This window comes from Phoca vitulina, unplaced genomic scaffold (assembly GCF_004348235.1).
Source record: "Phoca vitulina isolate PV1807 unplaced genomic scaffold, GSC_HSeal_1.0 scaffold16, whole genome shotgun sequence".
Taxonomy (NCBI): Eukaryota; Metazoa; Chordata; class Mammalia; order Carnivora; family Phocidae; genus Phoca; species Phoca vitulina.
In genome coordinates, this window is record NW_022589719.1 from 34,227,060 (window position 1) to 34,282,636 (window position 55,577).

A 55,577-nucleotide genomic window follows, 5' to 3' on the forward strand; every position below is an offset into this window, starting at 1 on the left:
ACCCAGGGCCAAATGGAAGCTCCCAGAGACATCCGTGAAGCTGTTGTATCTGGTTGGCACATTGTCTAGAGAATTCTGCTTTACAGATACCTTATATATCTTTTGAAAATTCCTCTTATTGGTAAACTCTTACCAGGAACCGTTCAGAGAAGGGGATTCTGGGACATGCTGTTCTCAGCTTTAGAAGGAGTGGCAGTGGCCCGTGGTGGGCATCAGACAACCCGTGTGTCAGCCAGGGCTGCCATGACCAAACCCCACAGGCTGGGGGGCTCGAACACATGGTTCCGGAGGCTGGGGAGTCCAAGAGCAAGGTTGACAGTGCTTGGGTTCTGGTGAGAGGTTTTCTCCTGGCCTTTGGACTGCTGCCTTCTTGCTGTGCCCTCACGCAGCCGACGGAGAGCCACCAAGCTCTCCAGCGTCTCTCTTAGAAGGGCACTGATCCCTTCACGGGGGCCCCACCCACACGACCCCATGTAACCCTCACCACCCCCAAAGGCCCATCTCCAAATACCACGTGGTGGGGGTTAAGGCTTCAACATGGGAATTTGGGGGGGGCACAAAAATTCAGTCCACCACACTAGCACACCCTCTATGTCTCTTTTTTTATTTTAGTGCATAGTTTTGGTATTTAGGACCTTCGTTTTTGTGGTTGCATTCATGACCTTATATAACATCCGCAGTCCCTCATGTTTTTGGCCTCGGTCAATTGGTTTTCTACTCTGGGTGGCGTGCTCTTCTATTATGTTATTAAAATTTTATTTAATTTCTTGAATTATAATTTTTGAGACTTGTTCTGCTCTTTGCTTTATTTTCCTTGTGGCATTCCTCTTACGCATCTCTTGGATCTTCTTTGCCCATTTTCCTCGTCTGTAATTTTGTCTCAAGGTTTCATTTTGATTCGTAAAGTTTCCTGCTTTCCTTAAAGCCTCATTTGCGCTACTTCTTGGCTCTTCTTGGTTCCTTTCTGGTTCAGCTCTCATTTCTTAGATTCCTCTCTTGTTTTAAATCTTTTCGGTTCTGCCACCCCCTTTCAAATTTTCCTTTTTTTCCACTTGCTTCACTTCCGCATCTCTTCTAATTCTTGCTCAGGCTATCTGGTCACAATATTTCTTACTATCTAAAATAACAGATATTATCCAGCCATAAAAAAAAAAAAGAAGAAGAAGGGAATCCTGCCAGTTACAACAGTGTGGATGGACCTGAGGGACATCATGCTGAGTGATATCAGTCAGACTGAGAGAGACAAATATGGTGTGATCTCACCTACCTGCAGCATCTAAGAAAAACAAAGTCACAGAAACAGAACAGATTGGTGGTTGCCAGAGGTGGGGGGAAGGAGAGTGGGGGACATGGCGGAAGGGGGTTTAAAGTACAGACTTCCAGTGAAAAGATAAAATAAGCTCTGGGAATGTAAAACGTTTGAAATGTCAAATGTACAGTTTTCATCCGTTTGGAGAGCGCGTCTTTGCGACTTGTCTTCCCGGGCTGTGGAGGGTTGTCGCTGTTCCTCATCCTCTCTTTTGTACAGTGTCTTTCTGTGTGTGTGTGTGTGTGTGTGTGTGTGTGTTTTAAAGATTTTATTTACTTATTTGAGAGAGAGGGTGAGAGAGAGAGAGAGCACAGTAGGAGAGGGAGAAGCAGGCTCCCCTCTGAGCAGGGAGCCCGACACGGGGCTCGATCTCAGGACCCCGAGATCATGACCTGAGCCGAAGGCAGACGCTTCACCGACTGAGCCACCCAGGCGCCCCTGTGTGAGTTTTGACTACAGTTCTTTTCTGCTGCTCAAGTTTCTCCCAGGGAGATGAGTTTTTATGAATATTCAGAAGGAGAGGTGGGCTATAAACTGTCCCTCTTTTATCTGGACCTCTGTTTCACTCTCCCTCTGTCCCTGTCCATCGGAGGCTTTCCCTGGCAGTGTCTTCTCGGTGTGGGGCTTTGTCCTGGAAGGAGGTTTCACTTCGTTAGCCCCCGGGTTCATGGGGCCCAGACTGCTCTAGCCCCAGGCGCCTGCTCCTACCTCCTTGCGCTCACTGCAAATAGAAGCCTGCGTGTCCCCCTCTAGTTAGTTATTAACTCCTGCTTTGCTGCCATCCAGTGGGGCCACCAAGCTCGCCGGTGAGCATCCGTCAGGGACCCGGAGGCGCCCCACTTCTCAGGCCTGGCAGGCCCGGCTGACCCCCGACCCTGTCCTCTCCTGCCGTGGCTGGTGGCACATGGGGTTGCGGCCCTTGGCGGTCCATCCCCACCCGCTCGCACGCTCTGGGTGCCTATCCTCCTAGGTTCACTGTGGCTGTTATCCGTGAGTTTTGAGTTTTGCTATCCTCGCTCTGTCCATTTTTAATGGGGAATTTTAGGAGATCAAAAAACTATAGCATCACCATTCCTTCTCCCCCAAACTGCCTTCAGGCCCCACTGATTAAGCAGCAGCAGAAACATCTGCTCTGAAGTCCAACGGTTGATGACAGCTTGCAGCCAACCATTCTTCAGTACAAACAAGCAGCACCAAAGAATGGAGCACGAAATGCTTGGGGATCTGGGTCTTTCTAGGCCGCTATTGCCAGACTGCGGAGACCCTGGGAAGAGAGCAACAAAGAGGGCCACCATGTACTGTTGCTGGTTTGTGCACTGCTCCCCTGTTTGATGCAGCATGAGTGTCTCCAGGGTGGCACAAGCAACCAGCTCTGAGCCACTGCCTGGGTCCCGCTGCCAGGATGTTGCTGGCTTTCTGAGGGGCTTGCATGGTCCATTGGTCACCTGAGATGGGTGGGGGCTTCTCCTCCACCCCACAAAGCAAATCTTGACCATGAACCTCCAGGCCCCTAGCCTGGCTTAGATTCTTGCAGGTCAAGGCAGGACCAGCCCTCTCCAGCCTGGATGACTGCAAGTGCCTCCTTGGCCTTGAGTCCAAGGACCTCCCCTTCCAGACCCCAAGCATTGGGTTTCCTGGTTCTGGTCTCTGTCCCTTGGTCCTGGGACCAGCTGAGGAGCCCTGGGAAGCTCGTCTGGCAGCTGTTTTCCGGGTGGTTGAGGGGTCTGCCTCCACGCCTGCCCCGCTGGCTCTTGCTCATCCACTCTTCCCTTCCCTGCAGCCTTGAGAAGGTCCTCCTGCGGAGCTCCCTTTCTGTGTTGTGGCGCCCCCAAACTTCTCTCTCCCTCCTAGGATTCATCATCTGAGGGCAGGGATGCAAATGGCCACACCGGAGCAGGGAGTCCCACCCACAGCCCTCTTAAGGCACAGGAGTGAGGACACGTTTGTTCCAGGTAGCCCCCAGCACTAGTCCCAAGTGATTCCCAGGAGGCATCTGGTCTCCGGGGGGGGGGGGGGCTCCCCCCTGCTCCCTCTAATCCACCACCCCAGGCCACCACCCTTCAAAACCCCATCGTGTCTCTCTCCCCTGCCTAGATCCTCCAGCAGCCAGCCTTGCTTTCAGAGTGAGATCTGTACCCCTCAGTATGGAGGCCTGGCCATGTGGGTCTGCTGCTACCCCCTCACTTTGCCTCAGCCCTCTCCCCTCAAGGTCACTGTCCTTAGTCCGCTGTCACTCCCCCTATGTGCCACGCCTCCTCCAGCCCCACTCTGTGGCCAACTCCTCCTCATCCTTCAGACTGCAACGAAAATGTCACCTCCTCCCAGAAGCCCTCCCTGATCACCTCATCTAAAGATGGCCCCACTATGTGTGTGCTTTTTAGAATGGAGATATAATTCACCTACCATAAAATTTACCCTTTTATTTCTTTCTTTTAAGAGAGAGAGAGAGAGAGCGAGAGTAGGGGGAGGGTTGCAGAGGGAGAGAGAGGGAGAGAGAGAATCTCAAGTGCGGGGTTTGATCTCATGATCCTGAAACCATGACCAGAGCTGAAACCAAGAGTCAGACGCTTAACTGATTGAGCCACCCAGGCGCCCCTAAAATTTACCCTTATAAGGCGTACAGTTCAGCACTTTTTAGTATATTCGCATGGTTGTGCAGACACCGGAGTTGTGTGGTTCCAGAACGCTTCCATCACCCCAGAAGAAACCTGGGGCCCATCAGCAGCCAGTGCCCACTCTCCCTCCCCCAGGCCCTGACTCCCCTAACTGCCTCTGTCTCTGTGCACTTACCTGTTCTGGACATTTCACGCAAGTGAATCTGCCTTCTTCCACTGAGCAGACGCGCACCTCACCCCTTTTCATGGCTGAATACCATCCCATTGCACCGCACGCCCCATTTGGTTCATCCATCCTTCGCCCCTTTGTGCAGAATGCCCTGAGTGCTCCTGGTATCCCCGAGTGCTCCCCTCATTTCCCATTTCCTTGATGGGACACCACCTCCGAGAGGGGCCTGGACTGTGTGCTCCTGGCTGCGCCCCGGTGCCGGCACACGGGGGTGCTCGGCGAGCAGGGGTGTGCGCGCCGGTCACAGCGGCTGCCACCGGTACCGGGCGCTCGCTCACTGTGCCAGGCTGGTGGAGCCTTCTGTGCCGGGAGGACCGCGCCCTCCCAGCGGCCCCAGCCAATGGCCACTGTTGCGGGGCAGTTGGGGGGACACCGGCTTCCTCGCCCCTCGAGGTCCCCACTGGGACTGAGCCCGTTCCTTCTGTGGCTTCCTCCCCTTCCCTGACCTGCTTCTCCGCTCCCCATCCAAACAAACTACTCCAGCCCCGTGTCAGGGTCTGCACCCCGGGCTCCCAGCCTAGGAAGACAGGCCTGTGCTTGGGCCTGACCTGCCAAGGCCCCAGAGTCCGCCCCAGCCGCCCGCCTCTCCAGGCCTTCGCCCAGGGCTCCCCACCGGCCTTCTCCCCAGAGCTGCACCGCAACCCTGCGGGCCTCCGGGCCTCCAGCCCCGCGCTCTCCCGCCCCTGCCCTGCTGACCCGCCCCCTCCGCCCCTCCCTTGGCTGCCACCCCAGGCAGCTCAGTTCCCAACACGACGAATGATCTGGGTCTCCCCGGATTCTTGTTGCTGTGTCACGTGTGAGAGAACTGAAAATAGCAAGTGCAGCCTGGCCTGGGAAGTATTTGGTTTTTCCAGGGGGGCTTGTCCCAGGGCGCTGCCGCGGGGTTAGCTCACCAGCGCCCCTGCAGGCGGCCCCAGGCTCAGCGGCGGCCGCTGTGTCCCCCGCCCACCGTGTGACCGCGGACGGAGCACGTGGCCTCTCTGAGCCTCAGTTTCCCCAAGCACACCAGTGAGATGGTTGCCGCTCTGTTCTCAGCAGTAGTTTCGAGACTGAAGTGTGACAGGGGATTTGGGGATCACCCCGTGACCTCAAACGCTGTTGTTTCTCACAGACGTGTTGTATGAGGAAGTGGGGGGAAGAGCGGAACAGGGACTGAGGCCCTGTCGTGTGTCCTTTCTCCCTGAGCACCTGGGATCTGCACTGTCGTTAACGCCACGTTGTGGCCGCGGAAACCGAGGCCCAGGGAGGCGCCAGGGCGCCCGAGCTCACCAGGGACACTGGCTCAGACCCGAGGAAGCCAGCGAGCACCTTCTGTGCTACCGGGTGGTGCTCGAGCCGGTCCTGCGTGCAGTCGGTGCTCGGTGGGAGGGATGGGTGAAGGGACGGATGGATAAAACCACAAAGCCTCCTTTAGAAAGGCGGACGTGGGCGCATGCTCACTGCCCGTGCAGCTAACGCAGAACCCAGCCCCATGGTGGGCGGTGGGCCTGAGGTCCCCAGGAAAGCAAGGACTAGGACCCAGAAGCATCTAGAGCAGGCCCAGGGAGCCTGACCTGTGACGGTGGGTGTCTCCAGGCTGCAGGGACATTTGGGCCCCTCTTGGGATCTCCCGTACGCCCCACACCCCTGCAGCCTCACCAGGAAGTTCCCATTAATCCCCCTGTGAAGTCGGGAGCCAAATACAGAGGTGGTTGGCGCCTTGCCCAAAGTCACAGAGCCTCCCCCCCCCCCCCCCGTACGTGTTTGGGAACTGAGGGGGCATTTCTGAAATTCAAACCAAGTTTCAAGCCACCCCTGGGTGGGTATCTTGGGAGAAAAACCTCCCTGTTGATGGTGAAGCCTCCAACAGTGGCCCTGGTGTGACATGAAGCCATCCTCAGGCTGAGCCCGAGTCAGTGTCCCCACCAAGAGGGCGCCTTTCTCCACTGCAGCTTCCGGGGGACAGTGGCAAGAAAGCAACATTGGAAACACAGCTGCGTGGTGGTGGGTGGGCTCTTCATTTCTGTGCGAGGAGGGGGAGGTGGGAGAGAGGAGGCCCCTGTCCCCTGGTGAATCTCAGGTTTGTTTTCTTGCCTGGAGTCGGGCCAAGCCCTCCCCTTCTCATCTACTCCGCACACTGCTAGCTCTGACTTTGCCCCGGTGCCTCGTCTGGGTTGGCCTCGTTTTGCAATCCCAGCCGTGCCAGGGCCCAGCCTGGCCCTGCCCTGGCCCGATGTGCTGTGGCCTGCCCGCCTGGGGCGCCTTCCACTCCCTCCTGGGGGTCCTGTGCTAGGGGACTGAGTCGATGGCCGGCCAGGGCTGTGTTCAGACTTGGTGCTGCTAGCCCACTGGGCGACGTGACCTTGGGAGGAATGCCCCTGAGCCCCCCCAACTCGCCCAGCCTCTTCCCTTGTCTGCTGGCGGGGAGAGTGACAGCCGTCCTGGCTCACAGGACGGACGTGAGAACAGATAACTGTGGTGTGGGAGATGACCTTATGGGCACAGGAATTAACATTAAAACAAAGCCTTGTCACCTATTGTGGCAGGTGATGTCAATCATCCTTAATTTTAGAGAGAGAGCGCGAGAAGAGAGAGCGCGAGAGTGAGGGGAGGGGCTGAGGGAGAGGGAGAGAATCCCCAAGCCGGCTCTGCGCTGAGCCAGAGCCCAATGTGGGGCTTGCTCCCGGGACCCCAAGACCACAACCCGAGCCGAAATCAAGAACCGGTTGCCTAACTGACTGAGTCACCCAGGTGCCCTGGCGGGCATCCGTCTAAGATGACCCCCACAGGGCCCCTCCCCTTGAAGGTGGGCTGAACTTGGTGACTCACCTCTCACCAATGGGACACAGCAAGAGTGAAGGGATTGGGTTAGACAGGATATGACTTCTACCTTGTTAGTCCTCTCTCTCTCTCTCTGGCTTTTCTCTCTTGACCGCTCTGATGAAGCCGGCTGCCCTGTCGTGAGTGCCCTAGGGAGAGGCCCACATGGTGGGGGAATGGAGGCCCTCGGTCCAACAGCCCGCGAGGAACTGAATCCAGCCAACAGCTGCTGAGTGAGCCTAGAGCCTCGAGATGGCTGCGGCCTTGGCGGACCCCTGGACTGCAGCCTGCGAGAGACTTGGAGCCAGATGCCCCCAGCCAACCTGCATTCAGATTCCAGTCTAAGAAAAACTGAGATAACAGATGTTCTTTTTTTTTTTAAGATTTTATTTATTTATTTGAGAGAGAGAGAGAGAGTACAAGGAGAGGAGGGGCAGAGGCAGAGGGAGAAGCAGACTCCCCGCTGAGCAGGGAGTCCGATGCTGGCCTCGATCCCAGGACCCCGAGATCATGACCTGAGCCGAAGGCAGACGCTCAACCAACTGAGCCACCCAGGTGCCCCAACTGATGTCCTTTTAAGCCATGAGGTTTTGGGGTTATTTGTTACGGAGCAGTAGATAACCAATACACATACTTATTTTAATGTGTCTTAGAAAAAAACATAAGTAGCACATCGTTTGGATTTGCAGACATTTATTGATTGATTGCAGTGAAACTCGGGGAAATGAGTTCATTTAAATCAACTGTAAGAGAACTGTAAATAAATAAAAGAATAAAAATAATAGATAAATAAAAGAATGAATGGAGGGGGATGGACAATGACCAAAGTTTGATAAGAATTAAGATATTGATGAGACAGGGCGCCTGGGTGGCTCAGATGGTTAAGCTTCTGTCTTTGGCTCAGGTCATGATCTCAGGGTCCTGGGATCGAGTCCCGCATCGGGCTCCCCGCTCAGTGGGGAGCCTGCTTCTCCCTCTGCCTCTCTCTCTCTCTCTCTAAATAAAATAAAATAAAATAATGATGATATTAAAAAAAGATATTGATGGGACAGTAATTTCGAAGCCACGGCAGGTGTATTCAATATTAGAAATAATTAAGGTTAAATTGGGGGCAGCCGTCTACGGGGGTGTGCGCAGGATTCCTCTGGTTCCCTGGCTCCTCCTTGAACCACAGCCTGAATGTGTGCAGTCCGCATCAGGGGAGGGGCAGCTTTGTGTCCTGATTCCTGCAGCCCCATGCCCAGTGGGCATCTGGGAACCGCGCTTCTAGGGCAGCGTCTGACTGTGGCAGTTACCTCCCTTCTTTGGCCTGAGGAAGGGGGACAGCAGAGGTTGGGGTACAAGAGGAAGGAGAGAGGAAGACAGGGGTAGAGGGTATCAAATGAGGTCAAGGTCACGCCTTGGCTCCCCTGCAGAATTGCCTCCCAGTCTGGGGCACCAGAAAGACCCGTGGACCAAGCAGGTAGGAGGACTGACTTCTTCCAGGCTCAGCTGCACACAGGGGGAGAGCTCGGCAGAGGACTTCTCCCCTCTGGCCTGGGAAGTGCTGTCACCGTGACCTCTTTCCCAGTCCTGTCTCCTCCACTGGACCAGATGGACAAGGAGCTCTGAGGGTGGGCTGGTGGGTGGGGCCGAGCACTCAGACTGTTCCCGCAGGAAGGGCACCCTGCTCCCCGAGCGCCTCCCATCCGCCTGGCTCTTGACAGGTGTCACCTTGCTTAAACCCTCTTAACAACCACGTGAGGCTGGTGTAATTTTCTTCCCACTTTACAGATGGGGAAACCAAGACAGAGAGGGGTGGGATGTGCCCAGGGTCTCAGAGCTGGGTCTGCCGGAGAGCAGACGCTTAACCGACTGAACCACCAAGGCACCCCCTCCCCACTTCATTTTAAATAATTAATTTAATTAATTTTCACCAAATGCTTTTACTGCCTTGCGTTCCACTTGAGCCTCCTTGAGTTTGTGCCCAAACCTAAAGGGAATTCTTTAATTGCAATAAAGATAAATCCTTGATGGATGGGCCAGTTTTTACAAAGTTCTCCATGCATCTATTGCTTTCTTTTTCCAGAATAAAAGTATCTTAATTTTTTCAGGTTGTAAAATGCATGCTTCTTGTTTAAAAAAAAAAAAATCAAACCCATGAACAAATTCTATGATTTCTCTCTACTCTCCTGGGATAACCATATTCTTGCACTCCAGCTCTTTTAAATATTTGCCAACTGATTCACTCAATGATTGTTATTGTTATTTTAATTTGCATGTCTTTGTATTCTAATGAGGTGAAGCTTTGTTTCAAGCATTCTACATGGATAATTCCTCTTTTGTGAACTTCTGGTTCAAGTCCTTTGTTCCTTTCCCACCTAAGGAGAATTGAATCTTTTTCTTACAGACGGATTTTTAAGAGCTCTGTGGGAGGCAGAATTTTGGTTCCTGGTATCTTCATCTCCCAGCATCACACCGGTGGTTAAGATAGGATAGCTGGCAAAAGGGATTTGCAGACGTAATTAAAGTTACTAATCAGCTGATCTTAAGATTATCCTGGGTTATCTGAGGCGCCCAGTGTGCTTATAGGAGCCCTTAAAAGGAAAGAGATGTAGCAGAGGGAAGAAGTTGGAGAGACTGGAAGCATCTTGCTGCATTTTGAAGCATCTCATTCGAAGCATGAGAGACTCAGTGCACTCTTGCCGGCTTTGATAATGGAAGGGGCCTTGAGGGAAGGAATGTGGTGGTCTCTAGGAGCTGAGAATGACCCCTGGTCGACATCCAGCAAGAAACAGGGACCGCAGTCCTAGCCAGCCCGGTGAGTGAGCCTGGCCCTGACACCTTGACTTTGGCCTTGTGAGGCTCCGATGATGCAGTTTTGGAATATAGGTGAGGTTCCGTGGGGTGGAGTCTGGAGCCGACGACCAAGAAAGAATTCTTGAGGCGTCTTTGGTGCAAAATGGTGGTTTATTAAAGCACGGGGACAGGACCTGTGGGCAGAAAGAGCTGCTGCCCTGTGGTCTTGAGGAGTGGCTGATTATATACTCAGGAGTTGGGGAGGTGAGGACAAAGGGGGTGTCCAGAAGGACTGTCATATGCTAAAGACTCTCAGGATACTGGAGGCCTGGTTATTGTCAAGCCAAGGTTGTTTTTCACTCTAATGAGGCACTAACATGAAGACAATTGGGAGTTGCCTGGAGGAATGTTACATTCCTCCTCTCACATGTCCTTGTCAATGGGCTTCAGGTTCAAAAGAAAATCAGTTTTATTTACATTTCCTTCTGCCTCAGCCTCCCTCAGTTTCATGTAGGGGAGGGTGATGTTAGGGCTTCAGGAAACTGAGTTACAGGTCTCTGGAAGTTAGGCTATTGATAAGAAAGCTTCTTCCTTGTAAATCACTAGGACATTTGTAAACTGAGGGAGACTCCTGTCCAGCAGGACTGTGATCTCCATCAGTTAACCATTGGTTTTTCCTTTAGGGTAGCCAGGAGTGCCTGAGGAATGTCACATATATCCCAAAGTGGGGGGGGGGGGGGGGTTGTAGGGTCCAGCTTCGGCTTTGTCCTCCGCTCGCCTTCTGTTCCCTCATCACCAACACGAGGACCCAGCCCAGCTCCTGGACTTCTGACCTCCGGGACTAAGAGATGATAAATGGCAGAGGTTTTTGGTAAATTTGCGGAAATGTGTCACAGCAGCAATGGAAAACAGCTGTTTATGGGTTAATGTTGGAAACACTTCATGTATATGTTGTAAATATTTTTTTCAAGTGTGTCAGTTGTCTTTTTAAACCTTACTCTTAATTATATTCAATCTTACTAATTTCATTACCAGAGGGTAAACTCAAGTTCCGTTTTGGGGGGATGTCCTTTGGTCGTGACCCCCACGTACCCAACACTCACAAGCAAAACCCAGATTCCTGGGCCCTGCCCGGAGTTTCGGATTCAGCAGTTCGGGGAGGGCCCAGGAATCTGCCTTTCAAACCGGTGCCCGGGAGGGGCTGACACCGCTCTTCGGGAAGGTATTCCTCCCAACCCTAAAAGGTCCCTAGAGCCCCGCCCTACGGGTAGGAAGCTGCCCCACCCCCTGAGAAGCAGGGCCCTGGAAAGCCCCGCCTCCACGCGAACCCTCCATTCTTATTGGCTGGTAGCGAAGGGGCATACCCCAACGTCACAGTGCCGTCAGCTCCTCCTCCCGACCTCCAGGGGCGGGGACGCCACGCCTGCGCGGTAGAGCTCGCGCTCGGCGTCCTGCGCTCCTGGTAGGGTCCCGGCGGCGCGCGGCGGCTGCATGGCGGACCTCCGGCCGGAGTCGGAGCCGCTTTTGAGTGGGGCCCGGGGCGGCAGCGGCCGAGACTGCCCGGCGGACTCAGCCGCTTGCCGCAGCGTCCGCGGCGGCCCTGGTGAGCGGCGGCCCAGGGAGGGGAGCGGGCCGCGGGGGTGGTGCGTGCGGTCCTGCCGGCTCCGCGCCGTCCGCTGTCGCCGCTGCGGGCGCGTCCCACGGGTCGGGGTCTGAGCGGGCGCGGGGAGCGAGGGGAGCCGCCCTCCGGAGGGCGGGGGGCTGCACCCTGCGGAGGAGCGGGCGCCAGGGTCGGCCACGCTCTGCAGGGTCGCGCCCTGCCTCCGACCAGCCGCCCGAGAGGCGTCGCCTAGCCGGCCGCCCGCGCCCCCCAGTCCCGTGCAGCCCCCTCGATGGACCTCGGGTGGACCCAGGGCTCGCGGATCGCCTTGGTGGCCCCTAGGAGGCAGCACTTCCGTTTTCCTCCCGGTTATGATGGGGGAAACTGAGGCACAGAGAGGGGCGTTCCCCTACCCAAGGTCACACAGCCGGGAAGTGGCTGGGGTGGGGTTCGAGCCCAGCTGGGAGCAGACTTAGGAGTCCTTTCAGTCTACTCTCTCAGTCTCGGTGCTGGAGTCTCCCCAGAGGCTGGTCCCCCTTCAGTTTGGGGTTGGGCAGGCCTCCCCAGAGCAGGGCAGCTTCCTCCCTTTGCCCTCTGCAGCTCCCTCCTGCCCTTCCTGTTTACCAGCAGAGAAGTTGCTGATCCCGAGGAGGGCCGGAGGGTGGAGTCCATCTGTCTCCGGCAGACGGCAAGGGGGTTGGGTAGTGGGTTAGGGATGGAAGGGCTTCAGCCTCATTTTACAGAGGAGAAAACCGAGGCCCACAGAGGCTCCGGGACCTGTCCAGGATCAGCCCTGGGATCTGGTGCGGCTGCGGCCAGTGTCATGCTGGGTGTTCCTTCCAGGAGCACTTTCGCTTTCTGGGCTTGCTTGCTTCCTCTGTCTGGGAGGTGCCCGTGGTGTGTGCCCATCCATGGACTATGGGGGTGGCGGGTTCCTGACAGGAGATGGGATAATTAGAGGCGGGGGCAGCCACCTGCCTGCGCATCTCAGAGGCTGTCCCCAGGAAAGTTCTCCATCCAGCCCATGCCAGACCCCATGGGTCCCTGGGCAAGGGACATAGGGCATGCAGACTTGGAGTCTGGAGGTGAGAGTGCCTTTCTGGTGCCGCCCCTTCTGGCTGTGTGACCTTGGCAGGTTGCCTGACCTTTCTGAGCTTTAATAAAAGGGAGGTAGTCAGAGGGGCTGACTTGAGGGGTGTTGTGAGGATTCGGAGAGTATGCTGGGAATGCCCTCGGCGCAGGACCCGGCCAGTGGCAGAGCTGGTGCAGTTGGTGCTGAGGGCCGTTCTGGGCAGCGCACCGTGATTGTCACAGGTCCCGGTCCTGGCCGAGTGGACGGTGGGCACGTGAGACCTGCACGGTAAGGTAGGAGCCAGGGCCAGGCAGTGTGGATGGTGAGCAAGGGCTCCTTGTCCGGACGCCATGGCCTCCATGAGGGCTCCTGAGAATGTGAGGGGACACCCTGTGTTCTGAGTGTCCCTGGCTAGGCTGCTTGGCCCCGGGGGCGGTGGGGACTGAGAACGGCTGGTCTGCCCTCAAGCTCCTGTGGGGGCTCCCAGGTGGGGTCTCTGTGCACCGAGTTTGCGTGTCTTGCAGCCGGATCCTCCTACTGATGGGTGGGGCGACTGTGTTGCTGGGTGCCCCCCAGACCCTGCAGTCAGGTCCTTCTGACCCAGCCTCCCCTCATCGGCCACAGAGCGAGGGTAGCTGTGTCCTCTTCTTGTTCCTGGTTAGGGAGTCATCCTCTTTCTGGTTATGGAAAAGTCAGAGGACGCGGGAGCACCATACTATGGAAGGGGCTTCTAGAATAAAAGCAGCAGATAGCTACAGCAACCCATTCAGTCTGCACATCCGTCCCATCGTGTATGACCGGTGAGGGGTACTGAGGTACAGAGGTGAAGGGGGCCTGCCCAGGGTCATCAGGGTGCTGGTCGGGGCCCCAGGCGGGTCGTGCAGGGTGGGGCCTGGAACAGGAAGAAGAGGAGGCCGCTGTGGGGCGCGGTGTTTGTGCCCCTGTTGTCCTCTGCTCTCTGCGGCAGACGTTCTACCCTGATGCTCCGACCTGGTGTGCCCGCTGATTGCCACCCGGGGTGGGGGACGACCACGTTGGGAGACAGTGCTCCTGTTAGGGCCAACAGCCTGGGTAAGGGCTTGGAGTCTTGGGAGAACTTGGCTCTGCCAAGTTCAGGATGAGCGGCGTGGAGGGCATAGGGAGGGGGAAGCAGCAGAACGGGTGGTGAGTGGGTGAGGTGGGCACCGTAGTGCCAGGTGGGGACAGGGTGGACTTTGTCCAGGAGCACTGGGGACTCGTGGGAAGCTGTGACATGCTCACAACCGAGGGTTTGTGACAAGGTGCCCCTGGCTGCTGGTGTCGGGCTACAAAGCAGGTGGGGTGGCCTTCCTGAGGTTCGTGCCCCGAGGCCCAGGCCAGAGGTCTGATGTGTGCTGGGCGGTTCCCGGGGTGCCTGACACCCCTGGCCTGTGATGGCTTGCCTGGGCGTGAGCTGCACCCCGCATCTGGGCCTAGAACGAGCCCACAGGCTCTTCTTGTCTCAGAAGCTTGTATCCTTAGATCTCTCCAGGTGGCGATCTCATCTCTTATCCCGGGGTTGGGTAACATGGGGCCCCTTGTGGGCCCTCAGACCACCCTGCTCCGCAGCCTCCCCTCAGGGCTGTTCACTCACTCCATAAAGAAGCTTTGAGGACACTGTGCTGAGCCCTGCACGGTCCTGGGCTCTGTGGGTACAGCAGGGAGTAGACCAGAGTGTTGTCTGATCACAGTTCCCAGGATGCCGTCAGGGGAAGCAGGCCATCACCATCCTCACAGCCTCTCTGGGAGAACTTTTAGGGCTCCTCAGGGCGAGCATGGAGGTTGTACATGGGGGGAAGCTGAGGCCCAGATAGAGGTGGGCACTTGCCCTGGGTGACACAGCAATGTGATGACAGAGCCAGGCTGGAGTCTTGCCTCCTACCTCTGTCCAGGGTCCCCCATGTCCCTGATTGGCCCCCGGGGCCCTGCGGCAGGAGCCCTGAGGACAGGGGCTGCTGCTTCCCTGGGGGCGGTGGGCACAGCAGACAGCCGCCCACCGCCCGCCCACGCTGCCTCGGGCTTCCCTACCTCTGCTCTGGAGGCAGGCACGTAGCAGCGTTCTCTCCGTACGAGCTGAACTGCTGCTGGCATGAAAGGACCACAGCTGAAAGTAGAATCTTCAGCAGAGACAGCTGCCCCCTCGTTTCTAAGCCCTGGGCTGGGGGGTGCTGGGGGCTGCGTGCCGGTCTGCTTCCCGCCCGGGGCCCGGGCTGCCTGGGCTGCACCCTCTCGCATGGACCTCGGGCCGTGGGGTTCCTCTGTTGCTGAGAGCCACGTCTCCTCATGCCTTTCTTCTCCCTTTGGGTCAAGCAGTGGTCGGAACCCAAGGCTGCAGGGACTGACCTGGCATGCAGCTTAGGGCTCCTCCGTGGGCAGGGGGCGGGGGTGCTGGGATGAGGCTTCCAGCCGCCTGACGTGTCCTGAAGGCCCTGCATAGTCGGGAGGCCCACCAGGGGCCCCATCCGTCCTCCTGCGCCCTGACACCCCCGAGTGCTGGTGTGTGAAGGCGGCAGGAGGGGGCCGCAGCTGCCCGCTTATGGAGCGCGCTCCCGGCACCGGGCCAGGCCTGGGGCGCTGTCCTGGGCGGACTTGCTGCGGGGCGAAAGGCATCTCATTGCAGAGCCTTGGAGAAGAATGCCTCCAGGTTCTTTCCTTGATCTCAGTGGTCCTGTAGCTGGTGAGTGTCATGTGATCAGCCTTGTCCCCCGACGTGCTCTCTCTGCCTGCAGGCGCTCGGTCCAGGCGGGATCTCTGCTTTGACCAGGCTGCTGTCTTCATCGAAGATGCGATCCAGGTGGGCAGCACCTACTCCCAGTGGCTGGGCCTGGGCTCCTCTTCACGTTTTGTGGGGGCTGGGTGATGGCTGCCCTGCTGGTCCCCTCCTTGCTGTCCTGGGGCCGGCGCCTCGGTGGCTGGCCCGTGTGGTCATCATAAAGTGATGATGGGGCCTGTGGGCACGGCTCGCCTGGAGTCCTCCCTAAAGCAGGTGGGTGCTGGGTGCTCTTCCCTTGAGTCCTAGAATCAGTGACTGGTTTCGTTGAGTTACCACCTACTGAGGGCCTGTCGTGTGCCTGCCTGTCCCAGGTCCTCTGAGAGATGCCCAAAGCTGGTCAGACCGTCCCCTGCTGGAAAATGACACCCAGGCTCAATTCGGGAAATAGGATATGGAAGGGAGCAACGTGCCATATGGGCGGCTAGGCTGGGGGGCGGCCTGGAGAGTGAGAGTGGTGGGGGCCTTGTATAGCAGAGGGGGGAGCCTCACAGGCAGGCAGCGGGCACAGCTGTGCGTTTGGAAGTGGGTGTCCATGCAGGGCCGTGGAGGCTTTGGGTGCCCCGCAGGGTCACGAGAGAGCCCTTTGTCCACGTGTGCCGTGCAAGTGGACTCTGGTCCACAGCCCGTCTCCCTGCCTGGGGCCTGTCGTGGGGTCAGTGGGTGCCCGGCCTGTGGCTGGCCATGCTGTGCGGCTCCGAGGGGACCCCCACTCACGCTCCCCTGTGTGGTGTTCACTTTCAGTACCGCTCCATTAACCACCGCATGGACGCCAGGTCGATGGGGCTTTACCGCTTGTATTACTCAAACACGAGCCAATGGTGAGAAGGCGCAGGCGTGCAGCGGGGGGTCCCTGCGGCCTGGCTGGGTGGGGGGAGGCCGGCCTCAGGGTCCAGGCAGGTTTCCCCTCCCCAAGGTGGAGAAGGAGCCGCTTTCCCCTCCTTCCTGGAAAGGAGCCCAGCCCGAGGAAAGAGGGGCTCTTCCGGTGAAGAGGTTCAGCCGTGGCCATCGAGCTTTGACCTGAGTACCGCTATCTGACCACTCGAGAGCGGGCACAAAGCAGGAGGCATGGCGTCCTTTTGAAACCATGGAGTCTGTCCTGCTGTCGTCCCAGGCATCCTGCCTGCAGATCTAGTTTTGGGCCCAGAGCCCTGCTGGTTCGTGCATTTTCATTAGTTTTTGTTCTTTTTTTCAGGATATTGAGCTTCACCATTTTCTTGATCCTGTTTTTGGCTTTTATCGAGACCCCTTCCTCGCTCACTAGCACCGCAGACGTCCGCTACCGCTCGGCCCCCTGGGACCCACCCTGTGGCCTGACCGAGAGCGTCGAGGTGCTCTGCCTGCTGGTCTTTGCGGCTGACGTCTCTGTGAAGGTCAGGTGGGCGCCGTCAGGTGCCCAAGCCCACGGGCCAGTGCTCTCCCGGCCTGTCTGCTGCTTTCCTGATTAATTTTTATTCTCCTGGAGCCAGCTGCCTTTTTCTCTGACTGTGCCCTCTGACCCTCCGAGCAGAGGCCTTGGTTGGTGAAGCTCTCTGCCCTCTCCAGACCAAACTGAGCCTCGGTTCGGCCCTGCCAGGTGCACAGCCTTGTGGGTTCTCTGCGGGTGGCTGAGGGTCTGGCCGTGCCCCTGTGAGGAGAGACCCCAGTAGAATAAGGCAGGACCAGTGGTCTCTCTCACGGCCCAGCCTCCCACCCCCACGAGAAGAGGAACACAGGAGGAGGTGGGCATGGGGCGGAAAGGGGCCTCTTGCCACGTGCTGTGTGTCCGACTCTAGATTCTTTCTGACCCGAGTCCTTCCAGAAGCTGGAGGTGGGCCCTGCCTTGCTCATTTGAGCTTCTGGGCCGTGTCGGAGGTTCAGAGCCTTAATGGCTTCCCAGTGAGACGCTGAGGGGCCGAGAGGCCGAGCCTGGCTGCGGGTCATGCATGGTTCCTTTTGTCAGACAGGAGTGATTCCAGCGTTGGGCCCTCGGGACACGGCTGGCCACAGTGCAGCGGGCTGTCCCCAGAGTCAGGGGTGCCTTTGCCCGGCCCCTGCTGGGCTGTCCTGCTGACGCTGAGGGCCGTGGGCGAGGGCCCTGGGCAGCTTTGCATTGTTTCTTCTTCAGCCCAGGATACATTTAGGAGGTTTGGGGGTTTTTAAACTGGAACTGAAACTGATGAGAAGTTTTCATTAGTAGTTTTTGAATGGTTGGTGCATTTGGGAAGTCTCACAAGTTAGAGTGAGTGTACATTTTTATCTGCACGCAATGACCTCTGGATTCCCCTGCTGTCTGTGGGGCTCGTGACGACTGGCCAGTTGGCCACAGAGGAAGACCTTGGACCTGGTTGATTTTTTTTTTTTTTTTTTTTTTTAAGATTTTACTTATTTGAGAGAGCGCGCACACAAACGGGGAGGAGCAGAGGGAGAAGCAGACTCCCCGCTGAGCAGGAAGCTTGGTGCAGGGCTCGATCCCAGGACCCTCGGATCATGACCCGAGCCGAAGGCAGATGCTTAACTGACTGAGCCACCCAGGCGCCCCTCAGGCCTGGTTTATAGACGGTTCTGGGTGTGGGCCAGCCCTAACCAGAAGTGGAGCGTGTGTGGTGTTAGAGCTTCAATTGGCAAAGCCTCTTTTCCAGAATGGCTTTTTCTAGAATGGTTCCTGGGCATAAGCTAAACTGGTGGTTGGGATGGGCAGGACGGCTCAGACCCTGTTACCGATGTGGAAGCAGGCCGGAGTGGTTAAGTGCTGAGCCCAAGGTCACTGGCTGTCCGAGGTCACCAGCAGGCTGGGTGGGGAGCTCAGCCTCTTGCTCCCCAAGTCACGAGGAGACCACACCGCTCGCCGAAGCGCTCTCTGCTCTGGCTGCCCCAGCCTCAGCCAGGCGTGCTGACGGCCTCGGGCTGGCTATGGGGCTGGTGCTGCTGCGGGGCTGCCCGCTCACCCGCTCGCTCCCTCACCCCCCGCCTCTCTTGCAGAGCTACCTGGTTGGGTGGGCCCAGTTCCGGATGAGCCTCTGGCTGCTGGCCTACCTTGCGGTGCTGGTCGTGTCTCTCATGGACTGGATCGTGTCGCTGAGTCTGGTTTGCCAGGAGGTAGGTAGTGCGGCGGCTTGGAGATGGGAGCAGGAAGCTCTGGGTGGCCTGCCCCCTGCCCCCTGCCCACCCTCCTAGCGTTTCAGTCAGCCATTGGCCATGGGGCCTTGTCCCATTTTGCAGAAGGAGTCAGTGAGGCCTGGGGAGGGCACGAGGACTCCTGATCCCTGCCTCGCCACTTTCCAGCTCAGCTCCTCGACCGGCTGGGTCCCCTGCCGCCCTAGGGCCTTGCCCTGGCCACATGGCCGAAGCTCTGGGTGGGCTGCAGTGGGAAAAGCCCGTGTCAGCCCAGTGTCCCGTCCTGCCCCCCACCCAGACGCACTGCCCTGTGACTAGATAGGACAGAAGCGGGGAAAGAAAGTTGGTCCATCAAGGCCAGTCAGGGACACAAACCCGTCGGGCACTTTAGCCAAGAGAATTCACATAGAAGCTTAAACAGGTGTTGAGTAACCGCCAAAGCAGAACGGGGGCAGGGTGGGGGCGGCGGGGCGGGAAGCTGCAGGAAGCTCAGGGCAGGGGCCCCCAGAGCCGGCGCCCCGCCCTCCGGGCCCTGGAGGGGTGCAGATCCCCTGGGCCCCTCCAGAGACTGCTTGGTTCTGGCAGCGCTGAAGGAAGAGGAGGCTGGCAGCCCCTGGCGTGGGTACCGCCCTGGGGCCAGCAAGGGGACGGCAGGGAGCAGTCGCATCTCCCCCTCCGGCCTCCCAGCCTGTCCCCGGTGCCGTCCCTGGCAGGAGTAAGCAGGCTGCTGAAGGAGAGCCGGTGGGGAGGATGGACGGCACAGTGCCCGCCTCCCACTTCCTCTCAGGAAAGAGCTTCGTGAACGGGTACAAACCCGCGTCTGTGCAATAGGCAAGGAAAGCGGCGAGCAGCTCCTCAGACTTGCGTTGTGACTGGTTGCAGCCCTGACTGATCCTTCTAAGTTCCTCCTGCTCAGGGTCCCTGTGCCCTTGGCCTCAGCCGGCTCCCCGGCTCCTCTGGCTTCTTCACCTTGAATGGGGACCCAGACCTTCATTCCCGGCCAGTCCGTGTCCTCGGTACTCCTGCCTTTGTGATTCCCGGGGTTTTCTGTTAGTCTTTCATTCTGGGTGAGCCTCAGGATCCCCGACCTGGACCTCCCTGCCCCTCTGCGCAGCCGCACCCCAATCTGTCCTTGGCAGTCGGAGCGGTGCGTGCCCACCAGCACCCCACCCTGCTTTTCATGAATCTTCCGGTGTGTCCCCGGTGGAGCACCCACCCCGGGGTGGACGTTTCCAGAGCGGCAGGGCACTGAATTGTGGGCTGGGAAAAGGAGGAGTTGCCGTTCGGTTCTGTCCTGGTGCTCAGAGCCCCTGGTGCACGTGCCTGCCTGCCCAGTGAGGGCAGATCAGCGCCCTGCCTGGGGACGGGGCCCATTGCAGTCACCCCCCAGCTGCCAGGGGGCCACATCGGGGTGGGTGAGCGGAGCTGAGCTCTGCTTCTAGAGGGCAGCCCATCCATGGTGGCCTTGGGGGCCAAGGCTCGGACATTACTGGACATGATCTGTCTCGGCGTTCCTTCTGCCCATCCACGCGCATGCTCCTTGGACCTTGTCCCCACTTGTCGGGCCTGTTCTTTCTGTGCCCTGATCGCCACGTGGGAAGTGTTAACCTTTCTCGGTACGGACAGGGTGGACCCTGGCCACCAAAATGCTTTCCTTTCAGCACCACCTCGGGTCGGGGGGGTTCCTGATGGAGGCCTAGCGCTGCACATGCTCCGCTTCTGGGTAGAACCGTCTCCAAACGAGGCCTGAGGTTCTGTGGCCAGCTGGCCAGTCATAAAGAACTCACACGGGCCCCGGGGGAGGGAGGGCGGGTGGGGCGGACCATGGGCCTCCCCCTGCTCCAGCCTAGTCTCTTTGTCTGTTTCTACCTTGTGGCCCAGAGGGTCCGATCATACATGGTCTACCGGTCACTGGGTAGGCCATGGTCACGACTCTGCTGTGGCTCTTTCTCCTGGGAGACAAGGTATCTGCAGCTTAGTTGGTGGGCTGTGATTCTGTGTGGGCCTCACCAGGGGCTGCTCATTGGTGTTGAGTCCTGTGGCGGTAGCTCCCCATCCTTCATAAAGGCCACACGTCCCTGTGTCCATGACCCTGATGTGGCCCCAGTATGGGGAGGGCTCTTGGCAGGAGGTATGAGCTGCACCCTGCTCCAAGTCTGATTACAGGTGAGGGTCCCGGACCCTGGGTGCGGGTGCCGGTAGGACCTTCAGCCGCTGCTTGGCCTAGAGGGGTGGGTAAGAAACTCGGGATATGGGCGCTGAGACAAGGTTCCATCCAAGGGCAGTGAGCGGATTATGGGTGAGCCGGGGACGCTGGTCCCTCAGCCCACGGGGGCAGGGGGCGGGTGGGCGGGTGGGCAGAGCCCTGGGTGTCCATTTATTGCTGTTTTCTTGGGCTTTCTGGTCCTGTGCCGGGAGCTGGGCCCCCTTCTGAGAATGTGTGTAGCCAGGGAGGTTGACTCGGGCCTTGGGATCCCGTATCCTGTGGACAGCCTGGAGGGTCCGCTGTGAGCCGGTGCTGGTGGGCCCTCGTTCTGTTGTGAGAGAGCCCTCTAGAACACAGAAGCCCCAGATACGTCGTGGCGTCCCGTAGTGCCACAGGTGCCGTGCCAGAGGAGGTGGCATTTACGCCGGCATGGGAGGGACGGGGACAGCCCGCCTGCTGAGCAGAGGGGTGGGCTGAGGGCTGCAGCCGCAGGACGGTGGGTGGCAGCCCCTGGACGGGCCAGAGTGGGCCTCCAGGCAGTCCTTAGGCCTTGGGCAGGGAGGGGCCGTGGTCAGCTGGCCTTCTAAGACAAGATGCCCAGTGGGGCGGGAGTCGAGTTGAGAGCTGGGATGGGCCATGGAGCATAAACATGACACAACCACGCGGCCCAGGATGGGGTGATTGCAAGAGAGAAGGTAGCTCTGCTTTTGTATAAAAGATAAGAACCACCAAAAAAGAAAAAAACAAACCGTGCAGCTTGACAAGTTCCCCAAGGCGAGAGGCCACACAGGAGAGGAAGGGGCTCCGGGCGTCAGCGCTCGGGGGTCAGGTACGGGGGAGATGGCGCAAGGAGCTGGGCAGACTCGGGCCCGGGGGTCACTGAGGCTGGGGCTAGCACCCCAGACAGGAGCACTGGCTGGGTCAGGGGCAGGGACGTGGGGGGCGGGTGGAGGGGCACGAGGGAAGCCCTTGAGGCTAGGTGGTCCTGCAGACTGGGGGTGGGAGGGCCTCTCTGGTTCTGACAGGAGGGAAGAGGGGAAGGAGGAAACGGGGGCCTGTGTGTGCACCCGTGTGTGTGTGTGCACGTGTAGGGCGTGCACACGGAGGCTGAGTGTGAGTGTGTTTGCAGGCGGGCGCTGCAAAGTGCAGAGTGCGGCCCGCAGCTGTGTGTGCGTGAGGGGTGGGGCTGCAGCTGGGAGGGGTGGGGGCAGGGGAGGAGCGTCGTAGGGAGGTGTGGAGCCCCCCATGGCGCTGTGGCTGCAGGGCTGATGGGAGAGGGTGGCCGTTGGCAGGGGTGGGGGGAGGATGCGGAGCCGGAGTGGGGGAGTGTGGGGACAAGGAGGCCGGGGCTGTGAGCGGGTGGCCGGGAGGGGCCAGAGCGGGGCTTGGGGGCTCTTCGGCACCCGTGGCCTCGGGCCTGGGTGGAACTGGAGAGCCCCTTGCTCTGTCTTGCAGCCCCTGCGGATTCGGAGGCTTTTGCGCCCCTTCTTCTTGATGCAGAACTCGTCCCTGATGAAGAAGACGCTCAAGTGTATCAGGTCTTCGCTGCCGGAAATGGCCAGGTGGGGGCTCGGGGCCAGGGCTCCCTGCGTGCCGTCGGGGGGCACCGGGACTGCGGCCTGGGGAAGCCAGTGAGTGGGTGTTTGGGGGCCTCCTGGCAGCCCCTTAGTGGCCTTGTACCCTCTGCTCGACAGCTGCAGAGCCCTGCGGATGCTCCCCTTCCGTCCCCGCTGTGGCTGGGACCACCTCCCCCACTCTCCGCCCAGCCCCCCCTGGCCTCCCTCTGCCTCCAGTCCCCTTCCCCCAGGGGCTCTCATGGTTGACCCCTCACCGTCCAGCCAGATGGATGGATGTGGCCTTTCTCCCTCTGAGAGTCCAGGGGTCTTTGGGGCCCCAGGAAATGCCCCTGGGGAACTGATTGTCCCTGCCAAGGAAAGAGGGCTCCCTAGGGCAGGACCAGTGCTGAGCGCAGGTCAGGCTCTGGGGCAGGGAGCTCCCTGAGTGCTCGGGCCGGCTGTCCCTAGACCCCCGTCCCATTTGGTGCGTGGGGCGTGTGTCCTGTGCTGAGCACCCACATCCCTCTCCCCAGTGTCCTGCTGCTGCTGCTGGTCCACCTGTGTGTCTTCACCATGTTCGGGATGCTGCTCTTCACAGGCAAGAAGGTACCGTGCTCTGCTCGGTCCCCAGTCTGGAGCCCAGGCCCTTGATGGACAGGTCGGCCCAGTCCTCCAGGTAGTTGTCGGGCCTGCGGCGGTGGAGGACCGGCTAGGCTGCCTGCCCTAGCCTCGTAACCAGGGTCAGTGGTGGCCCACCTAGAGCCCAGGTATCTCTTCGAGTGGCCAGTCTTCGTGTGCCTGTCCCTGGGGCCTCCCGGGCTCAGGGCTAGTCAGCCTGGCGGCCCCTCCCACTCTCCTTCCCTCCCTCCTTTCTTCTCGCCTTCCTGCCCTGTCACTGACCCAGCTTTCTCTACACCCCTGTTAGATGGAGGCGCCCTCAGACTGGCCTATGGGGCCATCGGGTAAACCGCACCACCGTCCGCCCCACAGTGCCTGCCTCCACGTCTTCTCCAGCTAGGGGCTTTTGCCCTCCCCCTGGGTCCCCTTCCCGCTCCTCCCTGCTTCTCGGCCCCCAGCGGCTTGTTGCTGTGTGGCGGTGTCGGCCACCTCTCACCCCGGTCCCCGTCCCCCCCCGCCCCCAAGCATCTGTGGTCCAGTGTGTCTCTCCTCATGTCCTGGCCGGGGTCACTGTCGTCCTCAGGGCTGGAGCCGTCCTGCATCTCTGTCCTGGAAATGTGGCGGGGGGTCAGCCAAGGCTGATGTCCATTGAGTTTGCGGCAGTACTGGGGGGCTCAGGCTGTCCTGTCCGGGAGGGAGAACTGGAGACTGTCCCTTCTGATTCCGGAAGAGCCGGAGCTCCCGTGTCTAATTCTCTTTCGAGTGGGTGTGTGTGTGTAATTGTGTGCGCTGGGTGTGTGTCTGTACATGGGTGTGCACTGTCTGTGTGTGTCTGTGAATGGCCGTGTGTATTTGTCTAAGTGGTTGTGTAATTAGTGGCGTGTGCTTGTCTCTTTCTGGGTGTTTCTCAGCCAGGGCGGCTGAAGGCTTTTCCCCAGGGCTGAGCAGACCCGCCGCAGAGGCCGGCGTCCCTGTGGGTGTGGAGCCTCCCTGGACGCTGGCTCTTGGGCACAGAGGCCCTGAGTTAGGTCCCGTCTGGCCGGGAGTGCAGAGTCTGCTGGGAACTGATGGGGAGGTGCAGGCTAGGGGACGCTGACCCCACAGCGGATGGAGCTCTGGCAGCTTCAGGCCTTAGCTGAGGGGGCGGCAGAGGCCTGGCGGCCCCTCACAGCTGCCATGTTTGCTCTCAGCAGGGCGATGGGCAGGACCGGGAGAGGCTGATGTACTTTCACAACCTGCCGGAGGCTCTGACCTCCCTCCTGGTGCTGCTGACCACCGCTAACAACCCCGACGGTGTGTGAGGAGGGGGCACAGGGCCTGGGCACGGGTGTGGTTAACGCGGAGCCTCAGCACCTGGCTCTGGGAGGCAGGAGTGTGTAAGGCTTTTTTCTCTCTGGGTGGAGCATGAAAAGGAGGACGTTGGGTTCTCTCCCTCGCTCCTTCCTTGTTTTTCTTTCCCTGTTTGTCCTTTCCCTTCTCTTTCCTGCCTCTTTGCTCTTTCTTCCATTTTCCTCCCACCTCACTCCTATGCTCGCTCCCTCCCTCCTTTTTCCTCTTTTCCCTTCGCCTGCTCTTTTCCTGTCTTCTGACTCCGAGAAGCTAAGAATGAGCAGGGTGACCAATGGCGTGGTTGGCAGGTTCCCTGGTGGCTTCCTCTTTGAGGCCCAGCCACTTTCCCTGTCACTACCCAGGCCCGGCTGTGCAGTGTGGCTCGGCCCTGAGGTGACAGGCCCTGGTCTTAGGTGGCTGAGGTGCTCACGTTTGGGGTTGCTGCTGGGGCCTCTCTGCGTGGGCCAGGGTGGTGGCCAGGATGGGGTTCTACGGGCCTCTAGGGCCTGGCTGTGGCCTGGCCACCCTGGCTTGTGACTTTCATCTTGGGCTCAGGGATGATCCCCCATGATAGAGACCTTCCCGGGAGGGCAGCGCCCAGCTTCCACAGCCAGGGAGAGCTGTGCAGTGCGACCCTGAGCATTGTCCCCACATGTCCTGTGAGTCGTAGGGACTCCTGCATCTCTGTCCTGAGGGAGAGCTGAGCTTTCGGTGTGTGGGGCGTTCACGGGAAGCAGGACTCAGCTTAGTGTAAGGGAGGAGTCCCCCACTGCAAGCGTGTGGAAGCAGAGGTGTGAGGATTGGCGTTTGGACAGGAAGGCCTCCTAGGTCTCCCAACCAGAGCCCTTCTTCTGTTGAGAGGGCAAACGGGGTGGGGCCACGATGGGAATTAGATCAGAGCCTGAGGTGGTGAGCGGGTTTCAGTTTCTCCAATTTCTTTCTCTCAGTTATGACTCCTGCGTATTCCAAGAACCGGGCCTATGGCATCTTTTTCATAGTCTTCACCCTGATAGGTGAGTTCTGACAGATCTGTAGGGGTCCCTTGGGACAAGATCCTGCCCCCGACGGCAAGATCACAAATGCTCAGATGTGAGTGTGCCCTCCCAACCCCGTGTCTGCACCTCTGTGCATCCTCCCGACCCCGAGTCTTTACCTCCGTGTGTCTTCCCCGATCCCGTGACTTCACTTCGGCGTGTCCTCCCCGACCCCGTGACTTCATCTCAGTGTGTCCTCCCCGACCCCGTGTCTGCACCTCTGTGAGTCCTCCCAACCCGTGACTTCACCTCAGCGTGTCCTCCCCGACCCCATGTCTTCACCTCGGCGTGTCCTCCCCGACCCCGAGTCTTTACCTCTGTGTGTCTTCCCCGACCCTGTGACTTTATCTTGGCGTGTCCCCCCGACCCCGTGTCTTCACCTCGGCGTGTCCTCCCCGACCCTGTGACTTTATCTCGGCGTGTCCTCCCCGACCCCGTGTCTTCACCTCGGCGTGTCCTCCCCAACCCTGTGACTTCATGTCAGCATGTCCTCCCTCCTGACTTCGCTTCAGTGTGCCCTCCCGACCCCGTGACCTCATGTGCTCTCTGATCTTGTGACTTCTCAGTGTGGCCCCACCTCGTGGTTTGCAGTCTGTGACCACGGAAGGCCTCCGTGCTCAGTGCCCATGGCTGGGCAGGCCCGGTGGCAGCATATTCATTAGATGAGGACGGGGGGGCCTGCGTGTTGACCGGTGTGCCCCAGGCACCTGGCAGGAATGACGGGCTCTCCCTGCTCTGAGATCGTCCGGACCCTTCTCACCATCACCTGTGGGTTTGCTGTGCCCGTGTCGGCCCTCTGGGCCCCTGGGTGCCGCCCCCCACCCTGGGCCCCCGATGCTGCTTTCTCCTTCCAGACTGCCCCCTGTCTGTGGTGGTCCCCACTGACTCTGGCTTTCTCCACTCGAAGGAAGCTTGTTTCTGATGAACCTGCTGACGGCCATCATCTACAATCAGTTCCGGGGCTACCTGATGGTGAGCCAGTCTGCCGTTTCTGCCCGTCTGTGAGGAGCGGCCCCTGGAGGCCAAGCGGGGCACGACCGGCCGGGTGGCCGCAGCAGTGGGGGGGGGCCGGGGCGGGGGTGGTGGTCTCCCGTGGTCTCTGCACTGCCCTCTGGCTCCCTCCTGCGCCACATCCTCCCTCCCCAGGCGGCGCTGTCGCCACAGCCCCCCGGGTTCATGTCATCTAGAGGGAGGCCATGAGGTCGTGGCTCCAGGGCAGGTGGCCCCGAGCCCACCGTGTGGGAGAACGGGGGACCCCAGATGTGCAGAGCAGAAGCATACAGCGAATTCCATGGGCCGTGCAGAGTGAGGGCTGCTCCCCAGCTGCGGGTGGGCAGGCCGTCCCCCAGAGGCACTGGGCACGAGGCGGGGGGATGCGCGGCCCGGAGAGGCCCAGCCCCAGCACTCAGAGCCGTTTTCCTTGCAGAAGTCTCTCCAGACCTCCCTGTTCCGGAGGCGGCTGGGAGCCCGGGCCGCCTATGAGGTCCTCTCCTCCATGAGAGCAGAGGGAGAAGCCCACCCTCAAGAGTGAGTGCCAGGGCTCCCGGGACCCCCTTCTCCCTGAGGGGGGAGGGAACCCCTCAGATGCTCCATAGAGTGTTTCCTGAGCAGCGACTGCGCTCTGCCGAGCTCCCTGCGGGCTGGCGCCTGATTTTAGCGCTGCCTCGGAATCACGAGGACGCCACATCCCTGGTGCTGCAGGGTTCCGTCGTGCTCTGAGTTGACTCCTTTGTCCTCATGACCCCTGCAGACCATGGGCTGGTGCGGGCCAAGTGGCTTTGGCCCTCTCCCCCGGCCTGCGCCCTTCCCGTGCCACTGGGCTTGGGTGGGAACCAGGGGGGCCTGGTCTGGAGATGGTGTCTGTGGAAGGTGCCCACGCGGACGGCTTGTGAGCCACCCTGTCGTATCTCTGTCGTATTGCGCGCCACTTCTGTGTGCCGGCATGCTCCTCTTGAAGGCGGGACAGTAGTGTCTGGGAATTTTACGTGACGGGATGACTGAAGTGTCGCGGCTGGCTCCTGCACGGAGGCCCTCGTCATTGCCCAGAGCCACTCGCCGCATGCGGCACAGCTCCGGCCAGAGGTGTGGGCGCCCCGGCGCGCTGAGCTAGTTGGGCTCACTGGGGTGTGGGTGTCTTTTCTCCAGAGTCGGGGTGAAGCCCCAGGACTTCCTGCACGTGCTTCAGAAAGTCCAGCTGGACAGCTCCCACAAACAGGCCATCATGGAGGTATTGGGGTCCCCTCTTCCCCTTGCCCTCCCCAACCTGTGCTTCTGGGCTCCGCCTGGAGGTCTCCTCGGCACCAGCCCCTTTTCAGCAGGGGTGTCATTTCAGATCAGCCAGGGCTGGCCGAGGCCGGGTGGGGCTGGGGACGGTGCACCCTCCTGTCCTGGGCCCTTCCTCCCCTCGGCCCAGCTGAGCCCTGCTGACCTGTGTTTCCCTCCTTTGCAGAAGGTGCGTTCCTACGGTGGCGACCTGTTATCAGCTGATGAGTTTCAGAAACTCTTCAATGAGTTTGACAAAAGGGTGATTAAAGAGGTAACTGGGGCCAGGCCACCTGGGGTGAGCTGGGAACGTTACGGTACCTGTCGGCATTGATCACCCGGGTGACTCTTAATGATCAGTGCCAGGACTCGCCTTCCTAGGGATTCCGGCCCCTAGGATGGTAAATGGGAACGGAGATGGCTTGGCTCTTGGAAGCTGGGGCGGTTTTGTCAACCTTGTGAAATTCACAGACCACAGGGACTGGCCTGGGCCAAGCCTGACCCAGAGGAACTTTCCAAAGGGTTTTCCCTGTCTCCACGACAGATTCTTACCTATTTCTGACAAACTCTTACCTACTTCCGTGTGTCCTTCCCCAGGAGGGCCCTGAGTTTGTCCAAAGCCTTTGTTTTTTGTCCTTAACACCGATTTGTAAAGCCACCAGATGGGCCTTGGCATCCAGCTCAGCACTGTGTCAACAAAGAGCCCTGTTCTGTGTTAAGCTTTCAGTTATTAGTGCGTAACTCCCACATATTTTTTCACAGAACGCTCTTTGTCTTGTGGTAAACACTTTGCGTATATTCAGATGGCCGCCTCGTATTCCATCGCGGTTTACCTGAGCAGTCCGTGGCCATTTACGTTCTCTCTAGCCCTCTCTGGTGTTAAAAGATGACCGTGATGAACATGTTAGTGTGTGCGACTATTTCCATGTTTGGGATTATTTTGTTAGGCTGGACAGACTGGGATAAGAGAAGAGGTAGGAAAAAGTTGAATCCCAGAATAAGGGGGTCCGGGCACTGGTGGGCTCCCAACAGCCACGGCCTCCTGCAGGCTCAGGTTTTTGAGCCCGCGTGTGTTCCCTCCCCAGCCCCCACCGCGGCCCGAGTACCCGTCTCCCTTCCTGCGGAGTGCCCAGTTCCTTTTCAGCCACCGCTACTTTGACTACCTGGGGAACCTCATCGCCCTGGGGAACCTCCTGTCCATTTCTGTGAGTGCGGGCTCGCCCTCCTGTGGACGTGGGAGGCGCCCCATTGCCCGCCCCCTGGCCCCCTCCCCTCCTCCCGGCTCCCCGACCATGGCCTTGGCACCCGGGCGCTGGGCCGGGCTGGCGAGCTGCCTTCCGCTCTGGCTCGGCAGGTGTTCCTGGTGGTAGACGCAGACGTGCTGCCCGAGGACCGTGACGACTTCGTCCTAGGGGTGAGCTCTGGGGCCGCGCGGGTGACCCGGGAGGCAGCGGGAGCGAGAGGGCACAGCCTCCCCCTCCCTGGGGCCCTTCTGGTGCAGAGCCGCTCCTCGCATCGTGGGGTGCCCCCAGAGGACAGGGTGCCGGCCCGGGGGAGGCTGGTGTAGTGCGGGTGGGGCTGTCGGCGTCTTCCGGGCTCGTGTGGCCCTGGGCTTGGAGCTTTCCCTTCTGGCTGCTTCTCAGCCGCTTCTCAGCCCTTTCTGCAACTGTGAACTCCCTTCTTAACTACAAGGTCTTGTTAAACTCCTTAGGAATTTAAAAACAATTTTTTCACCTTGGATTTTAAGGAAGTAGCAGCAATACTTCCACATTACTCAATGCTAGAACTCTAACAAAGCAGGTATTTTAAAGTTTATTTTAATGAAAGATCTTGTGAACAATATTAAAATGGATGAAAGTGAATAAATGTTCTCTAATTACATAGGAAAAAGCTTGACTTGTCTGATTTAAAACTGACACAGTATGTCGTGCATATTCAACGTAGAGTAGATTTATTGTAGCATCAAAATGGAAAAAATGGTTTTCCTGACCTGATGCTTGAAATTCCTTTGTATTATTCTTCAAGAAAAGTCCTGTTCTCAGTTTTCTTATTTCCGTTGTACTTTTTTCCCGGATGACACCAGAAAGCTTCAGTCTCCTCCTCGTGAGTAACGCACTGTAGATGCGGCTGGTTTTTATTCCTGATGAAGTCAAGTTGGAATCAGTTGAGCTATATTTTATCTTTTTTAACAGTAGTTGTTAAGCATGAGGGTCGGCGTGATGGTCTGTGAGAGACTTCTGGTCACCTGAGTGCCGCATGGGGGTTTTGGGGTTCTTGCAGAGTCCCATCCTTTTCTGCCCCTTGGTAATTGCTCATGATGCAGGGTCTGAAATGTTCTTCCTGCCTTAAGGGCGACCTCTTCACGTGTGTGAATGAGGCAGCCCTGACCAAGAATGTGGAATTTAGACTGGACACTGAGGTGGGGTGACTGCAGCGGTCATCTGACCCTGCGTGTCCCTCCCGTGGCCCTGTGCACGCCGGGGGGACGGTGCTGTGAGGCCCCCATTAAGGGGAGAGCCCCTCTGTATTTTACTGACTGGCTTCAAAAAAGACAGTGACCCAGTAGCCTGTGGTGACCTTCAGTTCTAAGACCTCCTCCGACACCCCCCAGGGGCTGGGAGGATGCTGCTGAGAGCCAGGCGTGCCCACCGGGGAGGCCACTGCCCACGTGCGTTGTTAGAGGTCGGCCCGATGTTCCCATGGAGAATGGACTGGAGGGGTCGGGGCAGAGAACTGGGGGCGTGGGCTTGGGCGGCAGCCACGGGGAGGGAGAGATGTGGCAGAACAGGGGCCGGTGACCCAGGCCCTGCAGGCCCAGAAGGGATGTGGGGTCGGGAGATGGAGGGCCAGGTGAGTGAGGGCTGGGGTGCCGCCGTGCCGGTTATCCCCGAAGCCAGCGTGGGGTACCCGGTCACCTGAGGGGAGGGTATGGAGCAGGAAGGTGGGGTGCTGGAGACGCCCCGTGTGTGAGGGGAGGGGGCACGGGAAGAGCAGCCCCGAGAGCCCCGAGGGGCAGATGAGGGGAGGGCGGGTGATGTGGGGCTGAACACTGGTACCTGTTTTCCTCTCTTAGATTCTCAACTGTGTGTTCATCCTGTACTACTTGCTGGAGTTGCTGCTGAAGGTGTTCGCCCTGGGCCTGCCGGGGTACCTGGCCTCCTCCAGCAACGTGTTTGACGGGCTCCTCACCGTCGTCCTGCTGGTAAAGTCTGAGACGCCCGGGCCGCTGGTCTCTCCGGGTGGGCGGTGTGCTCTCTGCGTCTGGCTCTGCGCTGTGTTCCATCTCAGGCTGTCCCTCGGGAGCAGAGGGCCCGGGAATTTGGGCTCCTGCCTCCAGTGACAAAGGGCTGGCTTTCCCCCGCATGAGCTGCTTGGTGGGCGGCCAGTGGGGGCCGATAGGAGGCTGGGTTTCCACTGCATCGGAGCGTCGTGGGGGCAGGCTGCTCCTCCCGCCCCTGAGGGGGCCCGGAAGGAGGCCGCAATCCTCGCCGGCTAACCAGCGCCGGCCACAGACCTCGGGACAGTGGGACCTTGCCGCGGGTGGGGGGAGGGCAGGGGGGTCTCGGGCACCCTTTCCCCAGAACCCGTGGGAGTGGAGGGTCACGCGTGGTGTGGGTCACGGCAGCCACACTGGTGCACCGTGTATTCGTGTTTGCTAGGAGCTGTGGGCCCCTTGGGACAGGAGCAAAGACGGTCTGAGAGAAGGGCCTTCGGTCTGTCCTTGACCCGGGCCTCCGCAGCCTTGCAGGTGTCCCCGCCCCCCATACGTGCGGGCCGCTGGTTCCCAAGACCTCAGCGTCTTTCTCAGCCGCAGGAAGCCCCACGTTTGGAACCAACCCCTAGGGACAAGGACGGAGCTCTGACTTCTCCCCCAAACTCCCTTTGGGGGGAGAGCGTGTTACACACGAGCCTTAGAAATCGTTTGAAAGCCGCCTAGATTAGCGTTGCTGTAGCGATCTTCTCTTCTTTTGTAATTAAAGGTTTTGGAGATCTCAACTCTGGCTGTGTACCGATTCCCACACCCAGGCTGGTATGTGACTGCGGAGAGCCGAGGGAGGCTACAGCAGGCAGCGCCCCACTAGGCCCCAGGGGGGTGGCCCGCCTGCTCGGGCTGCTCGGCTCCAGGGCGAAGCGCCCGAGTGTTAGGAGAGCGGGCGGCTCGGAGCATGGCCGGCTGAGACCGTGGGAGCAGACCCCTCTCCTCGCTCTTGGGGACCGTGTCCTAACTTGCCGTCAGACCGATAGTGTTCCCAGAGTTGGGACCAGCCTCTAGAGGGCAGCGGGCTCAGCACCGGTACCAGGATGGGGCGCGCGGCCGCCGGTGTCCTGGGGAGTGGAGGCGCCCTGCGCAGGGCTGGGGTGCCCCCTGAGCACTGGAATAGGGCTGGAAGCCATGTGACGTTGGCTTGTCACCTCCCACTCCGGGCGTCGGTTTACCACCCTGTAAGATGGCAGGGGCCGGGGCTGCTGTTGGAGCTCCCCCACCCCCGCTTCTGGCCGTAGAGCAGTATAGATGTCTGGGCAGGGGGTCCCAGAGCGCCTCGAAGTGTGGCTCGTGGTGGCTGTCAGGTCGCGTTGCCCAGAACACAGCGGCCGGCCAGTGCGCGTGCTGGCCCTGGGCATCTTGGCCGCCCTGGTGTCTGGAGTCTCTGTGGCCTGCTTCTGTCCTAATGGTGCAGCTGGAAGGTGCTGGAGGCGGGGAGTGGGGCTGAAAGACTTGCTTTGGGGTCAGCTGCCCCAGAGCCAGCCAGGAAGGTGTGGGGCAGACAGGTCGGGCTGGTGCTGTCCTTGGTGGTGTGTTGGGGCCTGGCGGCTGCAGGGCCAACTTCCCTTGTTTCTAAAGTGCACTGAAGACCCACCGTGCACTTCTGTCTGAGAATCACAGGGGAGCATTGTGCGTGAGGGTGAGTTTCAGCTGAAGTAGAAACGAGAGCAGAGTAAGCCCCCGAGGGACACCAAGAGGGGCCGGGATACAGGATGGGATCACAGGACAGGGGATGGGGTCAGGAGCCAGGGTCAGGTGATAGGCATGGGAGCTGAGACCAGAGACAGGGGTGAAATAGGATCGTGGTTAGGGGTCAGGGGACGGGGGACTGGCTCGGGGACCAGGTCTCTTCTACTGCTGGGACCTGAGCTGGGTGTTCCAGCGTCTGGAACCTGAGTGGTGTCCCGTGTAAGATGAGGGGTATGATAGCCAGTGCTGTCCTGGGCTGGCAGGTGTGGCCGTCCACGCTCTGTCCTGTACCCGTGACGGCGCCCCCTCCCCGCCCTCCCCCCCTTGCTCTCTGCGTCTCGTCTGAACACGCCATCTCCTTACCTTCTTGTTGCCAGCATCTCGAGCCTCTGCCAACCCGTCTCCCGTGTGTCTCTCCAGGAAGCCAGAGACGCTGGGCCTGCTGTCGCTGTGGGACATGGCCCGGCTGGTGAACATGCTCATCGTGTTCCGGTTCCTGCGCATCATCCCCAGCATGAAGGTGCGTGGGCGTCTGACCCCCGGCTGTCCTCCCTCCATCCCGCTCCCACTGCCTCATTGCTCTAGAGAGTGGCCGAACCTGAGCAGGGAGGACCTGAGACCAGGACTGTCCCTCTGGCCACCTTGGTCCCCTTGGGCTGTGTCCCCAGCCCTGCACTGCAGCTGGGTGATGCTGGAGGGCAGTTGGGAGCTTGAGAGCAGCCCAGCCCTGCTTTTACGGACGAGGAGAGGGAGGGCCAGCGCAGGTGGACAGGGGTGGGCCACCTTGGCCAGCTGCAGGGGTAGCTCTGTGCTCTTTGGGACCATTGGCGTTTGTGAGGGGCAGGGGCCCGAGCCCTTGGAACCAGCATGTTCCCAGGTCTCCTGAGGTTTCCAAAAGGCCATTGGTGTAGGCCCTTGGTGGCTTCTAGTAATGAGGGGAAAGGCACGGTGGGCCAAGGCACTCACCTCAGGCCCCCCCATACAGGAGTGGGGCATATGGTTGGCTGGGGCACCCGTCCGCAGGACTCCCAGGCCTGGTGGCTTGTGACCATCTATAGGCCTCATTTTCTCTTCATGTACCCACAGGGAGTGACACCAGCCTTAGGGGAGGGGAGCCGGGGGAGCAGGGCATTTAGGCCCAGCGCTCACCCAGCACAGAGGTAGAGTTCGCTTTTCCGGTCCATTTTCCTAAGAACTCTTCAGGAGAGAAGAAACCAAGGACATCAGAGCCCTCTCTGCGTGGCCAGGTCCTTCCCCTGTGCTCGTCTGTCCTTTCTAGCAAGCTGTGCCCCTGCGCCGTCCGGCGGATTCCCTGTTAGCTAGCGGACTTGCCCATCGGGAGGTGGCCTGCGGGCCCGGGGGGCAGGCATGTGATCACACGTAACCACACAAACACGCACGCCTGATCATGTTCCCGCGATCGTATGCACGTGTCACCACACGTACGTGATCACGCACCGGGGGCACACAGTCACAGACTCAAGTCACACGCATACACCGAACACACATGCACGAGCCACATGCACAGTCTCAGGCGTGTACACACAACATGTAACTACACGTACACCCCCCCACATGCTGTATGCACACGCGTGCACGTAACTACCCACACGCAGGGACGTGTGCGTACACGAGCGTGCCGTACGCTTGCACATAGTGGTGCACACGTGTGCACGGTGGTCCCTGTCTGTGAGCGCCCAGGGTTCCCATCTGACGTCTCGGGGGGGTAAACGGGCTAATCGGAGAGCTCTTCTCTGGGGCTCAGGTTCGCACGTCGGGGAGCAGCCCTCTAGCTGGGGTGCCTGGGTGGGCGTCTGAGCCCCTTTCTCAGGCCTGATCACTAGGGCTGAGCTGGGTGTCTCAGGTATGCGCTGCTTCGGAGCCTCCAGGCCCGAGGGGAGCTAACCCAGCCTTACTGGGCGCTGGGCAGTGAGAGCGGAGCTCCTGCCGCGGTGCTTCACTGACGGGACTTGGAATCGGCCACGTCTGCGTCTGGGTGGGTGGGGGCGCCTGCGTGTGTGGTGTACGTGAGAGTACGTGGTGTGCGTCTGCGTGTGTGTGTGAGTGCCTGTGGCGTGCGCGTATGGGTGTGCGCTGGTACTTCCCCGTCCTGTCGAGCCTTTCCAGGTCCGGGTCGGGGCAGTGGGCAGGGCGGTGTGACCTCAGTGGGACCAGGGAGAATAGGGCCCTGCTTTCTTTCTGTCCTCAGCTAATGGCCGTGGTGGCCAGTACCATCCTGGACCTGATCAGAAACATGCGGGCTTTCGGCGGGATCCTGGTGGTGAGTCTGGCCGGTGGGCTCTGGCCGTCGGGGGGGCGGGCACGCGAGTGGAGCTGGCTGTGGGTTCCGGGGAGTCTGAGCCCGAGGCTGGCTGGCTGCTCTGGAGGAAGGAGGGTCCTGGGTTAGGGGCGGCTGTCGGGCTGTGTGGGCCCCTGAGGCCAGCGAGCCCCCTGCCATTCCCGGGCGCGGACCCCGGGGCTGGTCTGCGGGAAGCGCTGCCCGACCACCCTCCCTTTCCGTGCCAGAGGTCCGTCGGTCACTTTTTATTCCTTCACATGTTTTGGATTACGGGCCATACTGATACACTGATCTTATTTTATTTATTTATTTTTTAAAGATTATTTATTTATTTATTTGAGATAGAGACTAAGAGCGACAGCACGAGTTGGGAGACAGAGGGAAGGGGAGAAGCAGGCTCCCCACTGAGCAGGGAGCCCGATGCGGGGCTCGATCCCAGGACCCCAAGATCATGATCTGAGCCAAAGGCGGACACTTAACCAACTGAGCCACCCAGGCATCCTGAGACACTGATTTTAAAAAGGGATCTCGGAAACCCACGTAGACCCCAGATGGAGTTTTGGTCAGCCCTCCTTGTGCAGAGGGATCCTCAGGAACTCCCAGCCGTGTGGGCCGAGAGAGAATCATGGCATCCCCCAGCCCCAGACCCAGCCTTGCCGTTGAGGTGCTGTTGGCTCTGCCCCGTCGCCCAGCCCAGGGGCACCCTGGTGCTGCTCTAGGCGTGAAGCCCTGCAGAGGAAGCGGAGGCCCAGAAGGGACTGGGTTAGCCCGGGGCCTGTGCCCCTTCCTTTTCCCCCTGGCATGTTGGGGAGAGGCGGGGACAGGTGGAGGGCCACGTAGCCTCTTCTGTCTGTGGCATGAGACTGCTGGGTGGTGCTCCTTGCACGTCACCTCTTGTAGAAGCCGGGCCAGTTCCTACCTGTCCCGCCCCTGGGACCCCCTTCCCCTGGGACCCCCTTCCCCTGGGACCGCCAATAGGGGTCCTTCTCACCTCTCTTCATGCCACCCCTGTCCTGGAGAAGGGGCCAGTAGCCTCGCTTCCTTGGCCCCTGCGTCTTTCCCCTTGGCTCCCAGCTTCTCTCTGGCTCCCCTGGTGGTGGTGGCTCCCCTCCTTCCTCCGGGGCAGGTTGGCCGCCAGGACGCGGTACTCGGGAGGAGAAGCCCAGTGTTCCCTGTGGGAGGCCAGCAGTGCCCGTGGCTGGGGGCAGCGTCGAGGGCTGGCAGTGTGCCGCTCTGTGGGTCCGTCCGCCGGTGGTGCTGAGCAGGCCCGGCCCCGCCTCCCCAGGTGGTCTACTACATCTTCGCCATCATGGGCATCAACCTGTTCCGCGGTGTCATCGTGGCTCCTGGAAACGGCAGGTGAGGTGGGGCCTGAACGTGCCAAAGGGAGTGCCTCGGGGGGTGCGGAGGAGTGTGAGGCTGGGTGGTGGTGGGGGCGGGCTCCCCGGGGCGGGGGGCTCCTAGTCCCTCCTTTGTCTCCCCTCCCTCCCCACGCTGCCAGATGCCCTCACCTAGAGTCTGTACCGACAGCGTTTCTGAAGCCTCCTCAGCGCCGCAGCCCCCACCCCCGCACCCCTTTTGGGACCTTCAGGCCTGGCCGCAGCGCTGGTGGCGTGTGCCCAGAGCCAGACCTGGGTCCCGCAGTCTGGAAGCTCCGTTTCCCGTGTGTGTCTGGAGCTCTTGGCTCCTGGCTGCTCTCATAGCACCTCCGGAGATCGGGGGCCCTTCTTTCTTCCTCTGACTTCTCGGGGCCCAGAGGGGTCCAGCTGTGCAGGGGCCTGAGGCAGTGCTGGGGCGTCCCGGTGTCCACATCCCGGTCCCCACTCCTGACCCAGCTCGCCATGTCCCCTCAGCCTGGCCCCTGACAACAGCTCGGCAACCTGCGGAAGCTTCGAGCAGTTGGAATACTGGGCCAACAACTTCGATGACTTTGCGGTGAGCCCTGCACCCCCTGCTCCTCGGGGCCCCCGCCCTCCCGTCGCACTCCCCCGGCCCTGCTGGACCCCGTGTCTGCCGCCCCGCAGGCCGCCCTCATCACTCTGTGGAACGTGATGGTGGTGAACAACTGGCAGGTGTTCCTGGATGCCTATCGGCGCTACTCGGGCCCGTGAGTGACCCCGGCTGGCTGGTCCCCCCTGCCCCCCTCACGGTGCAGTGTGAGCCCAGACGGCCGTGCGAGTGCGCGTCCTGCGCCCTTGCCGGTGACTCTGGGTTTACCCCTTCTGGGGATTGCTGGGAGTGTGGCTTCTGGAGGATTCCCTGGTGCTGGGAGCCCTGGAGGCGGGCTGAGGGAAGGAGAGCCTGGAGCTTGGAGAGCGGATGGTCCTGGGTTCGAATCCCACTGCACCTCTCACTGGCCATGCTACCTTGGCCACTCACTGACCGCTTCTGAAAGCCTTGGTCGGGTCGCCTCGAAAACGGGAGTGGGGGGTCACAGAGTTGCTGGGTGGACTCGCGGAACACTCCTGCTGCGTGCGTCATCGTGGTGTCCCATCTCGCACCGCTCACGGCGGGCCACGGCTGGCCTTCCTGCCTCCACAGGTGGTCGAAGATCTACTTCGTGTTGTGGTGGCTGGTGTCGTCTGTCATCTGGGTCAACCTGTTTCTGGCTCTGATTCTGGAGGTATCCGAGACCCCTGCCCGGGCTGCCTCGGGTGGTTTCTAACTTGCAGAGGACCTGGACCGGCCGTGCTGGGTTCCGGCTTAGCGCTGCTCGCCCTGGCTGCTGGGAGCCTCTTCGAATGCCCTTGACATTTGACCTGTGGGGGTTCTTAGCCCCTGGGCGGGGCTGGGGGAGGCCCATCAGGCATCTGGCTCCTGCAGGAGCCCGCGGCCTTGCAGGGCCCTGGATCCCAGCATCCGGGAGGGCTCAGCTCCCTGCTGTGGGTTGCCTTGCTGACACCGGAGGGAAAAAGGCTGGTTCATGTGGGGCTCACACCCGCTGGCCACGCTTTCTCCTCCCGCTTGCCAGAATTTTCTTCACAAGTGGGATCGCCGCAGTCACCTGCAGTCCCTTGCTGGGGACCCGGACACCACCTATCAGGGCAGGGTAGAGCTCTTGTTTAGGTATGTGGACGAGGAAGGGGCTTCTGCTCTGGGGGGAGGAGGAAGGGTGGGTGGGCGTCCTCTGTGACAGCAACACTCCCTCCCACCAGCTCTGAGCCGGGATCAGGGTCTGGGCTTCCTGCTCCCGGGCTGTGAGCGCTGTCCTGCCTCCCGATGGGCATGTTTAAGACCGTGTTCTCAGGTTCCGTTAGTCTCCCGGGGATTCTGTTGGTGGAGGGAGGCAGCAGCCCCCACTTCGCCGTGGTGACTTTGAAAGCCCTTGCTCTGCTGGTGCAGGACAGTGGTGGTGGCCCAGAGAGCAGCGGCCGCCCCTTCCCTCTGTGCGCTGTGTGGTCCCAGCCCCTCTCTGCCCCGCCCCACTGGCCAGCATGGAGGGGCGCCCCTCCCCCCCCCGGGCTTTTAAGAACGCCGTGCACACATCCCAGAGATGGACCTGAGTCCCCGCGCTCACTTGTGCATGTGTCTGGTGATTTCTAAGTGGGGAGCAAGGCTGCACGCGCTCCCGGAGCTCCCTGCACATCTTCTCCCCGATTCCACAGGGACGTCCTGGAGGAGCCGGCGGAGGAGGAGCTGATGGAGAAGCTGAGCCGTCACCCGCACCTGCCTCTGTGCAGGTGACGCCCAGGTGACGCCCAGGTGCCCCGTCCCGTGTGGCCTCGGCACCCACGCCCGTTGTGGGAGGAGGCGGCTGCAGCCCGGAAGGAGTGACGTCCCCCTGGACGGATGGACAGACGGATAGACGGACCTACTGCAGCCGCCTGAGGCTGGGGCAGAGAGCGGGGGCCCTGGGTCGCCGCCAAGCCTAACCACTGACTACCACCAGCTTTTCTTTGTGGCGGGGGGCCCTGTGCTCTCCGTGGCATTTGCGCCACACCACTCTCTCTCTAAGCTGCTTTGGGGAGGCCTCTGAACTGGAAGAGCGCGGCTCCACGGGGACCTGCAAGACTGCCGGAGAAGCAGGAAGCCGCGGCCTGCCTTTCGGGCCCTGTGATTTCCGTGGTGCCTTCACTGCTGGCGGCCTTCAGGGACCAGAGGCCCGCCCGGGGCCTGCATAGGCCAAGCGGCAGCTTTCCAGGGCATTAAGTGTGGGATCCTGGTGATTTTACATGAGGAGGATCTTAACTGTTCTATTATTTTATGGCTTGTGTGTGTGTGATTGCGTGTATTTCTTTATGGGTCAGAATGGCAATGATTTTTATCCTGAAGTCTTGCAAAGAATGAGGTCGTCATTCTTACTGAGACACAACTCCGGCTTCTCTGGAGCAGGGTGACCAGGTAAGGTTGTTCAGGTTGTGCACTGCAAACCTGGCTGCACAGGCATGTCCAGCCACCGGGACGTCGCCCCAAGGTGAGGGCTGTCTTTTTCTAATTTGCATAAAGGCCCGTATGAGCTGGTGGTGGCTCTCCTTTATGTGTTCACAGGATGTGTGGCAGAGGAGTCTAGTAGGTCGGGGGGGAGGGAACGTGAGTAATGTGTGCCGGCCACATTGCCCCTTGAGCCACTGTGGGTCCAGATTAACGTGGTTTTCTCATTTCAAGGGCCAACTCGAGTGGTGGGTGGGAGCTCCTGGAGGTCTCTGTTGAGGACTGGAATCCTCATGGACAGCAATGCTGGGATTGATTAGTGATGTCTGCTGTGGGTACTGACTGGTGGGGGGTGGAGGGCAACGAGAATAGGTGCAGACTCCACTGTGGGAAGTGATGGCCTCCGTCTTCCCAGCTTGTCTGGGAGGTGGAATTAGAGGAAAGAAACCCCAGTGCTCAGGGTTATGTTTCATGTACCCACGTGCATTGTAGTTTCTGATCTTGGAGTTCGTCTGAGATCCTGGGCCTTGACATGCTGCCCCTCAGATTTGGGGTATCTTTGGTCATAGTGAGGACACTCCCAGACCTGTCCCCTCTGCAGGCTGCCTTCTGGGAAGGCTGGTTTTGGGCGGGGAGCCCCTTGTGGAGCAGTGGGTTAGAAGTTTGCGCCCAGCTTGCCTTGGGGACAACGGTGAGGCCACCCTGGTCAGCTGCTGGGTGCCCCGCTATCCTGCCACCCCTTCAGCCCCTGCCCCCAAGGTCTGAGCGCCATCTGATGGCAGGATCGGATTCACGTTTAATGCAAGCTGGACCCCATGACCCTCAGGAGGAGCTCACTGCTTTTCCCAGGTCAGCTGGAGGTGGGGAGCCTGGCCTCACTGGGCCGCAGACTCGACCACCTGCAGTGAGCCTCGTTCCAGTGGGCACTTGCCAGTAGGATGTCACGTTCTCTGCCCTGCCTTGTGTACGTCCCTGAAGGTCTTCTGCCTTCCCATTTCCTGGCTTGTGTGCAGAGAAGCCCTCTCTGATTATTGCTGTCACATGGCACAGAGTTCTGGATGACCCACGTTGGACTCTGGGAGACCGTGCTGTTCAGAGGCTGGTTCTGCCCTCAGGATGGGGTAACCAAAGCTGGGGTCATCGAGCTGGTGTCTTCTGACCACAAGCTGATGTCCCTTGGATGCCCTGGGGGGCACTGACTGTCCCCTCTTTCAGTTTCAAATAGTATTGGCTTCCAAGCCTTTGTCTCCGTGAGAAACAGGCTGAATTCACGGTTGAGTTGGGGCTCAGGTTTTGGTTAAGGGGAGCAGGGCTGCTGGGGGTCTTCTGGTCTGCAGTGCTCCCGGTGCTTCCCATCCTGTTCCTCCCCATCCCAGCCGGGTCCTGCACTGGGTTAGACCCATTTGACAAAGAACACGTGCTCACGTCTCTCAGATAAACCCTTGCAGCTCTGGTGGGGCTCATGTTTTCTGTGGCTGTGGGGGCTCTGGTCACCCCTCTGCACTCTGGCTGGGCATGGGGTGCAGGGGCCTCAGCCCTGCTGGACCCTGGAGTCCCCCAGGGCTGTACAGGAGTCTGGGACACCTGGAGTGGTCTCACTGCCCCCGGGGAGGTGGGAGGAGGCTACTTTGCTCAGGGGAGCCCTGTGGCTTGGGTCAGGCTCCGAGGAGGGGCCTGTGCGTTCACAGGCCGGGGAGCCCTGGCCTGGGTGTCAGCGAGAAGCTGAATGGAGGCAGCTGGTCTGGAGGAGGGGGGCAGGCCCAGGGGGAGAAGGAAGTGGGGTGCCCACTGGGGAGGGGCTGAGGGTGGGGCAGGGTGGGCCACACCAAATAGCAGGGCCCTGGCTTCTAGTCTTTGATGGCCCTGGAGTGTGGGCGAGGCAGGGACCTGGGTGGGCACCCAAGCCCCAGCCTGGGAGGCCTGAGGCCTGCCCAGCTAGCACTAGCAGCCTCCACGTTGGGGGGGTCTCACTTGCCCCCTGCCCAGCTCAGGGCCATCAGCCGCCCTGGGCCTCTGAAGGTGAGCTCCTCCCAGGTCCTTTACTGACCAGGAGGGGCGGTGAATGGGCGGGGCCGCCTCCTCTCCCATTGAGCTTCCCCGTGGAGCCCCCTGCCCCCACTGGGGAGCCCCTAGAAGGACACAGTTGCCATTTCTGGGGCTGGGGGGCAGGGAGGGCAGGAGTTGGCTCATGTTTAACAACAGCATGGAAGCAGCTGCAGACTTCGGGAAAAGTTGCAAGATTCTTCCGGAATCAGTGGAGGGGAAGTTTTGGTTCCAGGGCTCTTTGCCCTCCGTGCTTTAGGGAGGGCCTGCAATAGACAGCACACTGGGATGGGGTCACCACGGGTTCCTGCTAGCTGGCGCTCACCGCGTTCACGGCCATTCTGAGCCTCCAGTTAGGTCCCTCGGGCCACGTGACCGTGGCACTCTTGAAGGTCAGCCCGTGACTGTGTAGGAAGGTCCCTGGGTTGGGTTTATGTGAGGTGTCCTCATGAGCTTGATTCTGCGGTTTTTGTAGGAATAGCCCAGAAGTGCATCCTGGTGGGTGGTGTGAAATTTCGCTGGTGCCCACCCTGTCGCTTGGTTGGCGGCGGCTGCCGGGCTGCCCAGCGTAAAGCTGCTCCTTCTCCCTTTGTGATGAAGGGGGTGCTTTGAAGCTATGTGCGCACCCACCTCACCAAACTTCCTTCAGCTTCTCCCTCCTGCGTTCGTCTGCGCACACCATGCTTCCTTCCATTCGGCGGGTCATGTGTAGGCTGTTGCTGTATTTTATATCATGCTCTAATTCTCCCTTGGCTAGTGGGAACAGCTTCATCTAGCTTTTGTGTCCCTTTGCTAGGTACCTGCCATCTTTTGAATGCTTCTTTGCTTTCTGGTATGCAGATGTTCTGGGCTCATGTTGCACCTTCTCTGCTCCAGCCCTGGAAGCAGCCGTTGCTCCAAGGGCCCCTGCTCCTTTAAGCAAGAATAGCATCTAGGAACCAAGGTATAGGTATGAGGTGTGCTTATTGCTATTGGGGTGTTGGTGTACCCAGGTTCTCTTGGTGGATAGAGCTAGGGAATATATGCATGCATATGTGACCGTCTGTCCATCTATCCATCCATTGGCTTGTTCATCCATCTGTCCATTGGTCCATCTGTCCATCCCTCTGTTGGTCCATCCATCCGTCCATCTATCCATTGGTCTGTCCGTCCATCCATCTGTCCATCTGTCCAACCATCCATCCATCTGTCCGTTCATTTGTCCGTTGATCTGTCCATCCGTCTGTTGGTCCATTCATCCATCGTTCTGCCCATCCATCCATCCATCCATCCATCCCCCATCTGTCCATCCATTCATCTATCCTTTGGTCTGTCTGTCCATCCTTCCATCCATCTGTCCATTCATCCAGCTATTCATCTGTCCATTGATCTGTCCATCCATAAGTCTGTCTGTCCATCCATCCATCTGTCCGTTGGCCCGTCCATCCACCCATCCAATCTATTGACAACTATGAGATCACAGTACTACCTCCATTTTCAAACCACCACAGGGCACATCTGGTTTTCTGCGTGGTTGTAAGCCCTTTTTTTCTGAATGTTTCCCATTCCCCTTCATCTGTGCTCTCACTTGATTAGTTTTCCTGTAAATACTGCTCTCCCATCGCCGTTGCCACCCCCTCCCCACGGAGATGCCCTCCTCACCCTGCAAGGGCGCCCTTTGGATGCCCTCTAACCACAAACCTCCAGGAAAGAGCTTTCTAGATGGAGAGATGGTACTGTCAGCCCTTTAAAATTAGGAACAGCAAAATTAGAACCTGGCCAGCTCATTACAACCAAATAAGTTAAAAAAGTAAACATTAGAAGAAATGTTTCTCTTTATTCACAAATAACATGATTGTCCATATAGAAAGCCTAAAATTATTAAACAGTAATGAATTACTGTTTAAATGGTTTGGTATAAGATTAATACACTGAAATCAATCGCTTTTCTAAACATGAGCAACAAACTGATGTTTCTTTTAAAGGATACCAAAAAAAGTACTATTTATATGAGAGTAAAATCTTCAAGGTCCTTAAAGATACATTGAACAAGAGATGTTCAAGGCCAATATGCAGAAAACTAAAATGTCATTAAAGTCCAGGACTGTGGACTTTAGGGGAGCATGCTGGGTATCCAGTTACCGCATGGTGGCCTTGGACACTCCGTGATTACCTGCTCGTGGCTCTGTAGGCCGGGCTTCGCTGGACCCTCTTCACGGCGGGGCTGGGGCTGTGCTCCACCTGGGTTCTCTGGGAAGACACCTTGCCTATGCTCATTCACGTCATCAGCCGAATTCTGTTTCCGAGGCGAGAGGGTTGAGGCTGTAGGTAATAGGACTTGACGTGACCCCATGTCCTTGTTGGCTGTCCACGGAGGGTGGCTCTTAGGAACTGGAGGCCACCTGCGTTCCCTGCCACGCAGCCCCCAATCCTCAGTCAGCAACAGAGGACCTGCTGCGGATCCCCAGGAAGAGCCCTGACCCTTTACGGACTCACCTGATTAGGTCAGGCCCACCAGGATACTCACCCTTTCCTGAAGTCAGCTGTCGTAGATTGGCACCCAACCCCAGGAGTGACTGGCATCATAGTCACGGGTCCACCCCCTGCCTGGCGGGAGGAGCGTATACAAGGGTGAGGGTCACTGGGGGTCATCAGAATTCTGCCTACCATGGTTGTGCTGGTCATGGCCAGAAAGTTGATGGTGTAAACATGTCCGTCTTCTCCCAATTAATCCATAGATCTGTTAAAATGCTAAACAGTGCTAATTTCTTTGACAAAGTTTGATCAGCTGATTGAAAAATTTACATGAAACTTAACATGCAAAGATAGCCGTGTCACTTCTGTAGGACAGCATGGTTGAGGACAGCGTTCTGGACTCACGGTGAAGCTACGGTGACCAGGACGGGCTGACCCCGGTGCAGGGGCCAATGGAGGGATGGAATGAAGAGCGCAGAAATGCCAGCAGCGAGGGGCTGGGGCAGCTGGGAGGCCCCGTGCACCCCCGGGGGCCAGAGTGGCCTCGGTCAGCATCCGTGTGGGCTTTCTGCCGGGCGCCCGGCAGGTGCAGAGCCGTGGTGGCCGTGGCCGAGCTGGCAGCTGGATGGGGTCCAGGACCTGGGTCGGGTCTGTCGCTGGGACCTGGGAGTGGGGTCTCAGCGAGCGGTTTGGGGCCTTTCATGTGGTCTCGTCCGCTCGGCACAGCAGGGAGGAATCTTGTCTTTCACCTAAACAGCTGGGTTTTGGTTTTCTGCCTCAGAGATAATTGGTGGTTCTTACTATTAAAAGGTTAGAACAATTCATTGTTTTTCTAAAAAAAAAAAAAAAAGTGGAAAGCAGGCGCACCGCGCTGCTCTTAAAAATCGAAGAAGGGGGCGTGGGGCTCCACAATGCCCCTCACATCAAAGTGGCCAGCAGACGCCACGGGCAGGGTGCGGGCAGCCCAACCCCAGCCCGCTGATCGCACCGGGGGCCCCAGCCATTCTGGTAACGCAATTGGAGCCGCACCAGGGCGGCGGGCCCACACCTGCAGGGACCTGTGCAGCCCGGCTGTGGCCCCGGCTTTGACAGCAGTTGGCTAATCCGCGTCTGGGCCCCGGCAACACCTGTCGCCAGGTGAGCCAGACCTGCCTTACCCGCCTCCCTGGCCTTTCCTTTTCCCTCTCAGCTAACGGGCAGGTGGACGGGGGCCCACTAGCACCGGACTCGGTGGCGGAAGAGACAATCCCGTAGCCGGAGGCATGGGGCCAGCAGCTCTCAGAATCCCCTGGAGGAGGCTTGTTCAAATAGCGTGGGACACCGCCCAGGCGATCTGATTTGGGTGACCTGGGGTGGGGGGGCTAGGAACCTGCCGTTCTGTTACGTTCCTAGGGGATGCCGCTGTGGGTCCAGAGACCAGGGCTGGAGAACAGATGGCTCGGGCAGAGTTAGCTTTTCTCCTTCCTTGTTTGCTTGCTTTCCCCATTGTTGCTGTTGGTGAATTATACAATACTTCGTGGGGGCAATTATAGAAAGGACCCCTTTCTGAGTGGTCCCTTCTGTGCAGAGGAGTCAGGAAAGGTGCTGGCTTCTCTCCGGGCGGGCAGAGTCCAGGCAGCACGTTGTCCTCCCTGCCGTCCCACCCCCTTTTCTGTTGCATGGATTCTGGGTCTGTGTGCAAACTGCACAACTGGACATGGAGAACCTGGCTGGACCCCAAGCCAGATGAGAGCCCTGCCCAGGGTTGGGGGAGTGGGTGTGGCGGGCAGGGACACCAACAAGGGCCCTGGTCCTGCCTCCATGGGGGTCCCACCACGCTCCCCTAGCGACATGATCCTACGCTCGCTCTCCTTGCTGTTCCCTTGCCTGGTGGGGCAGTGGATGTTGTCATTCCTTCCTCTGTCTGCCAAGCACGGATGTCAAGTGAGATGAAAACAGAGAAGGCTGGGGCCAGGAGCAGGAGGGAGAGGCTGCACGTACGCCCGGGGAGGACCCATTCCTGCTGCAGGCCAGTGCGGGGCTCCCCGGCAGCCTTTGGGACAAAGGGAACAGGTTTCTGCCAGAGGAGGCCCCGGGCTGCTGGTTGGTGGGAGGCCCGGCAGGGGTGGAGGCATGCTGGGTGGGGCTGGGACCCACAGCCTCGCTGTTGTCATTTTGTTTCCAGGTCTCGTTGTGGGGGCCCCACGATTGCAAAGGAGGTGGGGGGCTGCTGGCCCTGAGGGAGCTGATGTGCTGACCCCAGTGCCTTTTCGAACTTCAGACTTGTGGTTCCATCTTGGAGCTCCTTGTAGGTGGGGAAACTGAGGCAGAAGATGATTTTTTTTTTTTTTCTTTCTTCTTTTAGGAACCTGTGCCGACAGGTGGCAAGGCGGAGTGTGCACCCAAAGCTGTTATGAAGGCAGGTTCCCTCAGCCCCGAGGAGCCCCGTGCCAGGCTCGACAGAACCTTGGTTTTTATCTGACAGGCGCTGACGTGCGTCTTGCCCAGCACACAGCACGCGGTCCGTTCTGGCTCCCCGGCTTTCACGGCTGCCCCAGTTCGGAACATGGAAGCACAGTGTGCTCCGCTGGTCAGTCTGGAAGTCCTCACCCGTGTCCCACCACTCCCATGCAGGGGAGGAAGGAAGATGTGTGAGGGCAGCCCAAGGGCCTTCGGGTCGAGGTGGCAGGTGGTGTCCCCGGATGGTGTGCAGAACCGAGCGGGGTGGGAGGAGGAGGGTGGTCTCAGCGAGGGATGGCGCCCTGCGGGGTCCTGGTGGCACCTCGGGGTTGCAGTCACGCCCCCCCCAGGCCTCTTGCTTCCCGTCCAGCCCACCGGGGCCCGGCCCCCACAGCGGGACCCCGGGGAGAGGAGATCTGGGGCAAAAGGCGCAGTTTCCCAGGAGGGGACCGCGTTCAGAGCCGACTCCGGGTTCTCTCTGGGTTTGTTGGCCGCTCGTCTGCTGGCCCCCCCCCCCCCACTGGGCCAGCACCTTCAGTGACAGGGGCTGTGCCCGTCTGCGGGTATGACCCTTGCTGCTGGAGACCCTTCGGACCGGTCTCTACATGGCTCCATCACAGTGTCCTCTCGCCCCCGATGTGACCCGCCTCTGGTCCCGGGAAGCCTCCGGTAGTCCTTGCCCCATGGCTGGAGGCTGGGGTTGCTGCCCTGCTGTGCTGGCCTCGGTCACTGTCCCCAGCAGCCCTCGAGGTGACCCCGAGCCCGGCACGGCACGTCGTGTTGGCAGCTGGGGGGTGCGCCACGGTGGTGAAAGCCCTACCCCTTTCCCCTCTGGGCACTTTCCATCTCCTGGGAGCGAGAGGGCTTCCGAGCGGGGGGCGGGTTTTTATCCATTTCCTTGGTCACTTCTGTTCACGTCGGAAGGGCTCCTTCTTGGGATGTCACGCCTCTTGTGCCCAGCCGGAAGGTCACTGATAGCATCCCTCTGCCGTGTGTTTGCTCGAACCTGTTGATCTTTCCTCTCGATGGCGCCAACGTGGGTGGCTTGTCCCTTTGACTGGGTTGCAGTATTTCAGACTCTCCTGCAATGACTTCTACACTGAGAAAGGTGTTTAAGGGAAGGACAGGACGTCTACCATGCACCCCCATGCCCTGGCGGGAAGTGGAAAAAGTCGGCACGAGCTGCTTTAAGTTCTTGATTGGACAGACGGTTGACATTTGTCACCCTGTGGTGCCCTCGGGCAGCTGCCGAATCCGTGGCCCCTTCTTAGAGAAAGGTCTTCGAGCTGTAACCTAAAACATGTGGAAATACAAGGAAAATAATTATATTGAAAAACTGCTAACACATTATTAATAAATCCAAATGTGGGACAGAGGAGATCCACATCCTGCCCCCAGTTTAAAACAACATTTTGAGACGTGGGCACGGGTGGCCACATGATAGGAAGGCAGCTGTGATTTCTGCTCGGGAAGGGCAGGAGGTCTCATTCATCCCTGGTTCGTGGCCTGGTCCATGCTGTGGTTTGCTTTTCCCACCCGAGTCCCCAGGTCCCCGGAACCACGGAGGTCCCTGTTGATTTCCTGCTGGGACTCCCCCCCTCCCATCTTCCCTAAGTCATGGGGGCACACGTAACTTAGTTCTGATTTCGGCCAAGGCTGGGGGCGGCGGCCCCACCCCGCTGCCAGGAGGCCTCCCTGGCACCCCCATCAGAATGAACCCCCTCCTGCTCCCACCACGTTTTCTGTCTGTTCCAGCACTGACCCGACCCATGTCACAAGTGGCTGGGGGCCTGTGAGCACCCAGGGTCCTTGAGGGTCTCAAGCCTCCTCCATCCCAATAAATGAAATAAATCCCAACGAACGTGACACCCGATCCAACCCAAACTGAGACTGTAGCGCGAATGGATCTGTGAGTCAAGAAGGGACGTTTTGTGGTTTCATTTCAGTGGCTTCCAAACGTGGGCTGTATCAGAACCCCCGGGAGGCTTGTGGAACCCAGATCACTGGGCTCCACTGGAGGGTCTCATACAGCAAGCTTGGGGAAGCCAGCCTGGGAATGTGCATTTGTAGCCTGTTCCCGGGTGATGCTCACACTGCTGGCTAGGGGCCGGCACTCACTGGGGGTGCCCCTCCCCCGTACCAGGGGATCAGTGGAAGCCCCCCAAAGTCCAAGTCCAACCCCCGTGCCTGTGAATGTGAGCTTACATGGAAAGAGGGTTTGGCAGGTGTAATTATGTTAAGGATCTTGAGATGAGATCCTACCGTCTTTAGAGTGGGCTCTAGATAGAATGACAGGCGTCCGTGTAAGAAGAGAGCACAGATGTGGGAGGGCCCGTGTGACCACGGAGGCAGTGGTGGGAGGGATGGGGCCACAAGTCCAGGGACACCTGGAGGCTCCAGATGCTGGGGCAGGAGGGACCCTGCCCCAAAGCCTCCAGAGACAGCGCCCTGCCCACACTTTGATTTCTGACTTCTGGCCAGAAGTGGGGGGGAATCCATTTGTTGTTTGCAGTCATTTGTCACAGCAGCCCCAGGACACTCGCACAGCCCCTGACGAGTGCTAATTAGTGGGGGCGCTTGTTTTTGCTGAGCTCCACGAGGCCTCAGGTGACGAGCTCCAGACCCATCCAAGGGGACCAGCGCTCACGGGAAGAAGCAACGTGAGCCATGTCCTGCTCCGGCTTCCTGCTCTTCTCCAGGAGGAGACCCAGAGCAACTTTGAGAACACACCTAGGCCAGCACTGCCCGGGTCCGGGGCTCTCGTTAGGGCTTCGGTCCAGGGACTGCCAGAGACGGCATCTCCTTGGGCTTGTTTGGAAGTGGAGGCTCCAAGCGAGGCCTGGCTGGGGAGGCCAGCGGGGCGGGGGCTGTGCTGTAGTGACTTTCCTCGGGGCCATGGCACGATCCTAACAGTCCAAGGCGGGGCTCCGTGGGGAGGCATGCGGCCACATGGTGGGGAGTGATCCAGCCACCCAAGGGGCCACCAGCCATCTCGGAGTGGCCACCCGTAAGCCAGTGTCCTGGGGGGGCGCTCCACACTGACAGGTGTTCTGATCGACAGCAGAGCGTAGGTGGGCTTGGAGGTCACAGGGCTTGGCCCCAGCTCTGCGGAAACCCGCTCTGTGGCGGCCCCTTCTCTCCTCTGCCCTTAGTGTCATTAGTAGGACCCGAGGTGGAAGTAGCCTCGAGGGGCTGTGGGCCTCAGAGAGCGCGGGGCAAGGAGAAGGAGGGAAGCCCCTAGACGGGGCCAAGCAGCAGCCCCCACCCCCCTGGAGGAGGTGTGCACAGAGAGGCAGCACCTATGTGCAGACCCATCACCCGAGGATGGGCTTCGATGCCCCAGCTGGGGAAGGGCTTCCTGTGGTCCTGGCTGTCAATCCCCCGGACACCTGCGAGCCAGCTACAGTGACAGGAAATGCAGGTTCTTCATGCTGCCCCTGCTGGCAGTGGGCTGGGGGCCCCAGAGGTGATTTGCATACAGGTGAGGGCCCAGGACCGAGGCCCTGGGTGCCCAAAGTCAGGGCCAGGTAGGACGCACACACCTGGAGGGAGGCCGCCGGGTGCACACGCAGTACCGGGTCTGGCCAGCGGGGGGCAGCAGAGCTCCAGCAGCCGGTGTCCCCTCGGGCTGGGCTGGGCCTGGACCGACCCTCCCTCCCTAACTCCAACCCCAGGCCAGGGGCACAGGGGCACTTACCCCGTCTGGAACTGCCCTCCCTTCTCTGCAAAGGCGTGTCCTCCTCCCACAGACCTCCTCGACCCCCCAGGCCCGTGCTGGGGACGTCCTCCGGCTGCCCCAGCCTCGGCTGCCTCCGCAGGGTGCTCTCATCACTATTTTAAGTGGCCTAAGGGACGCGTGGGACCCGTGTGCGGCAGTGTCCTGGGCCTGCTGAGTCTGCACAGACATTTGCCGATCTCTGGGTTCCGGCATGGAGGGCCACCTGGCTTGTTGTCAACTGGGCCTGGGGCTCAAGCACCGTCACGCCTGGTTAGCAGAGGGACGGGGCTGAGCGGTGAGTGTGGCTACTCTGGTCCCCGAGGTGCCAGACAACAGGCGGTCCAGGAGACCCTGGGGGGGCCTGACGATAGTCCGGCTGGCTCAGCTCCTGTGGGTGGGAGGGGGCGCACCCAGGCCCTGGAGGAGTGGGCTCAGGGGTACCTAAGACGTAGCTAGGACGACAGGCCCTGAGGAAACAAGGGGACAGATCCCTCTCTTTTCCGTCCAGAGCCGGCCCCTCCTGCGGCCAGGGGCTGTGGGGACAATGACAAGGAGGGGAGTGGAGGGGGCCTAGAGCCACATCCTTGGAAAAAATGACCAAGTAAGCCTCTGGGTGCTGGGCTGGCCTCAGAGCAGACCCTGAGGGACCCCTGGCTTCCGCTCCCTCTGGGGGGCAGTACGCCATGCACGTCCATGCATTCTCATCTCTGCTTCACAGGGGGCAACTGAGGCTCAGAACATTCTGGAATAGCCCCTCCTGCCCCGGCCCCCATGCATGTCTGGGCTGCCTGCTTCCAGAAACCCAAGTGCTGGCTGCTGTAAAGGACCAAAGGAATTACAGTTATTTCAGGATCTGCCCGGGTCTAAGAGCCATCCCAGTGAGGACAGGGAGACCAGTATTAGCTCAGAACCGGGGGCATCTTGTCACCATCGGAGTGTCTGAAGGCGGCGTGTGGCGATGGGCTTGTGGAAAACGGGCGGATTCTCATTCCAGAGCCCCAGGCGGGCTGGCCGCAGGCCGGGGACCGGCCGACATGAGGCCAACTCTCGGGCTCGAGGAAGGCCTTGCAGGCCCCTGCTCTGGGAAACAATCTCACTCTGATCAGATGCCTTTGGCATTTTTTTGAGATGCAAAGAATGTGTTTGGGGGCACTGGGGACCCGATGGTCTTGCTTTCCACCGGGCACATAGTTTTGCCGCATAACTAAAAGGCAGTGACTCGGCTTGACCACACGGCAGTGAAGGTGTGCAGGACGGGCTGGCTCTCTGCTCCGAGCCTGGCGGCGGCGGTGGCAGCCAGCGGAGGGGAACTCCAGGCCGGACACGGGGGGGGTGCAGGAGGAGAGAAGGGTCCTCCTGGCGGGAGGGCCACGCTCGGCTGGCTGCGAGCAGGGAGCACGCCCCAGAGCGGCCATCCTTCAAGGCTCCAGGATCTGTGCTCCTCGGTGGAGCCTTCTGGCGCCCATTTTTCTCTTTTTTCCCCCCGGAACAAAATTCAGCCACATCCCCGGTTTACAGATAATGTGGCAGGAACAGGATGTACACGTGTTGGGGCAGGGGAATGACCGGCATGGCCCCTGCCCCAGACACAGGGGGCTGGGGTGTCGTACTAACTTCCTGGGGCGGCCGTGACCAGGTGCCACCGAAGGGGTGACTTCAAACAACAGAGATTCGGTCTCCCCCAGTCTGGAGGCCAGAGAGAAATCCGAGATCTCGGTGTCAGTAGGGCCTCTGGAGGCTCTAGGGGAGGGTTCTTCCTGCCTCTTCCAGCTTTGGGGGGCCCTGTCCCCACAACCCCCACCTCCGTGGCCACATGGCACCCTCCCCTGCGTGTGTCTTTCTTCTTATAAGAACACCGGTTATTGGATTAAGGGCCCACCCTCCTCCAGTGTGAAGACCCTACTTCCACAGAAGTTCACACTCAGGTTCCAGGTGGACGTGAATCTGGGGGGACATAATTCAACCCCGCAGAGGGGTTTTCTCTCGGATGAGCATGCACCAGCAGCAGCTCTTCTCCTGGCTTCTCATGGTGGGCGCCTCAACCCAGCCATGTCTCCAGTGGCCCCGTCCCGGACATTAGGAGGACAGAGAGCAGAAAGGGTGCAGGAACCAGGGGACAGCAGCAGGGGTGCACTGTGGTGACCCGTTTGGGTTCCAATCCTGGTCTTGCCAGTTGGTAGCTGGCCTCAGGTGAGTTACTGAACCCACTTGGGCCTCGGGGTCTGCGTCTGTGAAATGGGTCTGTTGCTCCTCCCCACCGGACTGGTGTCACTTGCCGATTCTCTGAAGCAAATGGGAAGGACAGAGAAGAGATCCTTTGCGTGAGACCGGGAGCAGGGTCTTTGGGAACAGCTGAGGGTCCCAGTGCTGCCGCCCACTGGCTGCATAAACCCGACATAAAACCTTGGTTGCTTTCTCTGCAGAAGGGGGTCGTCCCTACCTGGGCGGCATGCAGAGAGGAAAGGTGAGAGGCGAGCACGGGGCTAACCGTCCGCACAGCTCAGCCCCGCCTGGTGTGTGACCCTGGGCCCCCCTTGGAGATGGTCAAGGAGTGTCTTGCAGATTCTGTTCCCTCTGTCCGCCTGCCGACTTTGTCCCCAACACAGGTTTTGTTGGCATTGGTCGTGGCCAGTGCCATCAAGACAAACCTGGGGCACGATTCTGATTATCAGCCACATCTGGAGATGACATTGGCCATAGATGGGCTGTGGGTGAGTCTGGAGGCCGGACTCCGCGGCACGGGCAGCATCCCGTAGCCTTCCTCTTGGATGCTGGGCCGCGCCGCATCCACGGCCACAGAGCCACCAGCAGACTTGTCTGCAGTGTGACAGCCGGGCTGTCCTGCTTGCTCCGCACAGCGAAAAGCACCCACTTACTCGGGACAGTGCTCCTCGTTCCAGAAAGCGGGTCCCAGGGAGGGGGATTAACTTCTCGTCTTTTCGCTTGTAGCTTCACTTTTCCATGGGAACCCCTCGTACCCCACGGGCCAGATTTCCTTCTAGATGCCGACGCCATGTCAGCTGACAGGGCCTCCGGTCCCCCTGGCTCTACACGTCCTCGGGCTGGCCTCTCTGTCAAACAGCTAATGATCCCTGAACAAACATCAGTGTCCTGGGGGAGCTCCTGTTGGAAGGGGCCCACCACGGATCCTTTGTGATGAGGGGCTCAGCGGGGCACGCCTGTGGTCGGCCCCCCACCGCCGGGCCGTCGTCTGGGTGAGCAGCCCCGGCCTCACCCAGCCGCCGGGGCCCCCGCGGTGCGCTCACCTGGCTCACAGAAGCAAGGGTAACCAGGAGAGGGACTTTTGATCTCGGGAGGGGTGGCACTTTTGCCAAGAGCCCCCAGATGTCCCTGCCTGGCTCAAGCCCAAGCCAGCTTTGCGAAGGGCAGCTCCTTCCAGAGAAGCTTTTGGGAAACACCTTTGACAAATGGCTTCATGCGGCGGCCCGGAGTGCCGGGGACCCAGCCACAGGGCTCCTCCTTGGCTACCAGCCTGGGTCCCAGGACGCAGGGCCATATGGCAGGTTCAGAACGTGAGCCAGGCCCCGACATTCCTGCGTGGCGGCCCGGAGGCCCCCCGCGGCCACAGCCCACTCCCCATCTCTGCCAGCCCGGTGCACTTGCGGTGGGAGGGGGTGGGAGGGGGTGGGAGGGCTCCCACACTCGGAGGCGTGCGCAAGCAGTCACGGCTGCGCAAAGTGCCGCGGGGCCCTCCCGGACCCGATGCTCCACCGGCCTCTGATGCGGCTCTCGGAGTCGGGGACACGGCCGGGGCCTGAAGTCATCTTCGTCCTGCTCAGCCAGGCCGATGGTCTTTAATAAGGCCATCGCGAACATTTCCTTGTAAGCTCGTTTTAAGGAAATGTTTGCGCACTGAGCACTTTCCCACAGCTGTGGGACAATGTGCTGTCCCTTGCCAAGGATCACTTTTGCCATCCTCGTCTTTCCTGTAGTTGGAGGTGGGCCTGGAGGCCCGCCAGGCCCGCACTGCCAAGCCGCCTCCATTGATCATTATCAGGATGCGTTTGATTAATATCTGACGTAGCAAGAGGCCTGTGCTTGGCTGGCGGGGGCTTCCCGCTGCCGAGGGCCCGGCGGTCAGAGGCCCTGCTCTGCGTGCGGGGTCTGGGGGGCTGTGGCTGGCGGCGGGGCGGGTGCCCGGGCCTTGGGGGGGGGGGTGGTGTGGGCGACTGTGCTGGGCTTGGCCACGGCCATGTGAAAGGGCAGCCCGGCCGTGCGCCCGGCTCTTTGAAACACTTCCAGTTTGCCCAGCTCGGTACGCCCAGTGCAGACCTTGGCGTTTCCAGTTCATCCAGATCCACGAAGCAAAACCAACTGCCCAGTTCCCCTGGGGCCTGCTGGCCCTGCCTCCCGGGCCTGTCTGCCTAGGGGGGCATTTGTGGGACGGCGCCCCTGGGCGATTCTCTGAGTCTGTCATAGCTTCCGGCCCGCAGTGGGGACCGGCCTCCTTCTCACCATCTTCCCGCTTGGGGACACTAGGAGGCCACGGCCCTTGGGCCAGCCCTCTGCCGAGTTGTCAGGGTGGGGACCTGGCCATAGAACAGGGACAGCAAATGGCAGCTTTGGGGTTTTCAGGGATCACAACCTCAGGGTGGAAGAAAGGGGGTCTGGAGCATGGATGTCCAGGCGGAGAAGAAGAAGGGGGTCTGGTGTGTGTGTGGCTGGGGTGGTGACGTGGAGAGGGGGTGGTGGGCTGATGCCTGGGGAGGGGTGGGCAGGCCCGGAGCACCTGCTGTCCAGTGAGCGAATGAACAAGTGAGTAAGGCGTCGAGCAGGTATGTTCTAGATGGGAAGTCCCTCATGTTTTTGGAAATGGAGAACTTTACACAGGAAGGGCCTGTGGAGGCCTTTACATCGGACCCCCTTGTCTTGGGGAAGCTAAGACCCATCAAGGAAGGAGCAGCCTAGGCTATACCGGGAGTGGCCCCCTGGGCCCATTTGGGGAGGGTCCTCAGATCTCTCACGGAGCATACCTCAGGGCCTGGGGTACTGTTTTTGTGCTGAGGAACACTGAGGAAGGCCCTACCATTTATGCCACTGTGTTTGCTGAGCACCTCACCAGCCCAGGGGTGTGTGGTGAGCATGGCGGGTGCCGCCCCTGTCTGAATGCTGCCTCAGGTCACTCAGCCTCTTCCATCTCAGCCCACGTCTGTGAGGTGGGGTACCTATGGCCCACCCTCAGGGCCGTGGGATGCTTATACCTGGACACACCCACCTTCCTCATCAGGGCTTTGCCCAGGACATTGGTCGTGGCTCCAAAAAGATCTGTCCAAGTCCCAAACCCCAGAACCTGTGAATGTGACCTTATTTAGGAAAGAGGGTCTTTGCAGATGTAATCAAGTTAAAGGATTGCAAGATGTGACCATCTTCGAAGATCCGTGTGGGCCCTAAGTCCAGTGACCAGTGTCCTTATAAGATACAGAGAGGAGGAGCCACGTGACCATGGAGGTGGGGGCTGGAGGGGTGCGTCCAGACGCCCGGGGATGCTGTAGCCCCAGGAGCTGGAAGAGCAGGAAGGACCCTCCCCCGGCGCCTCTAGGGGGAGTGTGGCCCTGCCCACACCTGGATTTCGGACTTCTGGCCTCCACACTGGGAGAGACTACATTTCTGTTGTTTTGAGTCGCCCAGCCTGTGGTCATTTGTTACCGCTGCCCCAGGACGTTTGCACACATTCTTTCTGCCTGACACACTCCCCACCCTCTTGCATCTTTCAGGTGGAAGCTCAGCTTCCTCAGAGGAGCCCCTAATGCCCATCAGAGCATCTGCTCCTGTCCCTTTAGGAGCCCCACTGCAACCCACAACCATGCACTTATTGATCCTTTAATGATCAATGTGTAGTCACTTATTGGTCACTATGATTACTGTTAATTATTATTATTACTATTAAGTGAATGGATACCTCCTCATCCATCCATCCATCCATCCGTCTGTCCATCCATCCTTCGATCATCCATCCATCCATCCTTCCGTCCATCCATCCATCATCC

The 55,577-nt window shown here is 59.6% G+C and overlaps 1 protein-coding gene across 2 annotated transcripts; it reads left to right on the top strand.

Annotated features, from left to right (window-relative positions):
* The first annotated feature begins 11,167 nt into the window (after nt 1–11,167).
* TPCN2 (two pore segment channel 2) lies at nt 11,168–40,686 on the top strand. Of its 2 annotated transcripts, none has more exons than XM_032414540.1 (25): nt 11,168–11,333; nt 15,150–15,214; nt 15,935–16,011; nt 16,386–16,563; nt 18,152–18,268; nt 21,948–22,054; nt 22,582–22,654; nt 23,857–23,959; nt 24,943–25,008; nt 25,937–26,001; nt 26,456–26,556; nt 27,175–27,256; nt 27,479–27,565; nt 28,377–28,496; nt 28,646–28,705; nt 30,365–30,493; nt 31,272–31,321; nt 32,666–32,765; nt 34,455–34,526; nt 35,830–35,903; nt 36,398–36,479; nt 36,569–36,651; nt 37,086–37,167; nt 37,516–37,610; nt 38,150–40,686. In XM_032414540.1, exons 1-25 carry the CDS (start codon nt 11,222–11,224, stop codon nt 38,226–38,228), a joined length of 2,259 nt encoding a protein of 752 aa, XP_032270431.1. In that variant the 5' UTR covers nt 11,168–11,221; the 3' UTR covers nt 38,229–40,686. The 2 variants fall into 2 exon arrangements, with proteins under 2 accessions (XP_032270431.1, XP_032270432.1); XM_032414541.1 differs by having other exon boundaries at nt 23,860–23,959.
* The last annotated feature ends 14,891 nt before the right edge of the window (nt 40,687–55,577 follow it).

Bases quoted from the DNA above. Each gene is read 5' to 3' on its own strand.
- TPCN2 (XM_032414540.1), top strand. From the start codon at position 11,222: ATGGCGGACCTCCGGCCGGAGTCGGAGCCGCTTTTGAGTGGGGCCCGG. The intron at 22,055-22,581 runs GTGGGGGCTCGG...CCCTCTCCCCAG, and splicing joins TCGCTGCCGGAAATGGCCAG to TGTCCTGCTGCTGCTGCTGG. The intron at 37,168-37,515 runs GTATCCGAGACC...CCCGCTTGCCAG, and splicing joins TTCTGGCTCTGATTCTGGAG to AATTTTCTTCACAAGTGGGA.